The following is a 72089-nucleotide window of genomic DNA, read 5'->3' as shown; positions in this document are numbered from 1 at the left end:
AAAGCAATTATATCTGTAATTAAAAAAGAAATATTAAGAATAAATCCCTGAGTATATGGATCAGATGCCGCTAGGAAAAGAAGTGGATTTTTCCTTCTCCTGCAACCAAAATTTGCATTTGACGCAGCATAAACAAGAATGATTTTTGTTAAAAGAAAATAAATCAAATCCAATTTTGAATTGAAAGGGATATGTTAAAGATTTGAGTTCTCTTAATTTTGATGGGGAAATATAACTTCTCTTACATTTTTTTTTCGCAATCAGAAGAAAATATTCCTAGAATTCTACCTTGAGTTCACCAGTTAATGCCAATGAGCCTATCATTCAGATTTCTTTGGGTGGTCTTGGCGTTGCTTAGTTCAATTTTGGCAATCCAGATTCTTTTCAAAGATGACTAAACAGATAAGCTACCAACCGACATCTGAATCGTGAATTTATTTTTGGTTTTTCCGTAATGAATCTCAAATTCAAATTTTGGATTTAGCAGTGTTTACTTCTTCAATTTTTTTCTAAGTATGTTGTAGGCGTAAAACAAGATTGCATACTTATTTTAGAGGATCATGTCTAAAAATTCTTTTTTTTTTAACCCTTTCTAAGGTCATGGGAAGTAAGCTTACCACCAAATTCATTAATCGTTAGATGAAGTTATATAATTTGGCATAAGTTCTGACAAATTTTTCAATAAGTACATGCTCCATTACCTTATGTCACATAAAATAGCATGATTTGTTACTTAGTTTTTAATTAACTAAGTTAATTAATAATAAATTAGACAAATGTGATAGATCACAAAAAATGTCACGATAATAAATAAAAAGGGCACAATTCAGCTTTAACGGCAGTCAAAAAGCGCCAAGAAAATATTTCGCCAAATTATTAAAATATTCTTAAATATATTATTATGAAAATGGTGAACGTGCGAATCACTTGCTATATAGTTTGACGATTAAAATCGCCAAATTGGCGAAATTTCTTTTTTGGCACTTTTTAATCGCCGTTACAACCAACAACCATATGAAGTATACGACATAGAAGTTACTTCTGTCGTTACTTCTTCATATTACCATATGAAGAAGTAACGACACTAGGGATGGGAAAAATCGAAGCATCGTGAGTACGCATCTCCTTCTCTTTGACATTCTCTTTCTGTTTCTTAAATCTATTAATTTTGCAACATTAACATTCAAGGTCAACATTAAGCAAAGATGAATTTTTAAAATTTGTAAATATGTTTCTCTCTTCTTCTTTTAATAGATTGTACACACCGAATTATATCATTGACCAAAACTTTTATTTGCTTGAAAATTTTCTTAATGTACAAAACTCTACAATGCTGAGTGATTTCAGTAATTTTTATATTATATGAACACCTTATAATTGAGAAGGCAAGTTATTGATTTTACAATTTTTCTCATTTAAGAAAGTAGTGGTAATTAAAAATGCTCTGGAGTTTGTCGCTCCACGCAATATACGAGAGGCAAAGATAATTTCTGATTCAAGATTGGCTTTAATGGGTTTGATTCCATTGGTGACTCAAAAAAAATTATTATGGATATAAAAGGAAAAGTTACTGAAGTGGGTGTTGAAATTATCTGGATCAGAGCACATCAGGGATATATTGAAAATGAAAAAGGAGATACACTAGCCGTGGAAGCAAGCTTAGAAACCCAAGAAATATCTTCCCATGAATCCAAAATCCAACTCAGAAATGAGACTAAAAAGCTAATAATTAAAGATTGGCAGGAGAGATGGAATTATTCCATCAAGGGGTGAACAATCGATCAACATTTTAAAAACGTTTCGGTTAACCGAATTGAGAGGGATTGTTATTTTAACCAAGTATATACTGGACATGGTGTATTTTTTGTACATCAGTGCCGTTTCATTGAAAAAAGTTCGACTTTCCAATGTGACACCGAAGAAGGGTCTATCTGATCAAAGTCTGCGCAGTATGATGAGAACACAGACTCAGATGGCTAAGAAATTGGTTATCTCTTGATGTCGAAGAACAATTAAAAATTCCAGTCATTAAATCTTCTATAAAAGACTCTTGTCTTTAGCTCTCAATATAAAAAGTTAACGCACATTTAATATATTTAATGCATTCTCAATGTTTCACAGCTTAATATGTATTGTAAAAATGTAATCTTTTTTTGCGTTCTAATATACGTTCTCTCTAGAGAGTCCTTTGTTGTTTGCAAGTGTCCGACATCATCAAGTGTCGTTGTTCCTTCGTGCTCGATGGCTTCGGCATCAAGTTTCCCGCATGGCCTCTGGCTAGATCGGGGTATTGCTTGTAATTTTCCCATTTACGATAAAAACTTATTTTAAGAAACGTGGTATAAAAGAGGATTAGAAATATGCAAACCGTAATAAACAAAACCTTTATAGGATTTCTAATTCAGTTTGACTTAATGTCTATCAGAATTTGAGATATAAATGTTCTTTGTTTAGGTAGGAAAGTTTTTTTAAAAATATGAAATCAAATTAGAAAAAACATGTCCCGACGATTTTTGATATCGTTAACAATCGTTGTAACTTTAATAAATAAATACTTCCTTCACGAAGAAAAATAATGTACTTGAAATAAAAATATGGAACAAAACATTTTTATTTATTTAATTTGAAACTGAATGTAAAAAAACAACCCGTGTGGCTAAATAAGAAAGAAAATCTTGAAACAATTGATTTATTTTTCTGTTATCGAATCTCTAACAAAACATCACATTTTGTTTATTCAAGTGAAATAAACAAAATGCAAATAAATGTAGTGATCATCATTTTATAACCGAAATTTTCAGACGGGAAAAAAATTGTGTCTTAAATTAATTATGAAATATCAGTAGTTCTACGTAAAGAATTTTCTACCAAATTTTGTTTAAAAATTTGGTTACATTACAAAAATATTTATTACTAACATTTATTGAAAATATTGCACACTATTAGTCTTGCCTGGGCAATATTTTCTTACTGAGGAATCGGAATTAAAAAAAGAGTACAGTTTACAAGTCTTCAAAATAGCAATGAAAAGATTTTTCTGAAAAGGAATCCAATTTACAATGGTTTTTGGCATTGACATTTGTTCGACATGTAAAAAAGTATTGTTAAATTATGAACCTAAATTATTTCTGGAGCAATAGTACTCGATAAGCAAAAATATTACATTATATTTTATAATGAATTTTCATATTCAACTATTTCCTGTATTGTTTAAGATTTTTCACTTATTTCTAAAATTAATGATCTTGCAAAATTTAATGAAATATAATTAATTTCTTCAATAATAAATGTGATGAGAAACTGAAAGGTTAAAAAATTGTAGAATGTGAAGATGAGGAAACGAAGTCTAAGCAAGTCTGGTATTCTTTTGTCCAGGTGTAAAATTATACGATTCACACAGTAAAAATTCGAATGGTTTTTGTTCCAGAAAATCCAAATAAATAAAAAATATTCAATCAAACCATCATTTAGGGATACAATAATTTGAATACACAATTCTGATGTCGAGGTGTACCCCCCTTCCGGTTAGGTTATGTTCTCGCAAGATAATCGCCATTAGAACTACACATGCAGATCCCCTGTTGATGCCGTTAAGACCTATTATTCAGATTTCCTTCTGGTTCCAGTGGCAAAGCAGAAAGAGCTCAATTGATGGTGATTGGGTCTTCTTTTCGAAAATGACGAAAACGATAGCAGAACAAAAAGTCTCACAAATTTGTATGGAAAGACAACGACACAACATGATTTTAATTTCTGACTTCTCCAATTTGAATCTAAATTCATTCGTTGCGATTTGGTAGTGCTTGTGTCTTTAATTTTAATTTAAAGTTTGTAATTTATGAAAACTAGAAAAATATTTTTTTTTGAAGATGATTCCAAAAAAAATTATTTTTTAAAAAAATATGAAGTTTATGTTTTAATAATTTAAAGATATAAGAATTTCTATATAAATACTTTTTACACTCTCATAATCAAAGAAAAGAGAAATATTGTAATCTTCAAAAATGTATGTTGGGAATTTGACAAATTTTTAAATTTCAGACTGCCTGTTTTGGAAAACACATTTTTGGAATTATGTCTGTCTATCGTTGAACACGATAACTCAAAAATACTTTCATCTAAACAGTTGAAATTTGACATGAGGTCTTAGCATCAAATTAGTAGATTTCTTTCAAATTTTAAGAGAAATTCATTGACAGGAAATCTAGATGTGCGAATGTAGGTGGACTCGATACTTGCGAGAAAAAAAATGAGCTAAGTAGACAAACTTTAGTGCACAAATTTAACATCTAATGCTCCGAACCATTTCAAACTTAAAGTCAAATCCGGAAAGGGCATGGCCATCTGTTCAATCTCTCTACTTCCGAACCAATGTGAATGCGATAACTCAAGGACAAACGTTTCAAACAAATGGAATATGTATTACAGATTTAAAATTCAAAGTGAAGGCTCTTTTACAATTCTGCGATAAGTCTATTTCAGAGCTGACAGTCTGTAATTTTATATTTTCGCATATATGTATATTCATCGACTCAAAAAAGTTAAGAAAAATGAAGGTATAAATAATGAAGGTATAAGGAAATGAAGAAGCTATAAATGAAATAAAGCATGCACTCTTGAAGCTGAAATATAGTCCCCTATAAAAATGATGCTTTCAACTGACTGAAAAATAAAGTTTCCAGGATGCATAATCAATTTTCTCTATCATACTATGATGTACAAATCTTTAATGTGTGACATTCTAAAAATAAAAACTTGAGTATTTTTGAAGTCCATGGAAATGCACAAAATCAAAATTTTAAGCTGAAGAAGGAATCATAAAACTTTAATAAAAGAGTGGTGAAAGTTGTCGGAAGAATCACCATGGCTTGTTCGAATTTGACATGCTAACTTGAAATTTCCACTCGTACGTTATTGGATTAATTTTAGGTAATATACACAGCCCGACTTATGCATTTCAAATTTTCAGATGAAAACTACACAGTATTTTTAGTCCTATAAAAACTTTTTAAACCCTTTCGGAACAAATAGACTCACTTGTTTTTTTTATTTTCTCCTATATGAACGTTGTAATTGTCAAAAAAAAAAAACCGAACCTGAGCTTTTAATGAAAGTTTTAGATATCCCTGAAGTCGGAAAAACACATTTTTGGCTTTATGTCTGCAAATCCATCTGTCATAAAGATAACTAAAAAAATGCTTTAAATTCGATGGATAAAATAGATTTTTACACTAATTTTGCAGATTTCTGTCAAATTTTGATGAAAATCCATTAAGAAGAAATTTGTCTGTCCAGCTGTTCGAACATAAATATGATTACTATGAAACGAACTATATGGATGAAATTCAGTACATTAATATAGAATTAATCTCCATAGCGAAAACACCAATATCCAGAGGTACGATTTAATATCAATAGCACCAATCAAACTTTGTGTCATATGCGACAAAGAGTTGACCGTCTATCTGTCTGCACTTTCAGGAACATATAAATGTGCTTTCAGAAACATATAAACGTTATATCTCAAAAACCAAGTGACTAAAATATATCAAATTTAAGATGTGATTTTCCGACTGCAAATGTAATTTTGTCTCAAATTTTTTTGTTTCAATCGGTTGGGAAAAACGCGTCTACAACAAAAATTTAATTTTGGGGTAATTATTTACTATACGCCAGGAATTAATCGCCAAACAATTCGCCAAAGATTGCACAATAGATTTAGTGAAACTGCTAAATTCCCGCCAAAAATTAATATTTCATAACTAATGTACGCCAATGCCATGAAACATATTATTTGGATCTGCAAGAATGTTTTAGAGAAACCGCTCATACTGATTTATTCTTTCATTAAATCATTCATTATTTTTCTTTTTGTCACTGGGGGTATAATTTACTCGTTATTTAAACTTTCTTTAATTTCCGCAAAAAATTTTTAAACAGCACTCAAAAAATCAAATGTAGACCCTCAAAACAGATAATTGCCAATCGTAAAGATGTATTTGTTTAGAAATTTTATTTTTATTTCTGTTTAAGTTTTAAAAAGGGAATTTCTTAAAATAAGCAAAAATTGTCATATATGCATATATAACAGAATATGGAAAAAGTTTACTTTCCGTAGAGTCGAAGGAATTAAATACGCATCAAATGCACAGAATACCATATTTTACCTAGAGAAAATACATTTTTCCACCAGTTATTTATTAAACTGCTGTTAATGGAACATATTTTCACATTTCATTAATTTCATTCATTAAGTAATAAGTAATTCATTGATAAGTAACATTTCATTAATTAAAGTTCATTAATTTAAACTATGCTTATTTTTCGCTTAAATTTATACATTAAGCGAATTTTTTGTTGCGGTTAATTTTGAGTGTGCTTGAAATTTGTCGCATTTCAAGCAAATATTTGAATTTTTCAATCGATAATGCTGTTACTAATTTAAACATGAATGCTTGAATAACGGCATGTTATACCTCACGTTTTTACTAACTGATGAACTGTTTCTTTGCGATTAAATGCATTACATAATGGATAATGATATCAAAAGTTTTGACGCACTGCGAATTTAACTGATTTGTAACGGAATTTAAACAAAATAATATTATGAAAGATAAACGCGATAAAAATATACTTACCTAATTGGCAGCGAGAAAATATTTATTTCAAAACGACATTAGTTGTAGTGAAAACTTCAATTTATGTTTTATTTTCCAATCCAGTTCAAATTTTGAGATAAGAAAATGTGTTTTTTGAATAAGATTATTTTTAAAAACCGTTGGAAGTCTACGATTTGGATCAGACAGAAATTTTGAATTCAAAATTTGAATTCTTTTACAAAATGTGAACAAATTATATCTTTACAACATATACATCTGATGATTATTATTTATGGAGGATGTTCATTATAAAGCTGTTTATATACCAGAAGACTGCAAATGTTTAAAGATGCCTAAAGAAAATTTTCTTTTGAATTGTGGTGAAAAGAAAATTATATCTTGACGCAAATTTACAAGATATATCTAAAATCACTTTTTCCTGGTACCATCTTGATATTAAGATTTTCGATATTGTTTAAATTGGGGAAAAAATTTAGTTAAAACACTTAAAAATATTTGAAGTATTATATACATAATGATTTATAGAGAGAACTTACCTGCATTGAAAACAAGATGATTACCATTTCGGCTTATTTCTATGGGATTTTCTTCGCAATCTGAGCTTACCAAAATGTTTGCTAACAGCTCTTCAGAATGGAGGGGAAATGACGCTTTCCGAAGGTGAGTCACGGTAATGATGACATTTGTTATTGCTGAAATAATGTAAAATGCATTGTTAAAAACCGAAATTTGGAATAATAAGGATCCTCACCTAACTGTTGTAAGATGTCAGCATGTTCTTTTGGTGTAAAATATATTGTTACTAAATTAATTTTGGAACAATGATATTCGTCAGGTAACAATGGTATATTCTATTCTAGAGCACCGTTAAATTCAACAATATTTTTCATTGTTTAAGCTAATTTTTTCGTTTATTCCTGAAATGGCAGTTGATCGTATAGCTTAATTTAGTAAAAACTGAAGCAATTTGATAAATTATATATGTAATTAGAAATAAAAAAATTTAAAAGTAGCTTATATATGGATGATATGCCGCTGTAAATATAAGCAGATACTCGCATCTCCTGTAACCACAACATATGTTTATTATAAGAGAAACAAGAATAGCTTCTGTTACAGCAAACTCAAAAAAAAAAAAAAATCATCAATTCTTGGGGTGATTGATTGATTGAGGGGGTTAAGGGATTTTTAGCAACAAAGTTTGTCATCCCAATTCTTCGGGTGGGAGGGTGGTAGTAAGCAGTCATCGCAATTTCGATGGTAAAGGTAATTCCTTTCACATTGGTTAGATTTCAAAAGAAAACGTTCCTTACAGCTCTCTCCTCAATTCCCCAGTTAATACTTATACACCTATAATTTAGATCTCCTTTGATTCTCCTGGCGTGGTTGGGTTGACTCAATTTTGGTGTTTGAGATTTCATTTAAGAGTCAAAGATGTCTAAAACGATAACTAAACCAATAATCCACTTCTCAAACGTGACTTTAATTCTGATTTTTCCATCGCGCATCTCAAATTCAAGCGCTTCTATTTAACACTGTTTACATCTTCCATTTTATATCTTAGTATTTTGTTAGCGAAATTCCATAATGAATACTTATTTTAGATGATAATTTGTCTAAAAATTATTTTTCTGCTATAAATCTCAACCTTTAAACATATTATAAATAATTCGGTTTTTACATATTAAATGAATGGCAGTGGCGAGCATAACCAATAGATTAATATGACGGATTACAAAAAAGTCACCATAAAAATGATAAAACAAATAACGCCTCTAAGAATGTAAATATCGAGATATGCATTATATGCAGTGTCCCTGGCAAAAGGCGCGCAACTCTTTAAATTCAAGATATCGATTAACCACGTCATGATTTCGTCTTTACATGAACCACAAAGAAATTTCAGAATTAAATTTAAAATTCTATAACCTTGGACCATTAGGTAAGATTATTTTTAAACGTAAATTTGTAACGAATATTTGCCTAAATTGAAAATTGGGTACATCTTAATTTCCAAGACGGTCGCTATTAAAGCAATTCCAAGAATAACGCCAAGCTAGAAAAAAGTAACGCTAAGCCAAAGTGAAACCCAAAATGAATTTGGCTACTTTCGGCTGTTTTTGTACATAATTTGGCGGTTTATCTAGGTCGGCATAAAACTCCAGCTGTACCGAAAATTGTATAAAAGAAATGAAAATTATCATATATGCATATACAAGATAATATGAGAAAATTCTATGTTATGTGAAAGTCGAAAAAATTAAATACACCCTATATGCACGAAATACCACATCTTACATAACGGAAATGTGATTTCCCTTCAGTTTTAAATTTTTGTTCATAGCAGACATTCTTATATTTGAAATTTGATTTCAAATGTGTTCATTTTTCGCTTAAATTTAAGCTTTAACTTTGGTCATAAAAGCGTTAGAATGAAATTCAATGCATGACCATCAATTTTGAATATTTTAAGTGGTATATATATATATATATATATATATATATATATATATATATATATATATATATATATATATATATACTCCAAACACTCGTTCACTCGATGAAAATACGCTGTGAAGCTGTCTTAAAAAATAAGGGTTATCCTACTAAGTATTGATTGTGTAAGTATCACTTTAAGAAAATGCAAATCTAAGATACATCTTACTAAAATTAGCGCAACTTTGTTTGTAATACAGATATTGTAATACTGTTTTTGTTATTAAATCCTACATTAAATTACCTTCAATTTGATATATAAACATTTGTATTTAAGTGAAAATTAATATATTCTGCAAGCACACAAAGTTGAAAAACATGAAACTTTCAAAAAATGTCCACACTTTTGGCCACCACTGTATATAACTTTTTTAATACTAGCCGCCTTTGGCGACCAGCCGATTCGCCAATCTTAATGTCCGTTAAAATTTTAATAATTAAATATTTTATGCAATTCCTACTTTAATAGCTTCTTCATCGAAATATTTTAAAACTTCAAATTTTGATAGTCATATAATTAATTCACTCATAATATTATAAAGGCCTTCAGTCATAACGTAATGTGTATCTCTCTAATTTTCTATTAGCTCCCGTAGAATTTATACTTTATATTAAAGTGGAAAGGATTATTCTGCAATTAATATAATAATATTTTTTACTGAAAAAAAGTTTTTTTTTTTTTTTTTTTTTTTTTTTTTTGCAATATGATTACTGAAAACAGAGTCACTGAGCGTTTAAACTTTATGGACACTAAAGAATATCTTTCTTAATTTATGTAATATTTCAAGAATTTGTCAACAAAATTTTCTCAGATTCATCATGACCAGATCGATTAATTAACAATGTTTAATTTTAAATGCATCAAACACTAAGAAAATAAAACGAATCGTTTAAAAAAATCGGTCGAAAACAGGCTAAATAAACTACTTAAAAACGATATATTTAAAACTATAAGCATATACAAAAAATATATAACTAACATAAATACAATTTAATTACAAAAGCATACAACTAACCTAAAAATAATTTAAATCAAGAATCATCCGTTGATAATAATTGTCAACAATCAGAACACAATGAGCATGCGTGAATTTTCAATGCCAGTTACAGTAACGCAAATGCGTGAATTTTCTACTCCAGTTGAGGTAACGCTATAGAGATTAGAATTTTTTAATTTCCTTTATTCTGCTTTATTTTAATTCAAAAGTACTTCATAATGAATCTGAAAGATCGATTAATTAACAATGTTTAATTTTAAATGCATAAAGCATTAAGAAAATAAACAGAATCGTTTGAAATAATCGGCTGAAAAATGTTAAGCCTAGCCTCATTACTGTTGAGAAAAAAATCTGAAGTCTTACTCATTTGGCGGAGGGAAAGTTAGTTTTTACTTAATAATTAAAATTCTAATTAAAAATTCTGAAAAAGGGACCCCAGGTGCACATTCCCGACCTCTAAGGTATACGTGTACCAAATTTGGTAGATGTAGATCAAACGGTCTGGCCTGTGGAGCGCCAACACACACACACACACATTGAGCTTTATATAAGTATAGATTAAATAAGTGAATATTGGGATATACATCAATACAGACGGTTATCGTCAACAGGTTTTGAAAATAAGCAAGCTGCTTGTTCGCGATAAATTTTATGAATACTAAACAAATATAATCAAATATTTTGACGTAGTGCGAATTAAACATATCGAATATGAAAATTAAACAAAATGAAATTATCAGATAAAACAGGAGAAAAATATATTTATGTAATTGGCATTCGCAATATATTCATTTCAAAATATTGTTAGATGGAGAAAAAGCACTAATTCAAGTTTTATTTTCCAATCCAGCTAAAATTTTGAGCTGAGAAATTGGCGGCAATTTATTTAATGACTTGAAGAAAGCTCTGGAAGTCTAATATTTGCAACTAACGAAATCTTCAAATTACAAGGAATTTCAGATCTTTGAAACATCATGATAGAATTACTTCATTTTAACTTATGTATCAAAATACTATTGCTTGTAGGACATATTCATCTTTAACCTGTACTGTACCAGATGATTACAAATGTTTAAAGATTCAACAGAAATTTTCTTTCAAATTCTTGAGAAAGAAAGAATCTCTTTATACTAATTTGGAAGATACAGGTGAGAAGACTTTTTCCTAGCATATATCTTGACAATAAATATTTCTGATATGGTTTGGATTATAAAAATAGCATTAGTTAAAAAGATACGCAAAAATATGCGGAGCTGAAGACACAAAATGTATGTTAGAGAGAGGACTAACCTGTATTCAAAACAATGTTACTGATGCTTCGGCTTTCTTCTATACGATTTTCCTCTGAATAAATAAGAGTTAAAAAAGAGTTATGTTAACAGTTCTTCAAGATGGTGGTGAAGTGACGCTTTCCAAAGATGAATCCCAACAATAATGATTTTTGATACTGTTGAAATAATGTAAAAGACATTCTTAGAAGCTGAAACTTGGAACAATAATAATCCTCGAGTAATACTTGTTAAGTATTGTAACAGTGAATCAACATATTCAAATAATATGAAATACAATGCTTTAAAATAAAATAAAATAAAATTTGGAACAATAATATCCAGTGGGTAATAATGTTATGTTCTATTCTATTGCGCTGTTATATTCAACAATATTTTACTTTTTTAAAGCTACTTTTTCTCTTATTTCTGAAATGATGTTTGATGTAAATTTTATTTTAATGAAATCAAAGCAATTTTATGAATTACACATATCATTACAAGCAAAAATTAAGAATTAGAAAAATTAAAACAATGTTACAATATACGCTATATGGCTATATGGATGAAAAGCCGCTGCAAAATTAAGCAGATTCTCTCTTCTCTTGTAACCATAACATACGTTTGGAACATCATAAGCAAGAAGATTATTCTCTCAATTATCTCTTTGTAAGCAAATCAAATCTTGGTTGGGGGAATCTGGTAATTATTTTGGGTTGAATTATCACTATTTCGCCGTTAGAACACATCTCCTTTTGCAATGGTTGGGTCTTAGAGGGTAACGCTCATCAGAACTCAACCATCATTCCCCCTGTTAATGTCACCACATTGAGGTCCTCTTTAGTTATCACGGTAAGGTGGGAATACATCAATTTTAGTGATTGAGGGCTTATTTTGAAGATGATCTGGATGACTTTCCTACCAGTAACCGACTTCTCAAACATGATTAGGTTTCTGAATTTTTTTTTTTTTTTTCTTTCCCATTATGTATCACATATTCAAATGTCATGATTTATCAATATTGATGTCTTTAATCTTATTTTTAAATTTGTTGTTTTTAGAAAAACCAGACGAATAATTATATTTGATGATCACACTTAAAAAAAATTGTTAAATGCCAGATTTAAGTACGAATAATTTAAAGGCATTATGGAATTTCTACATAATTTTATGTTTACTTTCTTGTATATGAAGGATCCAAAGGAAAAGAGTTATAATGATTGAGAAAGTCAAACTCGAAATTTTGACGAATATTCGGGTTTCTGAAATCTCTAATACCGAAAAAACATATTGTTTAGCGTTATATCGGACTGTCTCTCTGTAATTAAAAACTTTTTGAGCCAGGCGAACAAAATTTGGTAAATAGTTTCAATACCAAATTTGTATATTTCGATCACAGTTTGAATAAAATCCATTCAGAAAAACTATGTCTGCTCAAATACAGTTGAACACGATACATGCAAAACTAAAAAAATAGCAACAACGAGATAAAATTTAGTACTTGTAGTTGTAACGGCGGCCAAAAAACGCCAAGAAAAAATTTCGCCATTTTGGCGATTTCAATCATCAAACTATATAGCATGTGATTCGCACGTTCAAAATTTTTCATTATAATAATATATTGAAGAATATTTTTATAATTTGGTGAAATGTTTTCTTGGCGCTTTTTGGTCTTTATTAAAATCGAATTGTACCTAAAATTTGTTACAAAAATCAAGTATCTAACTTCAGATCCTTATCAAATAACCCAGTTCTTTTGCACGCATGTAAAAAAATAACTCAAAAACAAAATAGTTTCGTTGGAAATTTGTAGTACATTTTTAAAATTCAAAGCGACGATTCTTGCAAAATACCCTCTGAAACTGTTTAAAAATTGGCAATCTATAGATCTGAATATACGCATTGTGCAAATGGGGTAACTCAAAAATGCTACGGATTTGAGAAATGGAAATGATCATAGTATAATTCTCTGCCAAAGTTTAGTTTCACTTGAATCAAGCAGCTGAAGTGGTCTCCCCAAAATTTTCTCGTATATTCTCTTGTAAATTTGTCTGCCAGAGAATGCGTTACATGGCATTGACGTACAATAGCTATGGAATACTAACCTTTGGCGTAGATTTAGCACTTTTACTGAATCTATCGTGTCATCCTTGGCAAGTTATTAGGCAAGTAATCCTTGGCATGTAGTTAATAGTATCCGAAAAGTAAATCCGTGCTTTAAACACGCTTTTCTCAACAGATTGGAACACAGATTTGACACAAAAACTGCATTTCAGTCACAAAATCATGTGCAAATTTGAGGTTCGAACACGCAACGTTGGAGCTTGTAGCTGAGTAACAAGACCACATACAAAAGTGTACACTCCTTTCCGGAGGTTGTTATCTGGCTTATGAAGTTACCATCATAATACTCCCCCACCAGTGAGTCGGTGGAGTTTATCGCGCCAGTTATGGCGAGCGACGAACGTGATTATCGCGCCAAGCGTTATGATGGGCGACGGCGAGTGGTTGCTGCGGATAGATGGCGCCATGACAGTTGCACGAAGGATGCGTTTGTTCAGAACCAGGGTCACCCATTTGCAAGTTTGAGGCTCGAATTTGCAATTGGGGTTTGTAGCGGAGTAACAAGACCACTAGACAAAAGTGCACACTCCTTTCCGGAGGTTGTTATCTGGCTTATGAAGTTACCACCACAATCACACACCAAATTTGTTATATTTATGTCGTCGCGTTCTTTAGTTATCACAATTGCATTTTTCTGAAAGTACAAATTGATAGACGATCAACCCCTTGTTGAATTTGTCTCAAAATCTGATAGGTGTTTATCCTATAGATGCTAAATGTGTGTGCCGAATTTTATCTATCTAGCTCTCTTCGTTTTGTAGTTATTGTATTAACTTATATTTGAACAGTCTGTCAGACAGACTTCCACTGAACATTACTGGAAATTTGAAAGAAATATGCAAATATTTTGCAACGACTGCATACCAAATTTCAACCGTCTAATTGAAGCGTTTTTTGAATTATTTTTGTCACAGACGGGTGGACATTTTTTAAAAATGCGTTTTTCGAACTCAGTGAGCGGAGTCAAGACATTACTTGAGTTAAACATCAAGATTCGTTAAAATCTCAAGTTCGAAATGTTTGACGTTTTTATATTTTTTTCTACATTACGTCTACAAGAAAATAAAAGAACCCTTCAAAATACAGAGTCGATCTTTATTATACTACGAAGTACAAATCTCGAAAGTGCGGTAATCCGAATATAAAAATCTGCACACTCGCAGTGTTTATGGCTATTCCGAAGGTCTACAATTTTATACGGGAAGAAAGGACTATAACAACTTTATAAGAAAGTATGCGAAAAATTTTAGAGGGACCATCACTGCCGATTTGAACTAGATATACTTGCGTGAAAGTTTCACTCGCATTTTATTGGATTATTTTTGTAAAATACGCAGCCGGATTCCCTTCTACATTTCTCATTTGCATTCAAGAGCTATGCAGCTTTTTCTTGAATATAAGAAAATGTCTAACATTTTAGCACAAATAAAAACATAATCAGTTTATTTTTTATTTTTTTCTTTATTTATTTGCTATGGTTTTTTCATTAAAGGAATAATTTTTGCTCATTTCAGATTTACTTTAATTTTCATGGAAAATTTTTAATAGGATTAAAAGAAACAATTACGAACTTCCAATTACTGCTATCTGTTATTATTGGCAACCTTCATTCATAAAGATATATCTCCTTAAAATTTTAGCTTTTGATTCAATTTAAATTTAAAAGGGAAAGAATGTTTTATAAAAGAAGTGAAAAAATATCATACATGCTCATATAATATAACGTTCCGTTAACTCAAAGCAACCAAAATACGCGCCTAATTAATCCTCTTACTTAAAAGATGTGCGATTTTCTATCTAATTTTGTGTATTGAACTGCTGTTTATAGTAGGCACTCTCGCACTTGAAAGCTGATTGGTTTAAAATTTGTCCATTTATTGCATGCATTTCTATTTTTAGATTATTGTATTTGGCTCAAAAACACACACACACAGACCAAAAAAATTGAAGTTTGGTTATAGAAAGGTTAGACTACTTTATGGCCAACAAATTTGAATTTTTCAAGTCATAATGCTTTCATGAATTGACGAGTTGCATTCATGTGAATAAATGAGGTTCATATTACGGAGGGATATCAAATATTTTGGCGCACTGCGAAATAAACTCGTTTTTATAGGAAATTAAATTATGAGAAAACACGAGAACAATACACTTATCTAACTCCAATACATTCATTTCAAAATAACGACAATTGTAATCAAAACGTTAATCGAAGTTTTATTTTTCTATCTAACTAAAAGTGTAAGATTAAAAATATTTGGAGCAGCAGATACAAAAGTATTATATAGAGTGAACTAACCTTTAATGAAGAAAAGATTACAAACACATCGGTTTACTTCGATTGGATTTTCTTCTGAACTAATGTAAGGAGAAAAAAAAAGTTCTGCATACAACTCTTCAGGATGAGAGTGAAATGACTGTTTAAGTGATGCATTACAATAATAATGATTTTTAACATTGTTCATACACTGCGTAAAAAAAGTAGAAGGACAGTGTCTTTTTGTCAATTAATATCTCTTATTTTCTCCTAACTACCAGATATTTATGCAGATTTAGTTTAATGACCCTTGTTTTCATTTTAGGCAAAAATTAAAAATCTACCACTAATATTACTAAGAAAATTAGTATATATAATTTCCGATGCGTAAAAAAAAAGTAGAAGGACACTTGCTAATATATTTAATTTGGTGAGTTGTTCTTTATTTAAATAGTGATTTTGTACTTTGTTTATCCTTTTCTGCCAAAAAATTCTAATTTGTTTAAAAGTTGCATTGTTTCTCCGTTCTCAGAAATGCCTAAAGGAATACCTTTTATCGATTTGCAAAAAGGGCAAATTTTCGCATATCAAAATGATGGTAAAGGTGTCAGAGAGATTGCTCGATTGTTACAGGTGAGCCCCAATACAGTTTCAAACTTTATCAGAAATCCTTATAAAAATGGAAATAAAAAGAAGACTGGTAGACCGAAGAAGTTAACACCACGTGATGAAAGAAAACTTGCTCGTGTGCTGACGAAGAACAAAGGAAGTGTTTCAAAGGCAAGAAATCAAGCAGGACTTAATCATGTGACGAAACAAACAGTTTACAGCCATATTAAAAGATCTAAAAAATTCATTTTCAAAAACGGAAACATCATCCTAAGTGGAAACAAGCTCACATTGATAACCGTTTAGCGTGGGCTAAGGAGCACATGTCCTGGACTACAGAATGGACTTCTGTGATATTTTCCGATGAAAAGAAATTTAACTTAGACGGTCCAGACGGATATCGGCACTATTGGCATTGTCTAGGGACTGAAGGCGAATACTATTCAACACGACAAATGGGAGGAGGGAGTTTAATGGTTTGGTTGGCTGTTGGATACGGAGGAAGGACAAGTCTGGTTTTCTTAAATGGTAGGCAAAAACATACAGACTACATTCAAGTGCTGAATTCCGAGCTTCTTCCTTATGCCTCTGACATAGGGGGTGAAGAGTGGAAGTTTCAGCAAGACGGGGATTCCATTCACACCGCGACTGGAGTCAAAAATTGATTCCTAACAAATAATGTGGATGTTTTACCATGGCCAGCCAAAAGTCCTGACCTTAATATGGTGGAAAACATCTGGGCAATGCTAGTTCGTCGAGTTTATACTGATGGAAGGCAATTTGATTCGCAAACTCAGCTTCGAGAAGCATTGAATGATTCGTGGGACAATTTTTGTCAAACTGAAATTCAAACTGTATACAATTTACTTCCAAACAGAATATTTGAAGTTATAAAGGTCAATGGGAAGACCATTCCTTATTAAAGTCACTATTTTTTCATTCATTATAATGCTGTCCTTCTACTTTTTTTAAAAAAGATTAAAAAAAGAGAAACTATTTTTGTTGCGATTAATATTTTATGTTTGAACATCATAATTTTGATGTTTAAATTGTATTTTTGAAATATTTGTTAAATGTTTCTAGTAAACAATTTTAGTAAAAATAAAATATTTTTCGGTTATTATTACAAAATCAAGTGTCCTTCTACTTTTTTACGCAGTGTATAATATAAAATATATTGTTGGAATTTGAAATAATAATAATCCGCAATTAACATTGTTATGGATGGTTATAGAAAATATATATACGTTCAATTTTTTTTTTTTTTTTTTTTTTTTTTGATGATGATTACAATACTCTCTTTTTGTATACTTCATAGCAAGAAAGTGAAGAGTAGCGATGTGATTTAAGATAATGTGAAAATAATAACCTATCATTTATCGGTTATTTTTGATAAATCATCAGTTTGGCTTTAAAGCTATGCAAGTTGAAAGATTAAACATTTTAAGGAGATTCTAATAAATGCTTAAAATGATCACTATTTGCAATTATTAAGGTTCTTGAAATGTCCACTAGAAACACTGACTTCATGAACTGACTTCCGACGATCTTAAAATAATATTTCTTATGTTTTTTTCTATTAGTACCAAATAAATCACATTTTCTTAAAATTTTGGACTTATGAAGGTTTGAAACCAAGTCGATGATTTTGGCAACTTAATGAATAATTTTTAATCCATGTGAAAGCATGTTGATGGTTAAAAATTCTTATGATGATGAAAGACCTACTGCGCATTTCGTCTATGGATTCTCCTTCATTTTATGGTTAAAACAAAAACAAAAAAGGAATTCTACATTGTATTTTTCACTCATTTCTTCAAAGTACTTTTAAGTTATCATACTTTAAAATGATAACCTTGAAACAGCAGTTTGTGTCTGTAGTTCTGTAAATATCTGTGAGCATGGTGATTCAAAAACGTTTTTATTAGACGGATGCCCTTTAGTGTATGATCCTAACTTCCTATCTAATTTTGAGTGAAATCTGGTTGTAGAAAATTTATTAATCCAAGTGCAAATGAGCACGACAATTGCATCTACACTGATAATAAAAAGTAGAAGGACAGTGTCTTTTTGCCAATTAATATCTCTTATTTTCCCTAACTACCAAATATTTATGCAGATTTAGTTTAATGACCCTTGTTTTCATTTTAGGCAAACATTAAACATCTACCACTAATGTTATTAAGAAAATTAGTATATATAATTTCCGATGCTTAAAAAAAGTAGAAAGACACTTGCTAATATATTTAATTTAGTGAGTTGTTCTTTATTTAAATAGTGATTTTGTACTTTGTTTATCCTTTTCTGCCAAAAAATTCTAATTTGTTTAAAAGTTACGTTGTGTCTCCGTTCTCAGAAATGCCTAAAGGAATACCTTTGATCGATTTGCAAAAAGGGCAAATTTTCGCATATCAAAATGATGGTAAAGGTGTCAGAGAGATTGCTCGATTGTTACAGGTGAGCCCCAATACAGTTTCAAACTTTATCAGAAATCCTTATAAAAATGGAAATAAAAAGAAGACTGGTAGACCGAAGAAGTTAACACCACGTGATGAAAGAAAACTTGCTCGTGTGCTGACGAAGAACAAAGGAAGTGTTTCAAAGGCAAGAAATCAAGCAGGACTTAATCATGTGACGAAACAAACAGTTTACAGCTATATTAAAAGATCTAAAAAAATCATTTTCAAAAAACGGAAACATCATCCTAAGTGGAAACAGGCTCACATTGATAACCGTTTAGCGTGGGCTAAGGAGCACATGTCCTGGACTACAGAATGGACTTCTGTGATATTTTCCGAAGAAAAGAAATTTAACTTAGAAGGTCCAGACGGATATCAGCACCACTGGCATTGTCTGGAGACTGAAGGCGAATACTATTCAACACGACAAATGGGAGGAGGGAGTTTAATGGTTTGGTTGGCTGTTGGATACGGAGGAAAGACAAGTCTGGTTTTCTTAAATGGTAGGCAAAAACATACAGACTACATTCAAGTGCTGAATTCCGAGCTTCTTTCTTATGCCTCTGACATGGGGGGTGAAGAGTGATAGTTTCAGCAAGACGGAGCTTCCATTCACACCGCGACTGGAGTCAAAAATTGGTTACTAACAAATAATTTGGATGTTTTACGATGGCCAGCCAAAAGTCCTGACCTTAATATAGTGGAAAACATCTGGGCAATGCTAGTTCGTCGAGTTTATGCTGATGGGAGGCAATTTGATTCGCAAACTCAGCTTCGAGAAGCATTGAATGACTCGTGGGACAATTTTTGTCAAACTGAAATTCAAACTCTATACAATTCACTTCCAAACAGAATATTTGAAGTTATAAAGGCCAATGGGAAGACCATTCCTTATTAAAATCACTATTTTTTCATTCATTATAACGCTGTCCTTCTACTTTTTTTTACAAAGTTTCAAACAAAAGAAACTATTTTTGTTGCCATTAATATTTTATGTTTGAACATCATAATTCTGATGTTAAAATTGTATTTTTGAAATATTTGTTAAATGTCTCTAATAAAAAATGTTAGTGAAAATAAAATATTTTTCGGTTATTGTTACAAAATCAAGTGTCCTTCTACTTTTTTACACAGTGTATTAAAACATTACCAACGAGAGATAAATATTATCTATCGCAAGTGCTGATTGCAATGCTGAACATTTGTACACTTTTATAGAGATGCATAATCCACGATTTTTTAAATAACAAATAATTTTGCTATTGTTATTTTTAAATATTTGTTCCAAATATCTGTTATTTCAATCATATTATTAATTTAAAATTATTATTTAATATTAAATATAAAATTTATTAATTGCAATTAATACTTAATTTACTAATTAAAGTAACCTGTGATTGAATTAATTTATCTATTTCAGCTTACTGCTTAAATTTGATTTTTTTCAAAACTATTAATTTAATTTCTGTATTGGAGTAAACCATTTTCTGAAAAATTTGAATTAAATATAAATGTCATTTCTTTAAATTGTTTACTTTAGTTCTATATTCTTCCAATAGATGGCGCCAGTAGTAAATGGAATGTATGCAAAGTCAAATCACTGCATCAACACATACGAATACCAGTAAGACCGGTTACTCTCATGAAGTGGAGCGGAGACTTCACACTTTCCAGTGAAGTCACCGCTCCGATAAATTTCAGTGATATGCAATTCAGTGATACTTTGTAGGGATGACGAATTCTTTAAGAGCGGTTATTACGCAACCAATATCAAAAAGTCACAAATACATGTGATCAATACTTTTCAAAGAGGGGTGTGATTCAAATCCTTGATACGATCTTACTGATGATATAAAATTACAGGTTTTAGATCACGATAGAAAGTAACAATCGATACGATATCACTGAAATTTGCCGGAGTGGTGACTTCATTGGAAAGTAACAATCGATGCGATCTGTCCAATGGAAGCTCTCGAAAGAAATCTGTGATTGGATTGAAAAGTGAACGGACCGGTTACTGGAATTATCGTATCGTATCAATGAATTGCATATCACTGAAATTTATCAGAGCGGTGATTTCACCGGAAAGTGCGAGGCTTCATTGGAAAGTACGAAGTCACCGTTCCACTTTACAGGAGTGACCGATATTCGTATTTGATGATGCACTATTCCATTCAGATCATTTTTAATTGCTCGTGACATGATTGACTTTGATTACATGTATTCTGTTTACTACTGGCGCCATCTATTGGTAGAATATAGGACTAAATTGAGCATTTTAAAGAAATGACATATATTTTTAACTCACCTTTTCCAGAAAATGGTTCACTCTAATAAATAAATAGTTTTGAGAAAAAAATCAAATTTAAGAAGTAAGCTGAAACAGATAAATTAATTCAATCACACGTTACTTAAATTAATAAATTAAGTATTAATTAAAATTAATAAATTTTATATTTAATATTAAGCAATAATTTTTAATTAATAATATGATTGAAATAATAGATATTTGGAACGCATATTTGAAAATAACAATAGCAATATTATTTGTTATTTAAAAAATCGTGGATTATGCATCTCTAATACGATGATTCCAATAACCGGTCAGTTCACTTTTCAATCCGTTCACAGATTTCTCCTTTTCTGTTATGTTCGAGAGCTTCCATTGGACAGATCGTATCGATTGTTAATTTCCAGTGAAGTCACCGCTCCGGTAAATTTCAGGGATATCGTATCGATTGTTACTTTCTATCGTGATCCAAAACCTGTAATCAAAATATCACCAGTAAGATCGTATCAAGGATTTGAATCACACCCCTCTTTGAATAGTATTGATCACTTGTATTTGTTACTTTTTGATATCGGTTACGTTATAACCGCTCTTAAAATATTCGTCATCCCTACACTTTTATTGAAAGAAAGCAGCACTTCTAAAATCATGCTGGTGCATCAAAAGGTTAGATATTTAAAAGTAAAAAAATATCTTTTCCAGACTATCAATAAATTACAACAGAATTAAATAATTATTTGTCAATTAACATCAAGATAATAGTAAATTAAACATTATCTCATCATCTGCTAAAGTCATCTGACCATCTGACCAAAAATGTTTAAAATTTTCGAAACCAATTATTGACTTCATTGATCTGGCAATACAACGCTGATTGTTTACTTCTGCTTTTTAAAAACATTGCCTGAACTTCTTTTTTGTGATATTCGAGTTTTGATTTTTGTGAACCCGGCACAAGCTAAGAATCCGTTCAGGAGCATACGCCGGAAAACAAACTTCATTCCTTCCTTCCTTCCTGAACTTCTTTCTAAGATTTAAGGAAAGGCAGTTACTGCAATAAGAAGGTAAAATTCTCTTGGACACTTTCTTTAAACCAGTTACTTTAATTTTCATTGAAGAATAAAAAAAGAGCAGTTGAATTTATTATTTATTTAAAGTTACAAAAGTATAATTTTTCGTAAAATGTATGAAAACAGGAAAATATAAACTTCTATAAAAGTATTAATTTCCGAAAAAAAAGTCAGGTTTTGTTTTTGAAGTTGTTTAAAATAATTTGTTATATTTATTTTTTTATCGTACCGTTATAATTTGAAAGTGAATAAAAAGAAAATCACAAAATTTGCTGTAATTAATTTTTTGCATAGCATAGTTCATACAAGCTTCATTCTGCAAAGTATAGAGAATTCTTGATATTTTGTATATTTATAACCAGTATAAATGCGTAAAACCCATAAGTTGTTCATTTGTTATTTTATTAGTTTTGTTTTATCTGGGAGTCCATTTTATTATTTGAAGGAGATGCTCATTTCTAATATCTTACTCAGATATTTTTTGTTTATCTTATGAAAGCCAAACAATATCTATGTTAGCATTTTCAGTTATCAATTATTCCTGCTAATTTTAGTGAGTTTAACACACTACTTTTACAATAAAGGAATTACTAAGTGATGTTCATAAATCTTCTGGAAGACCATCAAAAATTATATTTCAGTATTGGAAAGATATTAACAGTAATATAAGTATTAATGATTTTGACTATTATTTTAAAGGTTTAATGAATTAACCAAAAGTTATTGCTTGATTCTGGACACTTTTAGATTGTAATTTATCTTTTCTCTCAAGATTTTATACTGCTTGTTGTAGGATATGTGCTTTGAAATTGTGAAGTCTATTTAGATAAACTGTCTTTCAGTTTTTCAAAATTTAATAAAATATTATTGAGTATCTTACTTGTAGATCAATGTTTGATCTTGTTGGAAATTTTAGAATTTCTGTAAAGAATAGTATAGACTTGGCAGAAAAATATTACAAATCTATATATATATATATATATATATATATATATATATATATATATATATATATATATATAAACTTAGTTTTATGGTATTTAAAAAAAATAATAATAAAGTAAATATGGTTATAATCCATACTTACTTGTTACATATAGTGAATATAATCCATGTTTGACTTTTATCTCAAGTATGTATTATTTACTATACTTAATTATTAAATAAAGAGACAACAATTAAGGTAATATTGTATTTTACTCTCGAAATGCGAAACTATTCGTGTGACTATGAGTGTGTTTCTTTTCATTATTTGACTAATACATGATTTATGTAGTCATGTTGTTATTAAGCAGAATTTACTACAAGTGACTGTAAGAAATAGCAAGTATTAATTGTTATAAACTCAAATTGACTTAAATGTCCTCCCAAATTTTGTTGAAATGTTTGGAGTCCTGAATTATTTATATCAGAAGAAGTGACTAACTCTTATCTTAAGAGGGAGATATGTGTTGATCTAGGATCATGATACCTGTTTCAATTTGGTAATGGAATATTAGACAGACATGATTTAATGCAAACTTAATCCCAGATGATAGATCATCATTACTGTTAAACAGCCTGCAATTAAATCTTTTTTGTTTAGAAAAACATTAAAGTAAAATGGTTTTCCCCATTGATCCATTGACTGCTTGTTATAAGCAATTGATGGGAACCTTGAACTTTATTGTCTTCTTGACAAAGTATCAATATATTTTTAGTAATTGATATAACATCAGTATTGTCATTTTGACTGCTTGTTTGAAAATTAATAAATTATTGTAATAAATCAGTATAAATACATCCTATCATTATATATATATATATATATATATATATATATATATATATATATATATATATTGTATTGATATATATACAATATATATTATATTGTATATATATCTTTTTTCTGAACAGCAGTCCTATGCTACATAATCTTATCTCTCAGTTGCAATTTCTCTCCAACTATCTCATATTATGATGCTATACATGTGTTTATTTTGCAGTTATTATGCTCATTTAGAAAAATGACATTCTATGCCAAAATGTAAGTTTAGTAATAATTGCTTATAAGTTAATGGAAAAATATTAATGATCTTATAACTAATAAGTGCAGTTTTATTGAATTATTTAATCTTGCAGTTTTATACATTTTAAATGCATTAGATTATTTTTATCTTTTATATATTATATTTTTGTTATTATTCTAAATAAGGAAATCTTTTAGACCTATATGTAAATTAAAAATTTTTTATGCCTATATGTAAATTAAATCTAATCTCTTCCCTAAGTACTTTAATAAATTTTCTTTGAATCTTGGGAAGTTAGGTATCTTCCATAAGATTTTATTTTTAATGAAAAGATGTGAAAGAATGTCTTTTTGATAAAAAAAAAATCTAAACTCTTAACAAAATACATTACTTTAATTAGAATTATAAAAAAGTTTTCAAGCTCCATTTGATATTAATACATTTCCATTATCTTTTTCAAAGATAATAGAATTAACAATAGATAACACAATATAATAGATAATTTAATCGCAGTGATAAATATCTTATTATCAAAATTATTAGTAAAAATAATATTTTACCAATAAGAGTAAAATGCTTATCTTTTTTGGGGAAGTTGTTTAAACATATATTATTTATATAATTTTTTTTTTCAGGTCCAAATATGTCTGAAAATGCTGAAGATGTAATTATCAAGCAGCAAACAATATTAGATAATTTCTTTAATTTATTAGGAAGTTTCTCTTATGACAAAGCAAAAGAGTATTTGGTATGTTGATCAGAATATATTTGTCTACACTATATGTATAAATATTTTTTGAAAATCTTGTTATGTATCCATTTTTTAACCACTTTAGTAAATGAAAATTTTAATCCTCTCAATTTATTAAAATGCATATAAATTATAGATCTTTCATTGAAATTGCATAATTTTCCTTTTATTATAAGATGTTTCTATCTGAAAAACACTTTTCTTGTGTTATTTTTCTCTTATAATTAGAAATAAAGTTATATTGAAGTCAGAGTTAAAACTTAATTTTTCATATTAAATTTAATTGATATTGTATAGATTTTATACTGTAAATTTGCATTTCTTAAACGGTATAGAAAAAAATTCAGCTCTACTTTTAGATTTTTTAACATTTATAAGAAAATATTATTTAAAAATAATTTACACACTTAAAATAATTTTTTTAAAAATGTGCTTAAAGTTATTTTCATTCAATATTTTTTTAGTAATCATTAAATTATTTTTTCATTCTTTTCTTTATTTCCCAATCATAGCTTACCACAAAATTTGTTTGATGTAATTGAAATCATGTAAATGTCATTTTTTTTTTTAAGTTTTATGAATCAAAAAAAGCTTTTATACTTCAATCAAAGCATCTTATTGTTTTTTCTTCCATCTTGATTATTGAGTTACATAACTTTTTCTAATTTAATAGTGTTAATATCTCATAAAATTGTGCTTTCTTTGAGCCTTGTAATATATAAAAATAAATTACAATTTAGCTCAGTGATGCCCAGTTTAATTTAAAGCATACATTTCTGTAAATTTCTGTTAAAATTATATTGAAAACAACAAAAATAAGATAATTGTGAAATAGAATTGGTTTTTTAAAAATGCTTAAAAGAAAAAATGTTTGAAAATCATTGAAAAATTTATTTTTATGTTAAATATTTTTAAAACATAACAAAATATTAAAAATAGAATTTGCGTTTGAATTCTTTGCATCATTGGATAGATAAAGAAAAAGTAGATTTTTGAATTTTGATCAAAAAATCTGATTAATGGGTGGTTTAAACTAGAAATGTTATGCCTGTTTGGGAATACTGAGTAATTTGTCAATTATAGCAAAAAAAGAAAGAAAAGAAAGGGAATAGGTTAGCTGGGCATAAATGTGTTGTACAAAACTGTAAAAATTGATTATTTTATGTTTAATCTCATTATTGTCACGTGGATTAACTTTGTAATTATTCCTTGTGATTTTTCTGTAACTTATATTTATCTCATGCATGACAAAATTCCATCTGCAAACTTAATTAAACTTAAACTTAATTTTTGTATAAATCATTTATTTATTTTATGCAATATTTTTTATTGATAATACATTAAAAATCATTTCTTTACATTATCTAAAATGTATTTCCAGCTATTAGAAGTAATTATTTTATCACTGTTTAATCATTTTGTTTTATTCAAGTACATTATTACATAATCATTGTGTACTTTCTATAATGGTAATTGAATTATAAAATTTGTTAAATTTCAGGAGAAAGAGCGAGATCTTGCTGTTAAAAATCACACTGTTGCTCCGTTTTTCAGTTCAGCATTGTCAGCATTTGCATCTTTAGCAGCTGCAGAAAAAAATTATGCAAATTTTATGTTCTTGGGACCAAAAGGATTTTTAAGAAAAGATGTAAGCTTCCTGTGAACTGTTTATTATTATTATTAGATTTGATATTAAGATATATATTGCTTTCTTAGTAAAACATATTTCATGTTTATTGACATATAAATTCCTTAACATGCAGGTTATTTTTAAATTCTTTGGCATATTTATGCCTAATGTTCAATTATTAAAATAATAGTTATATATGTATACATATATTAATATTTTACTAATGAAATTTGTTACCATTTTCAGATTTTTTACAAGTATCTGTTTTTAAACACATTAGTGATAATGTAAAAATTAAATTGAAAAGTAAAAAGGCAGTTAATTAGCTGTTATTGTAACTCTTTTAGGGGCAGAGAGACAACATCTATATATATATAAACACACACACGCACAAACTTGTACTTTTAATTTTACTTCAAAAATAATTTTAATGAATATTGGAATGTTTCTTATATTAAAAAAAAAACAAAAAAACCCTGCAGAACCGTCCAAAATTAATTAGGATTCATTAAAAATAATTTTAAATGCATGCCTTTTCTAAACTACCTTTGACTACCTTACACTTTAAACTACCTTAAACTTTAAACTACCTTAAACTTTACTAAAACTTTTGACTGAATTTGTTTTTATTTGCAATGCAATTATTCATAACAAAGTTAAAATTAACTATTATCAAAGTTTTTTTTATAAAATATTCTTTGATATAAATTATTATAATATGCAAAATCTTTATAATCTCTTCAACTTTATTTTTAGTTAAAACAAGAAAATATATGGTATTAGAGAATTTCAGTACTATATAATTTTTTGAAAAATTCTGTCTGTCTCAAATAATTTTTAAAAGCAACCAAAAGCTAATTTTTCTTTGACAGGTTATAAATCATTTTTGAAAAATGATGAAGAAATTATTAAGTATTTTGAATTCTAACTTAAATATATATTTAGAGCATGAAATATAAAAACAACTATTTAAAAAAGTGCATTTGAATATCCTTCATCTGTTAAAAGTAAATAGTCTATATTTAAATCAATTTTTATGTAACAGAAGACTCAAAACTATCTAGAGTTTAAATAGGCATTTCTCAATCTGAGTAAAATTACGGAATTATTTAAATATTTATCTTTTCTTGTTTTGGCAATTTAAAACTCAGCTTACTGAATAAATTTTGATTACCACCATGCTGCTTGCTTGATCATTATTATGTATTTGCTAATTGAACCATAATTTTTGTCTAATAAATTGAGAGCTATTTATTAGACATTATTTCAGGGGTGTTTGTGCTCCGGGGAAACCCCGGAATTCCGGGGATTTTGAACTTCGATACCCGGAAATTCCGGGGATTTTGAACTTCGATACCCGGAAATTCCGGGGATCGTCGTTCAAAAGGAAGTAGGAATAATAATGAATTATTTATTTTGATCTGGGTAATTTTGTTTGCTTTGAAAGCAGAAAACGCAAGGTCAGTGTGTGTAGTGAAAACTTTTCCTTTCTTTCTCCAAAGGCAGTGATAATGCGTGAAAAGGGGGAAAAAAACTTCTTTTTTGTTCTTTCCTTATTGCGAGTTATGACTCCTTCCCCCGGTTCTCGGACATTCTCTTCTGGATTCTTTTCGGTAAGTAGGCGTGGCAGAAAAAAAAGGGAGAGACTTCGTTCGACCAGATGTGCGATCACGTGACTCTGAGTTCAAAGGTCTTATCTCTCCTGGCGTGGCGCCAATAAGTAGATAAGGGGGAATTTTCGCCGTATTAGCTATTTGTCATTGATCGCTTCGCAACTTTTTTTTCTCCGCTGTGTAAAATTTTCGTTTCATTTATTGATGCACGTGTAAATTTTTCGTTTCGTTTATTGAAATATTTTTTTTATTTATGTACGCAAGAGAATTTCACTATGAAATTTCTCGATATAAATAGTGATATTATACAATTAGAAGAAGGTGTCCGGAATGCATTTAGGTGGAATTGGACTGAACGGAGAGATGGTAATGGGGATACCATCGGCACATGGTGCAAGAAAATAAATGTTGCTGGACAAGCATATTGTGTTTTTTGTAACTCACTGCTGAAGTATGGTGGGGAAGGATTCAAGGCTTTCACAAATCATTCTAAAACTGTGACCACATAAAATATTCAAAGTGCATTACACATTCAATGACTTTAAGTAATTATGCTAATTCAAAAAATACTGATGACTTACTGGAGACTGATGCTCGGCCATTGGATATAGTGACAAGAAAAGCACGCCAAGAGGTATTAATAACTTCGTTTATCGCCGAGAATTCTCTTTCTTTCAATGTAGCTCCCAATTTAATTGAACTCTGCAAACAGTTGAGCCGCGATCAGACGGCACTAAACTCGTTGGAAATGTCCAGGACTACTGCATGTTATAAGATGAAATATGGGCTCGCAAAAACTAGTCAGGAAAATATCATTAAAACTTTAAAGGAGACTCCATTTTCTCTAAATTTGGATGAAAGTACTAGCAATGCTCAAAAAAGTATACTGGCAATATTGGTGCAGTTTTATGACAACAATCAAAATAAAGTTGTAGTTCATCATTTTGCATCTCTAAAGATGGAATCTTGCAATTCAGAAGCTGTTTTTAAAGCAGTTGTTAATACTATTGAAGATAATAATATTCCATGGGCAAACTTAATTAGTGTATTAATGGACTCATGTAACACCATGCATGGAAAAAAAAGGGTGTTGAAACCAGACTACGATCAAACAAAGCACCCCACTTATTAGATATTGATGGTGACACATGTCACACAGCTAATAACTGTACAAAAAAATTTGCTTCATGTTTTGATAGATAGATTTGTTTGATGACATCTATTTTGATATGAAAAGCTGCAGTAAAAGAGAAAATTTTTTCAAAATCTGTGAATCCCTTGCCTTAAAAAACTTAAGCTCTTGAAGAGACCAGACCATAGGTGGGTGTACATTTTATGTGTTTTAGAAAGAATCAAAGATCTGTGGGATGCTCTTATTGCATTTTATTTTCACTACTTGGATTATTTTTCTTATGTTGAAACTGTATACAATAAAAGAAATATTTCTGCAGCTCAGAAAAAAATTGTTGAAGGGGTGTATTCTTGCTTGCATTCCCAACAACTCACAAAGGATGCTTTAGCTCGGAAAAAAAGAATACTAAATGGGTTATTTGTTATGCAAAACAAAACTTTATTGCATATGGCATTATATTCAGCAGTATTACCAGAGTTCAACACATATATTAAATTATTTGAAACAAAAAAACCAATGCTTCATTTAATACATTCCAGTATTTATAAATTGATGGCAAAATTTTTCTCTTTTTCTATGAAGCCAGAAAATATAGAGTGCACATCTTATAATGATTTATTAAAGGTTGATGTCACAAATCCAGAATTCCATCTACCTAGCAAAGTAATATTTACTGGTGCAGAAGCTTCCACTCTTCTGAAGAAATTATCAAAAAATCATCCAATAGCAAAAGAATTTCAAATTTCTCTGATGAAAGCTTATACTAATACAGCACAGCATATGAAACAGAAATTACCCCTTAAAAATTCATATCTAATTAGTTTTGCAGCATTAGATCCAGAGCTAAGAGGTAAAACCAGTATAATATTAGCTTTTGAAAAATTATCTTTTATGTCCCATATTTTTAGTGATAATGAAAAGTCAAAAGTAGAAGCTGAAATAAGGTTATACCAGAGTGATATTGATATCACCAAAGAAATGCTCTACACATCTGATGAAAGTGGAAATCAAGTCAAGTGTACAATTGATAAATATTAGTCTAAAGTTTTTAATTTAAAAGATGATTTCACAAAGGATTATAAGTATCCTACATTGGCTAAATTGGTCAAAGCCTGCCTTAGCTGCTTCCATGGCCCATTAGTGGAAAGTGCATTCAACTTAATGGATACACTTGTCACTGACTATAGAACCTCTCTTAAGATTGATTCCCTAGATGCAGTGCAGACTATTAAATATGATTTAATGGCTTCTAAAGAAACCTCATGTGAAAAATATGGCTCAAAAAATCCAATGACTGATCCAATTCACAAAGATCTCTTACTGAATATGAACAGAAGTTGGAAAACATATCAAGAGGACTTAAAAACATGTATTTCAGATGAGTCACCTATAAAAGTCTCTGAAAAACCTTCTACATTAGCAGAAAAGCAAACTGCTTCTACCTCTGCATGTGCAGTTCTCGAGGAAATTTCTTCAACTGTAAATGAGAAAAATAAAAGTCAACCTTCCTGCAATTATGAAGTTCACCACAAAAGAAAGACAAGCCCACAAACATCAGAAAATAAAAAAAAAGCAGCAGAAATTAGATAATTTTTTTAAAGAATTAATTTACTTAATTTAAAATATTTACATAAAATGTAGTAGTTTATATGTTTGATGGTTATTAATTATGGTTATTAATTTTGCAAAAAAAGTAATTCATTGAACTTTTATAATTAGGTCATTCAATACTTCATAATTGTAATTTTTCATTTCTCCCCCCCCCCCCTTCTCGAAACTCCAAAATGTCGGTAGTAAGTCCGTAAAAGTTTCAGGGGATTTTTTGGGGTCCCACAAACACCCCTGTTATTTCCTATTTATTTGAAATCTTGATTAAAATATTTCTATGCTTTACAATATTTTTCAGAAAAATTTAGAAAAAGCATATGGCATAAGTTGCATATTAAAATGTTTAGGTGTTTCAGTTGTATTGTTACAAATGAGAATTAATGTGGTTTAAAGGGTGCCAAAAATTTTTTTTAATTGGAATGCTGATATGACAAATGCCTGAATTTTCATGGTCATTATATTGAAACTAAACCATGTTGGTGAATACTTTTTAGTAAAAAATTCATTTTCTTTTTCACACTTGACTTTTTTTTATAGATGATCACATCTGGAAAAAATTTCATTAAAAACCCTGTTGTATGAAAACCAGAGTTGTAATTTTTTTTACTGCATGATAAATTGCTGTGGAATAATTTTTTAAGTTTGATATTAGATTTAAAATATTGATAGAATTTGTGTTTTTTTGGTTTAAATACAGTTTAATTTTATATAGATATTTTTTAGTTCAGTTTTCAGTTCAGAGACAGTTCAATTTTATATAGAGATAGAGAGATATACAATTTTATATAGAGATATATAAATATTTTTATATGATTCATTCAGGATATATAAAAAATTTATCTTACACAATACATTAAAATTTTCAATTCTGAATTGTACTTATCACTGGTTCTAATCCTTGATCTTATTTTACTTCCTTAAACATTTGGTACAAAGAGAACAGTTATTCTTGGAAGATCATTTTCTCAAATATTTCTGTTTGCAATGTGCAAGGACATTTCATGTCCTCACAATTCTATTAAGAGGTAAACTGAAAAAGGCAGAAATTAATAGTTAACTAATATTAATAAAATGTAGCAATGATTTTGTTTAATTTCATTTTTAACATTAATTTCCTAATACACATTTATTAGAAAATAACTTTATTGAACACTTACCTAGCTCACATTATGCATATTTTCTGTGAAATGATTAGTTTCCATTTGAAATTCTTTTGGTAGCATCACATTTAACCAGTTTATAATTTTCAGGAAAAATGTTTCTTTACTTTAAAAGCAGTTAAGATTATATCAAGAACTATAATTCTTATGTCAATATGTTTTTCTTGGAAATGTATCTTGTACAAAATAGAATTGCCGTGTTTTCCATACCTGCGCATATTTTGATGGTTGCTGCTCTTACAGGAAACATAATGATTTGCAATCAAGCTTCTTCATGAACATTGTAAAAAATAACTTATGGAAATGTAGGTTACTGTGTATTAACCATATATCATTGGGAAACTTTTTTCTTAACTGCATCTTATTGGCAAACTTTTGGCTTAACTTCATGTCAATGTCAAATTTATGATTAAATCGAGGTCATTGGGGAAAAAAATATGTTATGATTAGTATGACATTCTTGGCAATTAATTTATGAGTTCAATAAAATTTTGAATTTTTTGGGGCTTCCTTTTTTGGTAATTAATTACTGGCATTCAGTTAATATGTGCCAAAATGTTCTCAGAAATACTTGTAACATCATAATATCTTCTAAGAATGTATGGAATATTACAAATGAAATAATACAATAGTTTTATAAGTTAGATTGTCCGTTTTCCATATTTATACATTTCAATTAGATTTTATAGCCTTATTTCAAACCACAGTTAAATGAAAGGCTTCAATTGTAATACAATTCCATAAATTTAACCAGGGTTATGCATTTCCAGAGTTCTCTGAAGTCGATGTACGAAGGACTAATGAATGAATACCAACGTCTAGAAGAAAAGCACTACATCACACCAGTTTCGACTCCTACCATGTCACCTTCATCTTCCTATAGAACTCCCTCTCCACCCTCCTCCTCTCCTGTGAGTGTCGGTAGTGAAGTTTCCGGGTCTGCAGCAAGTTCCTTTGGAAGCACTGGTTCTGTGCGAGGCAGCACGCACAACTTGCCGGCGTATCTTGGGGAAGATGTTCTAGAAAACTTGGCTAGCCATCTTTGTGGTCAGCTGTTGAGTTTTGTTCGAGCACGCCTGAAAACAATGGAATTGTATCCTTTTATGTTTTTGGTTATAAAGTGAAACCTCATTTAAAGAGCATAATTCGTTCACGAGTCTTATTCATAATGCGAAACATTCGTTAAGCAAAGCAATTTCTTTTTTTTTTTATAGCATAATGCATTAAAATGTAATGCCATGAAAATGTAATGCCATGTAAATAGAACAATGTGTCCCCTTTTGAAAAACTTATTATTTATAATGTATGGTTTTGTTTACAAAAAAATGTCAAGAGACATTTGTTCCTGACTACATTTCAATACTTGGCTGAAATGAGACACAGCATAATTGTTAAATGAATTTTTCTCTCACATAGCTACTGCCTTGTCAAGGCAATATTTTTCAACATATGAGACATTAATTTCCTATGTTTTCAACATCACACTTATTTCACTAGAAAGTTGTTGCTATGTTGTGTCCATTACTTCTTCTTCTAAGAAAATCGCCTCCAGAGCTTTCTGCTGTGGCACAGAATCCAGCTCTATAAGTTTTTTGGTAGTTTTGGGTATATTCTCCTATCAGCTCCTGGATGTCATTGCTATCCATCTCTGGCTCTATAAACCTGGCCAAAGACAAAGTCTTGTCAATTAAGGCACCACAGGCACTTCCTTAAAACATCTCATAGTCTCGTTCTACAGCACTATCTAAAAAACTTCTGTGTACAATGTATAAGAGCTCTCTTCAAACAAGTGTTCAATACAGACTGAAACATCTTGGCCAGTCTAGCATATGACATCACAGTATCTCTTTACAACTCGTTCTACAAAACATTGCTTGTTAAGCGAGTGACATTTTAAAATTTTGTTATGCCAGGTTCTCTTGAACAAGGTTTGCTCATATATTAAATGTTTATAAATTAATGTATACTTTTTTTAACTATGTAGCGTTGTTGCCTTAATCGTTCATTAAATATTTGTTTGAAATAAATGCACTTACGAATATTTTTAATGAATTCTGGATTAAATGTTTTTTTTTTTTAAATTGTTCATTAAATAAGCATTTCATCAATTCTTGGTAATGCAATTAAATATTTTGAAAAGTATCAAGTAGATTGATTATTATTTTGATTATCATTTATTTTTCAAAAATATGTTTGATGTTAAGATTGGTTTTGAACTTGTGTGTTTAAATTACTTATTTTTTAAAAATTTGATTCTTCTTAGTTTCTATTAAATATAATTTTTAATTTAAAATTTCTTTTGTATTTTAAATTTAAAATTTTAATCTGCTTTTAAGCAGCAGTGTTTAAATTTGTTTGGAATTATGAATTGACTTTAGATATAAAAAAAGGCAATTAAAATTTCAATCATGAATTATTTGAAATACCCAGCAGTAATATTATAGCTTAACAAAAATTGTATGAAATATTTTATTTGTGACCTCTGATTTTGAAAAAAAGTAAGATTCATCTTAATTTAAAATTAATAATTCTACATTTATGTTAAATTAGTGTCTAATAATATGTGATTATTAAACAAAGAGAAAATCCAGTCATACTAAATTTATGTATATACCTGATTAGAACTAAAAGCAACAATTAATTTAAAGCTGAATTGATTTTAAAATTTTTTATGCTTGACTATTTACTGAATACTGCTTTAATCAATGTTTTTATTTTTGTAAGAGATTGTGCCTTAATACTTTTATCAGCTATGAGAAGATGTACTCCATGGGTTCCAATAGATATATGAAGTTTGATGTACTATTAAATTCAATTAGTGATATTGTTAAAACCAATTTAAAATTGTTTCATCATCCTATGCTGTCCCCTTTGAAATCTGCTTTTAGGTAAATAACATTTCAAAATCTAAACATCTGAATTTCTTCAATATTTATATTTCATTTCATTATGTTCAAGTGTTTCATTCTGAAATTCAAAAAGGATTAGATAAAATTATTTTTTGTGAATAATTGTAATTTTGAATTGGATGAATTAGTATAGATATATAATATTAAAAATTTTTTTTAAATGTTTATATGATTTATCCCTATATTACTACTACGACTATTAGTAGACAAAGTGCAAAAATTAGTGTGGGAAAAATGTTTATTGTTTTTCAGTTTTTATGTAATCTGCATTAGATTTTTTTATATTAGTTTCTATTTATTGTTATATTACTACTGCATAGTTACTATTAACCACAGTATATTCTTGTTATTATTTTTCAATTTTAAAATTTGGTATACCAGTTAATATTAGTTATAAAACATTTTTTTAAAATATATAATAAAATACTCTAAAATCATGCATTTTTGATGAAATATTTTATTTTATACGATGATTTTTGCACTTGAATTTCTTATAAAGTTATATTCTTAAAACCTTTATTTTTCTTATTTTAACTAAACTGTAAAATTTAATGGAAATGATATAATTATTGTGACTTATCTCTTTCAATCAAAATAATGTGATATCGATTAGTCAATGAATATGTTAAGCGTCAACTTGACATAATATTAAAAAAAATAGTAATCAAGATCAATATCAGTTCATTTTTAGCAAATAAATTTTATTTTGAAAGTTTTTAATGATTGAAAAATTTGAAACTCTCATGAATTTAATTAAATTTTTAAAATGGAAAAGGTGGAGAAATAAGTGCAAGTTTGACAATATTTTAACATATAATTTGCAATAAAAATGAGTGTATTTATTTCATTTAAGAAATAATAAATGAGTTGGTGTGATTTATTAAAAAATAAAAAATAAAAATATTTCTTTTAGTTTTGAGTGTGAAACTATCATGAAACTTCTGGAAGCTGAAATTCACATGCAGAATTGGAGATTTCTTCCTTCTCTTTTATGTTTACATGATGCACATTCTAAATTAGGAGCTTGGCAAAATATGCCAAAAGAGGTAAACTTCTGTTCTCATCAGTTTTGCTTTAAGTTCAAAGGTGGAAGTAATTTTTTTAATATCCATAATTCCTATTTTTTAAGATTTGAGGAAAGAATTTCAAAAATCTGGATTAAAAAAAAAATGTATAGAGACCTTTTTTTTTTCTTTCATTTTAGAAAAGTACAAAGTATATTTCTTTATAGTCAAAAAATTCGAATTCAAGAAGATTTTAATAAATTTCTATATTTTAGAGCTTGTTGAGTCGGAAAAACATATTTTAGTATTTATGTCTGTCTCTGTGAAAACGATAACTCAAAAACATTTTGAGCTATATAGGGGAAATTTAGTATATATTCTTTGTACCATATATGTAGGTTTCTATATATTTCATATAAAAAAAGGGATTATGAAATTTTTAAATGTGCTGAAACATTGCTTTGACTAATTTTAAATTCACTTTCATGCCTGTTAAGAATTTGTACTTTGTCTTTAACTCTTAATCAGTACATTTTATCCATTTTGCTTTTATAATTCAATCACAGGTAACAATAGTTTCTGTCTGTATAAGAAATTTCAAGCCAGACTTGATTGCATTGCTGCTTGGTTAAACCAATCCAGATCACATTAATTCAAATAAAAGAATGTGAACTTTATCCCAGGGAAAAAATGATTTCCAGAAGGTTCTTTACAAACGGAGTAAGAAATTCCTTGAATGTCCATCTTTAATGCTTGTTGAAAATAAAGAATTAGTAAATTCTATTTCTTATCTGATAACATTAAATAATAAAATCACCACATTAAACAAATCATTTGTGTACATTTTAATATATCAGTTCAAACTAGAGGATTTTTACGTTATAAAATGATTGATAACATTAATTGTGATCACATTAAGCGGTACCCACTGTAGTTAAATAAATTTGTGAACTGATACAGAAATTCATAAAATAATTTTTAACATATGAAAGAATGTTCTTCACTTCAATATTGAGTGCATTAATATGTATATAAATGAATCTCATTAATACTCCATATCATTTGAAAGTCTGCCGAAATTTTAATCTAATAATGTAATAGTTTTGAGGTTTTTGAAATGAGGTCACAATCAATTCTGTTTTAGCGATGAGAATTTATCATTCTGTTTTATAATTTTCTTCCCTCATTTCTGCAGTACGTGTAATGCATTTTCATATGAATTGTGTCAAGATAGATGCCATTAGATTTTTTTGCATTAGACTTTTAAACTACTCTAATTATTTCTATGCCCTGTCTTCTCTTCTTTATTTTTATTTTGAATAGGAATTATATTTTTGAATTCTTTTATCTTTTAAATATTTGTACTGAAATGGAAGTATATTCATTAAATATAAAGCAAACCAGATATATTAATTATTGCAATTAGTACTGACCCTAATGATGATGTGAAATAATTAGGTACATATGATTGTTATAAACTGATTTTAATAATGTAATGTGATATTAGCTGATTTCCTTGTTTTTTCTACTCCTTATGTGAAATATGTCTTAATATGTTACATAAATTTACTAGAACATAAATAAGAAGCAATTTATGTGTATTTTTTAGTTTTCTATTACTTACTATTTTTATTGTGGTAAATTTTATAAAATGTAATAAAAATAATTTTAAAAAATTAATATTTCCTTAATAATTTTTTTTAAAAATGTGATGCAAATTTTATCTTTCTAGATATTTTATAAACTAAATGTTGTCAAATTTGTATAGGTGTATTACAGAATCTTAAGATAAAGCAAAAATATATGCTGTTTAATGTAGAGCATGATATTTTTATGTATTTTAAGAACAGTATTTTCTAAACCTATTTCTTTATCTTGATACCTTCATAGATTAAAAAAATATCGACTGCTGTTTCTTCCAAACCCCCACCAGCTCCTGGATTGTATACCTGGTTACGAAATCTGAAGGCTGCTCTTGTGTCTAAAGTAAGAGCATATTTCAAAGTTTATAAATATTTAAAATATATTTTTAATGGATGTATAGTGGAAATATATATATATATATATATATATATATATATATATATATATATATATTCAACAAAATGAAGACATATTTTTGGAAAAGGCATGTGCCATCTTTGAGATTGAATAGCAATAAACCTGGTATACAGAATAGGAATGGATGAAATGCAGCAGTAGGATCAGTGGAATATAATAAACCAACAAATAAAATGAAATTTAATCAAAATTAATAAAATGGCACACAACTTTTAATGGAAAAGCTTGACTTTATATTTCCTCAAAAGAATCCTTTTCAATTCTTTTTTTCTTATAACTGATCAATTTTTTTAAATTATAAATTTACATTATTGCATATTTTATTTGAATAACTTTTTATGAAACTTTTATGTGTAATTGTATTATGTTGATTCAATATCAGGTATTTCAAAATATTAAAAAAGGCATTTGCAGCAATAACTCTTTCCGTAATCAATGTTAGGCTTAAAGTTAAATGTTTATTTAGTGAATTTATATGAAATGTTTTAAATAGATACAACTTTCTTAACTCTTTTTGTTCGGTTTTGAAGATTTTGTTAGAACTTTCAAGCCTAGCATCTTATTTTTTCATTACAAAGAAAAATTGTTATAATCATAAAAAAAATTCAATTCTCGACATTTTGATGAATTTCCAAATTTTAGTCACCCCAAGTGCAACAAAACAACAGCAAAAACTATCTGCCTCAGAACAGGATAATTTAAAAATGCAACAAACTACTGGCTGGAAATTTGATATTTGGCTTTTTCTCCAAATGTGTAAATCTTGATGAAATCATAGAAGATATTAATCTCAAAGAAATCTATCTTTTCATTTATCTCTATCAATATAAATATGTTAATTTTAAAAGCTGAAATATTTTAATGATTAAAATAAAGTATATAGCTTTATCATTAGGATTGTAGATATTTATCAAATTTTGGATCCAATCAAGACTGGATTGAGACTTTAGGTGATGCATGTCTTGGAGCCCCCTTTTCCTTCCAAACGTTCAAAACCAAATATTTCTTTAATGCTTTTAATTTGATCTCCATATAAATAACTTTAAAGTTAAATATTTTAACTAGCTGAAACAAAGCACTTAATTGTAGATCACTTTCTAAAAAGTTAGTTTCAGTATGTCAGATTTTTTAAAAAATGCAATGCTGGTATTGACTAGTAATTTTAAAGATAATAATTAATTTTAAATGTAAATTCTTCAACATAATGGTAATAATATTTAATAATAGTATAGATTTTTTTTAATTATGAAGTATCACATTTTTTTAGAAATATGAAACTACTTAATATAAAATTTATTAATGTCAATTAATTAGGAATATTATGAGAAAAATTTCACCAAATTAATTTAAACAAAGTTTGATTTTAATTTGAATAAGTTTATTGCATATCCTTTGTAATTAAAGAAAGCATAAAATTAAACAACTTTCAAAGTACTAAACATTGTGGGCTTAAGGCTTTCTAAAATTGCGTGTCCCCTAGGCAGTTGTATATTTTGTATATTTAATTATCTCCATCCATCAAAGAAGTTGCCAATTTTTATATTTGCAAGTATAATAATAAGATAACTAAAAAAATGCAACAAAAACAAATGAAATTCAATATGAGTCTTTGCAAATTTATGTCAAATAATGAATATAGTTGGTGGAAAGGAATGAACTGAAAATCAATGCTGAGTTTTCTTCACTGAACTATGAGAAATGTATCATATTTTGTTTATAAGATATAAAATTAGAAAGAACAGCTCTTCTTATTTTGTTAGACATGGTTAGGTTTTCCAAGTTATTATAGAACTCTTAGGCAAGATTAATTCTTGAATGTGTTGAAAATAATTGTGTACTCAATATTAGTTTTAATATAGTACATTTTTTAATATATCTCAAGAGCGTCAAAATATATTTCAATGATATATTTGTATACAGTCAATATGTCATCATGTATAGTTAGTACCAAAGTCATTACAGAACAAGCAGGCATGATTTAATTCTTGAATGTGTTGAAAATAATTGCATACTGAGAATTAATTTTATTATATTCTATTGTATATATTTAAAATATCTCAAGATCTTTAAAATATATTTTAGTGATATATTTATGTACAGTGTTAAAAAATATTTGAGAATTCAATTTTTATAATTTGTTGAGGTAAAAAAAGTTTTGGAATTTTAACTATTATTTAATAAAAATTAAAAACAACAAGAATTGGCATCACAATTCATACGATTCTTCAGAATTGATTCACTTGTTAAATGTTAATTTTTTCTTTTATATTTATTTTTAGTATTTCTCCTCTATATTCTATACTTTAATATTTCTTCTCTATATACTGTATATTAGTTTATTTCTTGAAATGGAATTTACTTGCAGTAATTTGAATTACATTGTATTCTAAAGCAATGATATATTTATTCCTCACAAGATATATTAAGATGTTTCTATATTAATATATAGAAATTATTTTGCTTGATAAAAAAAAATGGAATTTTCTGAAACTTAATCATCAAAAGGCTTAATTTTTTTATAAGTACTAAATTTAATGTAAGTACATTAATTGGAAAATGCCCTCTTCATTCTCATTCAAAAGATATTTAATTCTTCCAATTTTTTTCTCAGTTTACACTGTATTTTCATGAAATCCTCAGTAAGCAAACAACACCTGCTGATATGAAGAACTTCTGTGCCAAGGCTTCATTTGACTATTTCTCAAAGTAAGCGTTTATAGAATCTGAGCTCTTGAAAAATATTTTATATTTTCAATTTTTACATTAATCTTTTGTAATGTATTGATTCTCTTTGCGAAGAAGTTTGACAAAGAATGGAAAATGTATATCTTTATTCCATAAAATATCTTAAAAAATATCTCAAAACCTACATAGATAATCTATAAAACACTAACGTATGTGGCACAGAAATCGCTCATATTACTTGATATCAAATGGCTACAGTAAAATATAAACAAATATGCTTTAACAGTTATACTTAATCAACACTTCACTAATTAATGGGGCTGCAAAATGTTATGTAGATTCATGCCATCAAAAACTCCTGTCATTCAGAGGAAAGTTGTAAAAGTCAAGAAATAGGCATCAAACAGAAAGTATAATCCAACATGAAGTGCCATTAGATGGGTAATCACTACGATTTATCTATGGAAATTGATTACCATGTTACCCAAAACTATTATTTCAGAAAAATATATTTTACATGATCTTAAAACTCAAAAAAATTATCTCATTAATATCAGTTTCATTTCTATACATTTTTCTTTATTTTTAATAAAATTTTCTAAATGTTATAAGTTTGAAACTATAATAAATTAATTAATTCTGTCTTATGTAGCTTGTGAAGCAAGGCTTTGCTAATGGTCCTTTTAACTAAATAGGAAATCTAATATTTGGTTTATATGCCCATAATTATATTATTTGTACGAAACACAAAACATGGTGGTCAAGAACATTGGTAGCCTCTGCAATTCTTATTCATTTGCCATAACATTCAATTGCATTTTTTTTTTTTTTTTTTTTTTGCCAATATTAAAATTAAGATTATTTTAAAAATTGTTTCTTTGGATATTAACAAAATAAAATGTTCGCTTCCACTTTTGTTTTAAAGTATATATGTATTTCTAATCTGTATCCAAAGAAATTAGTAGCACATTGATTCAACTAAATTCATTTTTTTAGTTGTATCGAATAACAAGGTGAAATTTTTAAAAAAATAAGTGCATTCCATGTTCAGAATTTAACAACCTAACTTGGTGACTAAGCTAATCACCAAAGGCGATTAGTAACCTTAGTATAGAAAAAATTATTTTATTTTAAATTATAAGACAAAAATAATTTTATTTGGCTGTAATAAATCAACACTTGAAACCTGAAATTTAATAATCAATTTGATTAGAAACATTACTAGAGGGAGAAAGTTTCTCTAAGAAATAAGTATCTTTTTTTCTACTTTCACATGACTACCTACTCATTCTTACGGCATGAGCCTTTTTAATTCTGATCGAGTCCAAGTGATCAATTATATTGACATCAGCCCTTCACCCCAACTGAGTAAAAATTCCGTTTTCCACTAAAACATTAAACACGTTATTTTAAAATAGTCTAAAATAGGTGTTCACTTTCTGATAGTATATAGAAACCTAATTCATCGCCTTGTGTATGTCACTGCCAGGTGCAGTAATTTAAATATTTAAAATACTACAGTTTTTTTAAATGCAATAAATACAAAATGTAAAATTATTTTTAATATTAATTGTCTTTTTTAATGTTTAATTAATAGAATAACATCATTTCAAAAAAAGTATGATGTGGCTTGCATAGCTATAGTGCTTGATACTGCTGGGTTAGATGACTTTTCTGGCCATGGTTACTGCCATCCCCAGAAAGCATTTGAAACACCAAAGGGCTTGGATTCTTTTCCTCCTATTGTTTCTTACCCTCCTGTAAGTTCAGACTATATTTATATTTCATTTGTAGTATTGTTAGCTTTTCCATTGGAAGTCTATATCAAGAATACAGCAGCTCGTTAGTTGTTTAATTGAATTCATATTGTTCACTGCCAGCAAATTGGCTCTTTGATATTTTCCACTTAATGTGATACAAATGTGAGCCTGTTTTTCTCTGTAAATCTATTGGATAGGTCACTCAATCAATCTACAAAGGATGCCACACTTCTTTGTCATGAGTTCTTTACTTATGAACTGGTTAGATATACTAGACAAATTAGAATTAGAACCACCATCATAGTTGTCTTTAAAAAAAGCATGTGAATTAACTGTCTTTATATTGTAGTATAACGCTATACATTTTTCAATGTTTTTACTTAATAGATATCAATAATGTTTTTTTTTTTTTTTATAACATCAGTACTTTTTTTTTAAGTGAATAACCAATTTAATTTTTAATGAGAATGGGCTGTTAATATTATACAAACTGATGTATTGAGACATTGCAAGGTTAGTTCTCCCTATATATAAGTATTGCAGCAATAGTGACTGACCTGCAATATTGATAAACATGAAATATTAAATGACATTTAAGTATTCATAGTTAATTATCATAATGGGATTTTTGTGGTAACTTATCTGTGATTAACCAAATAACTCTTCTGATGAGGATATCTGACTCTTCAGATATTAATGTAGCAATGTCACTAGGGACATTGCCTTATCAATATTAATATAATTTGATGCATCTGTATGTGCTAATCAATTAAAAAAATAGATATCGCATATTGTATGCTTTCAGTAGTTTTTTTTAAACTATACTTTTTATTATGATTAAAAATTCAATATTATTAAGTAAAATTATTATTTTTTTTTTTCTAAATATAGAATTTCTTTAGTCAAGAAAAGCTGGCAACACATTGGCCAAGTGTTGTCATGATAATGAATAACAAAGAACAAGATATTCGTAACACTGAAACAGCTGTCTCAATATTTGATCCAGTAAGTATATTAACCTTTCATATGAATAATGTATCAAAATAAATTTGCAGTTGATGATCAGTTATCAAAAACAGACAGTATCCATCATCTGATCATCAGTTTATTATAGTTGCTATTTAGAAATTTTTTAATCAGAATTTGATTAATTCATTCTGTAGATAAAAAAAAACTTATAATTTCTTATATTGTTTATCTATATATAAAAACAATACTACATAGTGTTGCATTACTATCATCCGAAGGTTTTTTCTTTTGAGAACTGTCAAAAGTATCAGCTCTATTTAAATTAATTTTCTCTCTCAGATGTTTTTCAGAAGTAATTAATAATATATAAAATGTAGAAAAGTCAATGTAGAAAACTTCAAGAATAAGATATTCATTTAGTTGACCCCGGTAGGTGGGAAAAGTATATCTGGGAGATTATTTTCGCAATATGAAGGATGGACACTGGCTGTGAAAGTTTATCAAGATGCAATTTCAAATAAATATTACACACATATCCATATTTTGAATTATAATGGCATTTTAATTTAAACTTAGTTTTATGGTTGTTTAAACATAATTTTTTTAAAATGGAAATCTGAAGTTGAGTGTTCTACTGTATGTTGTGGAATATAAAATGTTCAATATTTGCTTTTATAATTTCAGAGGATGAATGCCACATACTTTCTCTCTAAAATTGAAGCTCGAATGACATTGGTTGTTATATTTGAGAGCAAAAAAACCGAAAGAGATTCACATATTCATCGTTTTATGCAATTGCTGTGTACTCAATTAAGGGGTAATAAACTGTTTACAAGTATCAAACCAGGATCTAAATGATGCAATATAGTATAAATGATCAATGAGATGTAAAATAATAATGAAAACTTCTGCAATTATAAGTAAGTAATTTCAGCATGTTTATAAGCGAAAGAGTATGAAGTAATAATAAGAGTGAATTTTAGTGCACAAATTTCATATGCTATTGAATCCTCTTGTTTTCATATACATATCATTGTATAGTAACTTTATATACAGCAGTATCTATACTTTAATCTGACTGAACTTTTATTTAATAAGAATAATTATAGTGTGATAGATACCATTATTTTCATATTCTGATATTGTTAGAAGATTTTTGTGAAGTTTATACAATATGCCTAATCTATTCATGGTCCAATAGCTCATTTCTAAAGTGTTCAAGAAATTTTATATTATTTCCGTCATTGAAGGTAAATTTTTATATAGCCTCCAATCATACTTAGTAAAAATGTCCTGATATGCTAATATTTAAAAACAGAACTCTATTATTAGTATTAAAATGGATTGAGTTTGATTTTCATAATTTTAAGTCAAAGTCAAGTTTTCAAGCTGGTATTCGAAATAGTTGTAATAAATGATTTCTAAATACAAACACAATTTGAGTTCTTGTTTTTACTCAAACTTAAAAACCAAAAGTCGAGTTGTTACAAAGTGACAAGTGTGAGTATCTCGTGTATAAGCAATAACTGTTTAACATCACAACTGAATTATCTTTTACATAGTGATATACAAACTCAATTATATTTATAGTTTTTATACCGTGCCATGCCCTTACAAGACTCTATAATTTTCGAGCAATGCATTTATTGACAGAACATAAAATATAATCTTTTACATCGTTTAAAGCGAAAGCTATGCTTATTTTCTAGCAGTATACAAATGGGCCATTGGATGACATTTAAAGTAGGCATACTATATAAAACTTTTTATATAAACATGACTTGTGAGAATTTCTGCTTCATACTTAATGCATAAATGATTAAAATAAGATGTGGACATTTTCTTTTTCATGACTGTGATATTCAAAAAAATTGTTGTAAATATTTGAATAAATGCCATTTTTAATTATTGTACAAGTGCAGATTTAAAACATTTTTATAACGAAAATAACTTATACTACTAGCGCATTTCTTCAGACACTATGATTTAAATTAAATACAATAATTTTTAAAATTTTTACTATCTATTGAATGGCTTTTTTTATGCATGTGTATAGATGCTGTTGCTTGCTAAGTGATCCCCCCCCATTATTTGTAACAAATATGACAGATTTTTTCCCTCCATTTTTAGAAATCATGTGCCATCTGATAGGCATACCAAATGTTATAAAAAACTCCCAGTTTTTAATCCTCCTTGTAAAATTGAAACGGCATTGCTTATTAAACAACATTTCATTTTCAATAAAGATCTCATCAGAAAGAATTGAAATTTAAAGACAATTAATATAGGTTCCTTGTGCTTCTGAAATATTATGTAAGAAATATTTGAACTTTAATTACAAAACTTTACTAAAATTAATAATTTATTTAAACATAGATCTGTAAAATTACTCTTCAGTCTTTTTTCTTCCGAAGTATTTTTTACGAAAATGCAACATGGTTTCTGGAACATATCCTTTCTCAGAGGCATTCACCTGAAAAGATAAATATAAATATAAAGATTGATTTGTCACAAAAATTTTTGTAAATTATTCTCCAAATTTTGGTTTTTTTTTTCTTATTCAGCTCAAACATTATAAGAGTAATTAAAATTCAATAAACTACAATATATTTTACTGTATAATGATTTGTTTGAGTAATTTAAGTTAAATGAACACAATATAACTGGATTTAGAAATTATTCTTCCAAATTTAAAGTGATTAGGTACAGATATGTTGTCCCTTTCATTTGCCCATTAGGTTGATTATTTTTCTCTTCGAATTTATTCACAAATACTATAAAACAAGATGGACAATCATATTTGTCAAAAAATTTGCTTTGAAAGAATATTTTTGGCCAATGCCAATGACGTTGGGGGTTTCTTGGAAGCGCCTAGGCTCGGTGGCCTTTCATCTTCCGCTCAGCTGAAATGGTGATTAGTGACAGACAAAATATGTTGAACATTAACTGGGGTAGAAGTAATTAACATTTTAGTTAGATTTTAATTTTTAAATGCATTTGTATAACATGAGAATATTTTTGAGACATGATGGCTTTACAAGACATAAAAGGGAACTTTGGGTACAGCATGTTAAAAAATAAATAATAGAGACATTACCTTCCTGCTGAGATAATATCAAATCTATCTAATTCCAAGCATGATAATATTTTTAAATATATGATGTGAAAATCATAGATAGAATATGACACTCCAGAGAACCTAGAACTATGGCTTATGGTTACTTTTTGGTTAGAGATGATCACTAAGAAAGGGTCTTTTAATTAAGAATCAAATAACATATCAACATTTTTTTTTTTTTTTTAACTTTAGAACACTTTATTGCTAAAAAATCAGTTCTGCCACAATACTTTTTATTGTTGCATTTGTACTTACAATTTTTTTCGTGTGATGTTATCATTACTAAAATTATCCGTTTATAATGTCTTGGCTTAGAAGTTCGAATTGTTATTTTTTGTCACAAAAAGAGAGAATTAAAATATTAATGAATCCTCAACATTTGCATCGGATACACAATATTCTAATGAATGGCTTGTGTTCTGTTTTGAAGCTACACATGAGTTACTTTGGAATGAACTTTCACATTTTGGATTCCTAAACCAGTGCCTCACTCTCAAAATTTACATGGTATGTTAACCTAGTCATGCAAGTTGAATACTAATGGACTAGTTTCTTTTCCTAATGAGGAATTTTTTGCTTTAACTTTCTTTATATCTTGCACTCCTCATTTGAAAAAGAAATTAACCCTAAAATTTCATTAATATAGACTAGTCACAACCTAGTCAAAAGAAAGCCACTTCATCCTGACAGATTGAAATTGGATCCAATACCAATGACTGACAGAGATATTAAACATTCATCCAACAATATTTCAATTTCTTAAAATGTTTTTATTTTTGTAAATACTAAATGCGATTTCGGAAAAAGATACTTACATTTTCTTTGATTTTTTCCATAGTTATGAGGTAACGAGATGAATGACCCGTGAGTGCTTGTTTGCAATAACTTACGAGTTTTAGACAAGGATGACAAGGCAACTGTTTTGTGTCAAAACTGAAAAAAATAATGATTTATATTACATCAGTAATTAAAAAAGTCCATTCATAAATATGAATTAATGTATTTACTACATTTTTGGAAGTATTAATTGCAGTGATATTATTAGGCAGTTACATCTAAAATTAAGTTGTTTATGAGGGGGAAAAATGAATATTCTTAAAAGTTTTCTTACTCAGCATTAAAAGAAGGCATCCAATAAACTAATCGTCCATTTAACTTTAAATATACTGAGCTAAAATCAAGTAGATCTTCTATAATTTCTTGTAAACTGTAGGTAACTTTAGATGGTATGTGATTTAAAGCTCTAGGGTAAAAAGAAAAGAAAATTTCACATCACTTATTGTATTAATGAAATACAATTAAATTAAGTATTAATAATGTCTATCTAAAACTATAGTGCATTGTTAAAAATAACTCACAAATGTTCTGGAATTTTATATTCTTTTTCTGTACCAATCCTTTCAGTTGATTCCCTTATACCATATGGTGCTACAGACAAAAGATGAGAAATTATTGCTAAAACATTCCTAAAACTGACTTCAAATCTCAAATAAGAAAAACATACATATATATTAAAGAAAGACTTTCTAAAGTAAAAATTCAACCAATTTTTGATTGTTATTTTGCTAAATAACACTGGTTTAATTTAACTAGAGCATTATATTATTACTTTTGGATCAGATTTAACATATTTTTCTGTTTCCTATTAGTAGGACAATATTAAATAATGGGGATCCCTCAGGAAATGCAAGATCCAAAGCCTCCATACCCTATCTACTCCATAGATTTTAATTTACATTACTGTTAATTTTAGGATCACAAGATGAATACTTTTCGAAGCTTACACTTCATTAAGAGGTTGAATGCAGAAAGATGAGCAGTTAAAGCACCTCTTAATTTCGTGAATAATCTGATTTTACCCTATCTCTATTTTTACGATGAAATAAACTGCTCCTGACGCATACAGAGAAGCACAGGTGGTTTCGGAAGATGATAATGAACAGTAATTTTTTAAGTAACTATTATTACTAACTGACATAACATAACATTTAATTGAGATTATCATCGAGGAAATTGGATTCAATAATCTATCAAAAAATCGCTAATCTATTTTAAAAGTAATATGAAACAAAATGGAAAAATAATGAACACATTATTATTTTTTAATCCTTTTAGTGCTGAGTGAAACTACTGTACTCATACAAACAGGTAGAAATAAGAGAAATCAAGGTTAGAACAACATAAAAGTTGGTATAGAAATTCCAAATACCATTCTTAGCCTTCTCACAAGTTTTATACTGTTGAGCCTATCTGTAGTGTAAATGAAATATCATTTCTTATTCTTCAAATAAAAGATTAAGATTTCACAGCAGTGATTCAATGCAAAAAAAAGCACAAGTTATTTACATTGAAAACTAATTTTTTCAAACTTTAAATTTGTGAGATCAAAAGATTAAAACTGATTATTATGGAAAATTATAACTAATAATTCAATTACGTACGGTCAGTGATAATAGCATCAAAGAATGATTCACAACGCCAGAGCGGAAGTGCAGCATCTGCAACAATGACATCTAAATAATGAGATTCATAACCATATTGTTTCATATTAGCTAAAATGGATTCATCAGGTGCTCTCTTCTTTTGATTCAAACGGGATGGTTTATCTGCATATAATAAGAGAAAAATTAGCATAGCAGTAAAAAAAAAAAAAAAATATCTGTAAGCACTGACAAACAATAATTACTTTCTAAAAAATAAAAATATTATATACAGATAAATATAAAATAATATATAAGCAGAATATATACAAATATTATATATATATTCACAGTTAAAGTACAGATACTATAACTAAAGTTCTATTTAAAAGGCTTAAAAAAATAACCACTGGTAAGAATTACCTGAAATTTTATCCAGAAAAGGAAGTAATGGTTTCAATGATTAAGAAATCTTTAATACAAAAAGTAATGGAAATTTGTTTTTAGAAAGAAAATGTTCAAAAGTTGATAGATACAGGGGTGTTTGTGGGACCCCAAAAAATCCCCTGAAACTTTTACGGACTTACTACCGACATTTTGGAGTTTCGAGAAGGGGGTGGGAGAAATGAAAAATTACGATTATGAAGTATTGAATGACCTAATTATAAAAGTTCAATGAATTACTTTTTTTGCAAAATTAATAACCATTAATTTTGCAAAATTAAGACCTTTGAACCCAGGTCACGTGATCGCACATCTGGTCGAACGAAGTCTCTCCCTTTTTTTTCTGCCGCGCCTACTTGCCGAAAAGAATCCAGAAGAGAATGTCCGAGAACCGGGGGAATGAGTCATAACTCGCAATAAGGAAAGAACAAAAAAGAAGCTTTTTCCCCCTTTTCACGCATTATCACTGCCTTTGGAGAAAGAAAGGAAAAGTTTTCACCACACACACTGACCTTGCGTTTTCTGCTTTCAAAGCAAACAAAATTACCCAGATCAAAATAAATAATTCATTATTATTCCTACTTCCTTTTGAACGACGATCCCCGGAATTTCCGGGTATCAAAGTTCAAAATCCCCGGAATTCCGGGGTTTCCCCGGAGCACAAACACCCCTGTAGATAGATGGTGTTATATTCGTCATAAGATGCTAATTAAAAGACATGAAATGTTCTTTGTTCAAAGCCCATTAGCTAGGACAAGATGGTGCTTCAGCAGATAGAGGCGGGGGGGGGGGGTTAAATATCCCTAAGCAAAAATGGAATGGGTTTTTAATTGTCTTTGGGTAAAACAGTAGGGAAACTGATAAATTCACCCAGAAAAAAGAAGAAATGGTTTCAATGATCAAGAAATCATCAATATGCTATCCACTGTTTTCTTTTACAATATGAAAATGCAAAACAACATGTTCCACAAGAAATCGAAGTTTTCAGTGATGATATATGAATGTGCTGAGCAATGCTTATTTCTAATACTGCAGTGTAAGAATTACAGTCTGCAATTCTTTAGAGTGCATGTTAGAAATAATTCAATAAAAAGTGGGATTTAGATCATGAAATAAGAGGAAATGTTAGAATAAAATAATATGGGCTCATTTAAAATAAAAAATAGAAAAGTGATTAGTATTTATATTTGGTTAAAAGGCATCGTTCCACACACATTGTAATCTAAATAAAATGTAATGAAGCAAGATACTACAGAACATACTAACCTTTTCCATGCAGCATTAAGTAATCGATATCTGTGCCAAACACATAACCACCAAAGTGAGCTGCAGCAATAAGAAGTCCACCTAAAAATAATAGAATATTAACAAATATTTTATAAAATACTTATATACTATTTTATACAAGTACTATTCACAGACAAAAATACAGCATAAGATGATCATGATGAAAGATCAATTGCCAAATATTATCGATTCAAACAAATTCTAATATCCAACCACAGATTTTCTAAAACACTATGAGAGAATTAACTTGTTTAGGAAAGTTACGAGTTAAAGAAATTTTAATAATTTGAAATGCATTTTTATATGCAATAATTAAAATATGCATTTCTCCTTTAGTTTCTGTATAGATTACAATTCTGGACACTTATTCTTTTTCAACTCATATTATTTTCTTTTCTTTTGCCTAAAAAGTTCAGAAAAAAGATACTTTCAGAAATGAAAACAAAATGCATGAAATGGTAATGAATGCAATAATTAAATTTTTTTAATAAATGAATTAAAACATTTGATTTTGGTACACATCAGATCAAGTAGTCAAATTAATTGCTGATCTCAGCACCTTTCCGATATTGTCTGTGTAACTTGCTGTAATGGTTCTAATGGGAACAATAATCAAAATCAATATTACTTCATCTTAAATAATATTGTTTTATGAAATGTTAATTATCTATGAAAGTTGCATTATCATGAAAGAAAGTTTTCATGATAATGTTAATTATCATGAAAATATTTGTTTTTCAAATCATTCTATCCAATTACTGATCACTGCATTTGTTTTGCTTGAGTGATTGTGAAGGTACAGATCATTAAAAATATTTTATTATATAACAAAAGTTGATTAATATATTATTACATTTAAATATTACTGTGCACAACATGGGCACTATGGCACAAAAGGTGATAAATTTGATTCCTAAACCACTAATGAGAAACATACAAATACCTTAATAAGAATTATTTTTTGTATCATTAATGTTTTTTTTTTGAAAAAACATTAACTACAGCAAATACTTACAAATGGCCAATAATTACTTTCAATTCTGTGGAACAAAAATTTTACATAGATAAAATTTAGTTTTTTGGACAGGTTAACAAAATTTGATTTGGTGAATATTTTGCCGATAAAGTTTTAAAGTGGTGTTACTAGATGATTTAGAAATGAACTTTAAAAGAAAAAATGCCAATTAAGTCATCTGGAAAATCACATTAAAACAAAGAAAATTAGGAAAGTCTTTGTACATAAAAAAATAAATAATGATACTATAATACCTCCACAAAATAACTTCACATACAAAAATGTTATTGCATTTCACTGATTTGATTTTATTATTATTATTATGCTTGAAAAACTGATTAAAAAATACAAACCTGTTCCAACAAATGGATCCAATACAATATCTCCATGTTTGATACAAGCCATATTAGCCATGACCAAAGACAATAAAGGGTCCATTGTTGTATTTCCTATGAACTTACGTGTTTTTAGATTGATCTTTTGACACACTGTCCTTTGACCATCAGCTATCTGCATACAAAATAGATATAATTTTTTATGTTCTTGTCCGTAGTAAATTTTCTATTGAATAATAATAAAAAAAAAAAAACATGATTTATCCATATTTAAAACTCATATCTGAGAAAGACATTGCATCAAAATCATACTGCTCTACAGTTTCAACATAATAAATAAAGAAATAAAAATATAAATTGTAAAAATCAAGTTGCATTAATATAACTTTTCATGTTCTTGTTTGCACACATTTTAAAACTCCATTAGAATTAAAGGAGAGAAAAAAAAGAACGAACCCCTTGAAGCATTCAATCAATTTTTCCCACTTTTAGTTACAGTTTTAAGCAAATTAACTCATATTTATATGTATATTTTTTTCAACTTCTACCATAAAATATTTTTTTTACAAAGATCTGCCTACAAGTCAAAACCATAATATGTCTATATTTAAAGCTCATTTTTTAGGGACATTGCATCAAAATAATATTGCTCTACAATTTTAACAATTTATTTTCTTCAGAAAGAAAGAATGACAATTCTTAAATACTTTTGAGTATTAAGAGTAACAGTTCAAAAATAACAATGGAAACTTTGAATTACCTCCGGTTTACCATATGCATTTGTTACTATGAAAATAAAACTTTGAACATACATACCAATTAATAAAGGCTGCTAGTACCACAGGATCAGTCAGAATATTCTTCTTATTATACAAATATATTGTGTTTTTGAATTTTTAACCACACAAACAGAATGCAATCCAAGTAACAATTTTATGTATATTTTTTATTGCCCATTTAAATGAAACAACATATATTTCATTTGACATTTCAGCAGTAATCCATTACCATTGATAGTCCTTCCATGCCAGAAATTTTCATAATAGATTACATTAAAATATAATAAGAGAATATAAAATAAAATTTTTAAAGATCAAATTTCATGAAATATTTTTATATTTTCAGTTATCAATGAGAAATTGTTCCACAATGACTACAATATATGCATAAGATCCATGTTTCATCCTTTGTGAAATTTACAATAAAAAAACTTTTTTGTAATTGGTTCTAATAAGTGGAGTGATATTTTGTATTTACAAAACAAATACAAATTCTCCAAAAGTGTAACAAAAATTATTCACACATTTCCAGAGTACTTTTCTCTATATACATTCATTTATTGTTAAGCTGGAGAAAATAATGCACATTTTTTCATGTCTATATTTTAGATTTCATTAAGAGAATTGATGTAATTAGTTCAGATTGATGCTTATGATATGATATTTGAAAGCAGGCTGGAATTGCAATTCCAGCCTGATCTAAATCATTATTGATCGAAATCATTCTTATAAAATGAAAATATGTTGTTTCAAGTAATGTATTACGACATCTACGGTTCTGTTTGCATTTACTACATGCATGTAATTTTCAGACTTATATTAGTGACACAAACACTGCTGCAGGGACATATTCTCCATATTTTCAGAAAAATATTATGCTTAGAAATAAATAAGAAATATTTTAATAGAATAAATTAGATCTTGATGAGAAATAATACAATTTCAACAATAAAATATGTATCTAAAATTAAAAGAAAAAAGAATTGCACTTTTTAAAAATTGTATCCCTATTTTAACTGCAATTTGGACAAAAGTATGTTATATAGTGCTTGTGGATATATTTCTTACAAATCTACAGTATATTTGATTTATTATCATTGTCTGATGGAAACAAATGCACTAGGTACATTTATTACTCAACTGTAAATTAATAGTACATTTGTCTTTTATAGTTTTATAGAACTTTTCATTTCAGGAGGTGTGGGGGGTGGGGTAATCCTCTCTGAATATATGAAACAATTAATAATATATATAATTCTTCTGAAAACAACTTTGTTTTCATAAATTTGCCCCCCCCCCTTTGGTATTTACATGAAGAATGAATGCATTGTAAGTAGAATTACAAGAAAAACTATTCTAAAATATAATTTTATAATAGTTATTCAGTGATTTATTTTCCTTTTATAAGTTATATTCTAAAGTACTTACAGTTCCTTTATTAATAAAATAATCCAATATTGTTATTTGTATTGTTTGTTTTAATAAAGATGCCTTTTGTTTAAAAGGTTCATATTCTTGCACTTGTTTAAAATATATATATAAAAAAAGCAGTTTGTATCATCCATAAAGAAAAAACTTGAGCTATTTATCCTCTTATTTGTGATTTGTTATAAAAGTCCTACTTCAGTGTTTTCCCATAGTAATGAAAATAGTAATATTTTACTTTAGAAGAATTTGATTCAGTTTCTAAGAAATGAGAAAGTTATCACTTTGGAATGTTGTGCTTATGATATATCAGATCACTTGCAAGTCAAGAATTTTTTTTAGTTGGATTTTTTTCTAGTATAAATATGTGCATTTAGAACAAATAAAGTTTTACTATCTAAACAAAAAAAAAAACATCGAAATTTTAATTCCCTTATTAGAAATGGCTCATTTAGCATATATTGTTAAAAAAACAGTTGCGAAAAAAATTGTTTATCTGTTCTAACATTTTCATAAAAGTAAAATAGTTTTGTTTAAGCTTTAAGCTATTTACCTCAAATTTCTGAACAGCTGCTTGGCATCAATTATTTTGAAATTACTAGAATGAATAAATTAATACCTGCATAATTAAATGATTAAAGTCATTAACAAATATTAAATATGAATAAAATCTTGAAGAAAATTGTTTTTACAACCACTATTTTCAAATCTGTCAATGACAGCTCTAACCAACAGAATATATCTCTATAAGCCAGTTTTAAAATATTAAAAGTATTTGATATATATATATATATATATTATACTTAAGAAAAAATTTATTGTGATAAAATTAGATAAAACATGTATATTCTCTATAAACAACTATTCTCTAAGTTTGTGATCTCTTGAAATTTTTGAAGTACTGAAACTTGAGTTTTCACTGATTATAACCATTTAAATGAAGCAAAGAAGACACTATCATATATATTTTTCAAGTCTAGAAAAATTCTTGGAAAATTAGAGTGGAAATAATAACTACAGAAAATGTTAAGAGTACTTTTATCCATTATTCTAATTAGTAAAGTAAAACAAATGTATAATAACTAACCCATCGACCAAAGAAAACATCATATGGTGAATCTGGAGCAAAATTCCGATCTGTTCCAAAATATTCCATCAAAAGAAAACTATGATCTGGATTATTCAATTTAATTGGACCCTCAAAACCTATGAAAGCAAGCTCCTATAAGAAAATATTAAGATAAGATTAATATAAAAAAGCAATTTCATTTACCAGAAAAATTTTAGAAACAAAATTTACATCGATTTCATTTTCAAAATTTTCATCAACTTACATCAATTCTTTCTACTTTGTGTTCCTTACTCATCTTCTTCCCAAAGGATTCTACCATGATCCTAAATGAAACATCTTCCCTACAGTATGGCTCCTAAAATAAATAGAAATAAATTTTTATATTTCAAATAATATAGTTATCTAATAATTATAGCTGCAGTAATAAAAAATAAAAAAATCTTACAACAAAACTTTTTGGAATGATTTTCAAATTATTATGGAGCTCAGAGATTGTCTTGCTTCTTGCCCATAATTCATAAGCTGACCTATTTCACAAAAATAAAATTAATATAATAAACAGTAAGACACAAAAAAATATTTTACCAATAGAAAAACATTTTGGTTACACTGAAGATTAAAAAATAAATTACCTAATTAAAACAGTTCTTGACATGATTTTTTTAACGTCACATGGTGAAGAAACATTGATCAAAAAGAATGGCTAAAAATTGATAAATAATGTCAAAAAATAATTTATTCATAACTTGAAATAAAATAAAAACAACTTTTATCTTCCCATTAGTTAGACAGCAACCAAATTGAGCATCAAATTTATAGAATACTTACAATACTACAAGATGTATAATTTTTTACTGATTATGCAATGCGTCATTGCTGTAACCGACATGTTACAGCAATGAGATAACACAAAAACAGAAATAGACATTTTACACTAACAAATTGTTTACCCAATACTAATTGAAAAGGGCCCAGTATTTATTACAGAGATTTAAGTCAGTGTAAATTAGATAAAAATATGACAATATAATTTTAAAAGACAAATATTAATTATCCTTCAGAACTAAAATAACAAAATATATACAACAAAGTTGTTTTCACTCTTTTCAATAAAGATAAAAGAAGGGGGGGGGGATGATTTAACTTTGACCTGTTGAATTTCGCAGTTTCTTTTTATGAAAAATATTAAATTTTTAGAATTAAAATTAATTAATTTTATTCAAAAATCTATAGGGGCAGAAATTAAAAGAAAAATACACTGGGTAACCACTTAAAATATTCACATCATTAGATAATAATGACAAAGAACGTTACTTTATATAGCGACATAATCATCAAATTGCATATGAACACATCAACTTCAGCTTTAGTGCTATATCATTGCTTTTCTTGTCACATTTTGGCAGCTGTCAAACTATTGGTAAACCCTACTCTACTGATTTTTTTTTTTTAGTAAAATAAGTTGTTTTGAAATAAATTATTGATACAGAAAAAATATGTATTCTCACATACATTATTTAAAAATTAACATACACAATATTGCATTCAAACTAAATATTCTCATAAAAATAAATGAAATAAAAAAAAAACTTTACTTCATTCAATGATGGTTCTTCAATCCACTCAAAATTGATGTTTAACATTTTTGTAATAGCATAAAACTCCTAAACAAGGATGAAAAAAAAAAAAAAAAAATTAATGAATCTGAAATAAAAAATTCAGTACAATTTATTCAAAATACAAATTTTCTTTTTATTACTTAAGAAACAAGAACAGAAAATTATCTTTTCTGGTAATATTAAAATACCTTTATTTCAAACATTATTTGTTGATCATAATAAATATACAAAACATAATAAAAATAAAATACACAGCATTATTTTGTCCTTATACTTTTAAGGCCCAGAGGAATAGTGTTGTAAATCAGGAAATACATAAATTGTAAAACATCACTTATATTAATTATCACTGAGAAATTAATAAAAATATCTGTACATATACATGATCCAAACCTTCCCCAAACTGAAGCCAAAAGAGATTAACCACCCCAAAGCAACTCATCTGAAAACATCTAAGAAAATTATGGGCTACTAAAAAGCAAAACTAAGAATAGTCAGCTGGCTCATTTATATATATAGTGCCTATGGAATATCAAACAACAGAATGAAATAAGAAACAAGAGAAATAGTAAGTTAATAAGAAAGGAAAATAGAACATAGAAAAATATGAACATATGCATGCCAGCCAGTTTGATTAAATATAAATGCATATTGTGACTGATGGTGGCACCTTTCTGAACATGCTCTCCATGTTTTTGTTTAGAATTTCTTCTTTTTTTACTAGCTTGTCTTTTCTTTTTTTTATGTGCCACATTGAATAATGTGCATTTACTTTTGATATTTTCTCATCTGCACAAAATTTTTCAAGATAAAATATTTAAATTTCTTATCTTCTTTCATGGCTGTATGCATCATGAGATTTTATTCAGGTATTTTGATAGTTTCACAAAAGTTGCAAGTTCATATCCTCAGATTCCCCCCCCCCCCTTCTGATGAGAGTGCTTTTCAGATTTTTTAAAATTATTATTTTTACTTTCTTTGTTACTTAAATTTTACTTCACTGCTGTTTAACTCAGACACATGAGATCATACTGCAGAATACATTTTTTAATTTTAGAATGAACCTTTTTTAAGATCACAGAAAATTTATATTTTTAATTGCAATCACCACAAATTTTACAGATCATGAAATTTTTCCTGTGCATTTATTATGGTATAACATGCATTTCTGTAACAGGAACTTTCAGCCAATATTCTTTTTTTCTTTTTTTTGTAACTTCTTTATTATAACACCGGCACTGTTAGGGACACTATAACTTGTCTCTAAATTCAGCATAGTCACTTACATTATATTGTCTATATAATACATTGTTTTGAATTTAAAGGGCTTAAAAGGATTTATCAATTACTCTGTATATTATGTTATATATCTGATACTAAGTCAGAAAACTATTTTCCATAGCCATCAGAATCTGATATTCTGTATTTTAATTTTGTACTTTTCCCATTTTAAAAATAAATATTGTTTTAAATCATAAATTACACTACTACTTTTTACCACAAAATATGGCATGTCATTAAATTGATGAGAAAAATAGAAAGTGAGCAGAGAGATATAAAAGCATAAAATTTTGTTGACAGTTAAGGTGTATAAATAATTTATATTCATTCTTATTAGATATCAAACAACAGATTATGATGGAAATAGCCTTAAATAAAGTATAACCATATTTTAAAAACACCAATTCAGGATAAAGAATCAAAATTTGGGACTAAACAAATTAAAGAAGGGCATCATGTCTACTTACTTTATCTTTAATAATAATGATGATAGTATGAGCTTATAATGTAATTTAACTTCATTATAATCAAAATAATTAAGATAAACTGATTTTATTTTTTTAACAAAGTGGCAATTCTTTTATGCATAGTAAAAATGTGAAATATTCAGAAATCTATATTTCAAAATTAAGTACAGTGAATGTTTTTATATTTATATTAAAAACATATAAATAAAATTCAATATAAATCAATAAATTTTTTTTATGAAATCTGAGACACTTTTTTAAATTATGGAAAACTGGGAATGTATAACATATATATATATATATATATATATATTGTTCTAGGCATGTAGTCATTTTATCTGACAAAATAAAATCAACATTATCTATCACATGACATATATTAAAAGAAATATATTTTTTAAAATCATAGGTTAAAATTATACATATATATAAAGATACATTTCTGAATAAATTCATTATGCTCACTATATTAATTTTAAATAATCATTACCTGTAATCTAAAATGTACATGGTCATGAGCATACCATAAAAGAAAACTCCGCCCAAAATTTAAAATTTTTGTCATTCTATAAAAGAAGAAAAAATGTTGTGATTATACTCACATAATTCATAAACATATACAATTAATCAGAAAATGATTTTTTGTAGGCATAGAATTATGAAACCTACAACACTGAAAAATAAACAAAAATTAACATACATTTTACACTTTGAAAATGGGAGAGCTTTAATTAAATAAGTAGACGAAACTCACTTTAATAACAGTAAAATTTTAAGATCGATTCGTTTATTTGTTCAGATGTTCCTCATAAAATGAATGGAATATACAAAGAATTATCAAGGGAATTTACAATAGGTTACCCGGCAACCAAAATCCAATAACGTTAAGAACACATGTTCGTTGTTTATGAAACAAAAACAATCCATTGTAAAAACAGTTACATTCCATCACAGTTAATTCCTTTGTCAATTGTATAAATAAATAAAGAATGAATTTAATTCAATCTTTATAAATAATTTCACTTCAAAAGGATGCGACTTTTAAACTATAGAATATATTAATAGAGCAATATTCATGGATTAAATTCTCTTTTTTTTTCCATAATGATTTAAAAATGTATTTCTGTTTTATTTATATCGTACTAGAGCTATGACTAAAAATATTGAATTCTCAATAAATGAGACACACAGAAATTTTGCTATTTTGGAAATTACTATGCACAGACGTAAAACATGATTGCACATTAGTATGGTCTGTGAAATAAAGCAAAAATCTAGAATCATTTATAAAATGGCATGAAAAAGATGTTTTACAAGGCAAATCGTTGGGCATAGACATAGTGCTACAACGCCGCCTCCGAATAGGGCAACATGATTACTTAAGTTGTAAGTACGTACTAAGATTTTTTTTTCATTTTTTTTTTTTTTCAAAAGTTTACTAAGATTCTTTAATTAAAAAATAATCAACATTCAAAATTTCCCCCCAATAATTTTGGAGCATATAATAATCAACATTTAAAAATTAAAATTAAAAAAAAAAGGTTAGCTAATCTAAATTTCATCCTTTCATTGATAAGTTTTAACTGAATAATTATTTCTCTAATTTTAATAAAATTAAAAATATTTTTATGTATATTATACAGCAGTACATTTAATTATTGAATCTACACTCATGAGAGTTGCGACGGTATTAAATATAAATACTTTTATGTGGATGTTACCACTTTTATAATAATTAATAAATAATAAAAATTTTAAAAACAAAATTAAAATAGGCGAATTAACTCTAAAATATTATTATGGTACGATGTTGCAAATTAGAAATTTTAGTCTCCTTTAATTATTTGTAGAAAAAAATTATATTAATCTATAAAAATATACATAAATAAAGAAAGGAAAGGAAATTTAAAATATTTTAAACTGAATTTAGCTTTATTTTTTCATATCTCTACAATTTTGAAAAAAAAAAAAAAAAAACTACACATTTTTATCGAAATAAGACCAGAAGAGAATGACAATTTGTTTGATATTTTCTGCTGGAAAAGTTGACTGTTTTTCATTAATTTTTAAACTTTTTACAATTTTCTCCACCAGTTTAATACTCTCTTTTTCAAGCATGCTAATTTTCTCTCTTCTTCAAATCAATATTAATCATTAATTACCTATCATGCATTCATTACAAATTTGAGGAAAAAATATATGAATTACTCTAGAATGCAAATTTTAACTCCTAAACATCATCATAAATCATACGCATTATTTTGTTAATGAATTACAGCAGGTCGAAGTACATGTAATGAAAGGGCATTTATATTTAGAAATATATCAATAACAGTAACACATTTTAAAGTAAACTCTTAAATTATAATGCTATTTTTAAGTTTAAAGTAAAAAATAAAGGGAAAAAATAACAAAAAGTGTAAAAAAAAACGATAGGATTATTAAGAACTAACCACCTTTCGTATCAACTACCGTTGGGAATAATGGTTGTTAAAAATTTCAGTAAAAAGTTAAAAAAGTAGTTGCTTAACTTGGTCTTAATGGCTTTTTTAGCAAAGTATTTTTAAACTTCTTATTTTGATAGATATATAACTCGCAATAATTTACCTCTATAGAGTTCTGTTCATTAAGCTATAATTTCTCGATTTTTCTGTCTATGTTTTTAGGCATCCAATTATATCACAGGAAATGAGCAGCAGTGTTTAAAAATAGAAGTAGTTAAAAAAAATTTCATGAGTGTTTAGAGCAAAATTTCAAAACTTTTAATGGCCCTATAAGCACGAAATGTCCAATAGTATTGTCAAAACATCTTTACGATTTCGGCCGGTATTCAGAATATCAAGAAACATCGTCAGATAGGTTACAATATCTTGTGGTAATAAGAAAAAAGTATATATTAAACTGACATCTATTCAGTATGGGAAATAAATCGATGCATTAAACTGACATCTGCACAGCATGGAAAATAAATCGATTCTTCAACAATTAATAAAAAAGTTAAGGTAAAATATTAATTGCAACAGCGAAAATACTTTGAGTTTCGATTTAATAATGTAATATGTTGTTGTAACAAGAAAACTCATACGGCCAAAACATTAATATAGTTCAGAAGATTTTTTTTTTTTTTTTTTGAATTTTAAGATAAAGAAAAATATTCTTTTTGAGTGCAATATTTTCGGAAGCTACGAGGGCAAATACCAAAATTTTGATTAATTTTTAATTAAATAAAATGTTTCGAGGTACACATTCTGATCCTCTAAAGAATACATGTTAAAAGTTTGGCAGTTCCGAAACAAACGCTCTGGTTTGTAAAAAGATCATATTATTACAGATTTAAAGATGAATACTAAGCGTAACTTTCTTCAAACTTCAAGTCTAACCTTGTTATTTCATGCTGTAAAGAAGCATATAATCTCTCTGCAAGACGCTAAGTGAATATCAAAATTAAATTAAATTTTTTTCCAGAAAAAAAAATTAAGAAATTTATTTTCTTATGTTTAATGCTTCTCTTGAAGTCAAATGCGTGTGGGAAAAAAAAGCAGATTATCTGTTCATAGTTTTTAACTACAAACTCTTTATAACTCTTCTGCAAAAACTCAGAATTTCAAGTTGTGTCGACTTACGAAAAAGAAATGAATTTTAAAAAAACCTTAATCTTGATTTTTTTTTAAAAAAATTTCAAGATTCTTTTTTTCTTTGTCTTAGGAATGATTTGTCAATTCAAGAAGAACAGTCTTCCCAAAACTTCCTTGAATACTCCCTAACACAGCGTTTCTCAACCTTTCAGTATTCGTGACCCAGTTTTCAATCATAATTTTCATCTCGCCCTCCCCCCCCCCCAGCTCTTACAATAAAAAGTATACAACAATTATGTACATTGAGTATTTTATATTCTGTTTTTTAATTAATTTTTACCAACTGCCAATAAAAGTGTAAAAGCGAGGCAACATTAGCGATAAACCACATCTGACTTTTCGCAAATCGGACATTGAATACATGAAGCGAATGAAAGCGGGGGAAATTTAAATATTATATTTGAAATGAAAGCCAAATAGGGAGATAACGTTAAAAGAATATGAAAGTAGAAAATTCTTTAATGAAAGTTAACCTATTAGGGTGAGCTAAATTTAGAAACTGGGAATACATTTTTTTGAATAATAAAATAAATAAAACAGAAGGATGACTAAACCAAAGAGAAAAAAATAAGTAATGTTTGTGGAAGAGAATCCACACGACCGATGACACCTCGTGCATGCACAGATGCTTTCTCATAGGAAGAAGGGAAATGTTTGATAACGCAAGTTTCAATTGCAGCCAGTCTCATTCGAGCCGATCCTTCTATCGCTATCGAATATATCGTGAATGTGTATGTTATATATGCTTCCGTGTTAATTGCATTATTAAATATTCACGGCTGTAGATTTATGCAGACTCGTGGATAAATTTTTAAGCGGAAGTAAGCGAGAATTAGACGATTGTCAAGCACTAACAAATACACAGACAAGCGTGGTTCCGAAAATAAAACCAAGAAAATATTCTCAAGAATACTTAAATTTTGGGTTTACCAGTACTGAAGTAAATGAAGAAGAAAGGCCCCTGTGTATCATTTGCTCAAAAATGTTGGCCGTAGGCAGCATCAAATCTAATAAACGACATTTGGAAACGCATCATGTGAGTACGTCAATAAACCCAGAGAATTCTTCGAATTAAAATTAAAATCATATAAAAAGCAAAAATCATTTTTTAAAGAAATTTTGTTTGTGAATAAAAAAGTTTTAATTGAATCTTACAAAGTTTCATATAAAATAGCCAGATGTAAAAAACCTCACACCATTGGTGAAGAACTTAATTTGCCAGCAGCAATTGAGATTGTAGAAACTATGTTTGGAGATAATTTTTCAAAACAATTGCAGCCGCACCTGTTTCAAATGATACTGTTGCTCATCGAATTGGTGATATAGCTGAAGATGTACAGTGTCAGCTTTTCTCGAAGTTGTGTGACAAATTGTTTTCAATACAGCTTAATGAAGCAACAGATAGTAATAAAGAGGCTCATTTAATTGCCTGTGTTCGATTTTGTGATAATATGTCGGTAGTAGAAGAACTACTTTTCTGCAAACCAATAGAACTCAAAACAATGGCCCTCGCATTATTTGCTATTTTAAATGATTTTATGAACTAGGCAAAAATAGAATGGAAAAATTGCGTCGGAATATGCACCGATGGTGCTCGTTCAATGTCAGAAGCAAGGTATACAAGCAAATTTTGTACAAAAGCTTGTAAAACAAAAATCGCCTCAGTGCATACATTGCATGATCCACAGAGAAACTTTGACTTCGAAAGAAATGAATCCCGGTTTGAATATTGTGTTAACTACGTTTGTAACCGTAGTAAATTATATAAAAATGAGACCCTTGAAATCGAGTATCTTTTTCCGCACTTTGTACGACATGGGTTCAGTACATTCAGCGTTACTATTTTATTACGAGGCAAGATGGTCATCACGTGGGAAATTTTTGCAACGTGCTTATGAATTTGTTAAAAGAAGAAATTCCCCTTTTCCTAGAAGAAAAAAAACATACAGGAGGTCGAGAATTTTCGCGATGGTTTATTTGTGATGAAATTGAGGTACTTGTTCGACATATTCGAGAAATTAAATAACTTGAATCTTCAACTCCGAGGAGAAAATACACATATGTTGGATACGAGTGATAAAGTTAATGCTTTTTGTGGAAAATTGGAATTGTGGAGCAGACATTTAAAGCAAAGAAATCTAACAATGTTTGCAAATGTGGATGATTCTTCTAAAACTTACAAGGCTGAAGAATAATATGTAAAAGCTCTTTTTGTAACCACTGAAAATCATTTAGCCATTCTGGTAAAGAATTTTAAAGGGTATTTTCTTGCTGACGACAAACTGATACCAAGTTACGAGTGAGTCAGGGATCGATTTCATAAGACTCCTGAAGGGCTCTCAATTGATGAGGAAGAAAAATTCATAGACTTCACGACAAGTGGTGAAACTAGAAGACAATTTAGTAATAAATCACTATTTGAATTTTGGGCAGGAGTAAGGATGATTTTAATTGTACTAAAAACAAGGGTATTTCGCAATCTATTACCATTTTCACCATCCTACCTTTGAGAAACTGGATTTTCTGCTGTGGCTACTTTGAAGACAAAATATAGATCTCGGCAGAACTGAGAGTGGCTATTTCTAATATTAAGCCTTCCTTCGAAAAATTTTGCTCTGAAAGACAGGCCCCAGGAAGACACTAATAATTATTAAATTTGTTTTAATTTAGTATGTTTTGATTAAGTAAGTTTTGATTTAGTAAGTTGTTTTATTTTAATAAGTTATTAAATATGTCGAAATGTATTTTGTTTTCTATGTGTATGTGTGCTTTCCTTTCAGTCAGTTAATCAATTTTTTTAAATAATATTTTCTCTTGGATATTCTCGCGTCCCCTAGGGGGGCGTGCCCCACAGGTTGAGAATCGCTGCCCTAACAAAAGTGTTATCCCAGAGAATGGCCTTCCAAAGCAGTGGCGTACAATAGTTACGAAGGATTAATTTCGAAGAGAATTTGAAACTTTTACTGAATCTATCACGTGATTCTTGGCGAGTTTATTGGCGCCAAGGATCACGTGATTATTCGAATTCGAAATTAGGCGTTTATTTATTATCCCTGACATGACATGTAATTAATGATATCCGAAAACCGGTTTTGTGTTTTAGAAGCGCTTTTTCAAAGCAAAATTTGATACAGACATACAATTGCAATTACAAAATTGCATGCCAAATTCAATGCATTTAATTCATTGAGCTTTTGAAACATCGCGTTCACATGCTACAGAAGGTACTGACCGACAGACTGGCAATCATGGTTCAAAATTTAATAAGTGTCTACACTATAAATGATAAAACTGCGTATCAAATTTAGCTATCTGGCACTCTTCGTTTTGTAATTATCGTGTTAGCTTATATTCGAACAACGGGACAGACAGAAAGTTTGCACAAAATTTAATAAAAATTTTCAAAGTTGGTATAAAGACCGTATACCAAATTTATTCCGTCTAGTTCAAAGCGGTTTTGAGTCATCTTTTTCATGGACAGAGAGATATTTTGCAAAAATGTGTTTTCTGAACTCATGGGGGTTTGAAATGTGAAGATACGTCATAATCTAGAGTTGGAATTTTTTGATGATGGCAATATTTTATAAATACTTCGTATATGAGAAAGTTAAAAAAGGTTAAGATTTGTAAGTTGCCTGTGAATTATAGAGTAAAACTACTGCTTTTAAATGTAAGATCAACAATTTTACTTCTCAGTTTTAAAGTTTGGTATGTGCTATTTTTGCATGTTTGTCAACATATATATATTTTTTTATTTTGTTATGATAAAAAAGCATACGTATTCTCTGCTCACTATTGTAAAGAAAATAAAGAACGAAAATTCCTTTCAGAGTTCTCATTTTAAAAATCATTATATACAATGATTATTTTCTTTATTAATCTAAAAAATAAGATATATACTATAAACAGGTATGATATCTAATTAGTAATATCATATTCAAATTTTATTTTTATATCAAAAACTCATTAAATTTTTTTTTCTAAAAAAGAATTGGTGGTACTTTTCGCAAGCAACTTTTGGGACGTCTTAAATGGAATTTTGTCAAAACAAAGTTCGCAAAGATCACTTAATACGATAATTAAATAATTAAATTAAGCTGAAATGTAATACAAAACTTCAATTATCCTCACATTAAAAAGAACCATAAAAATGAAATAAGAATCTTTGTAACATACCGAGTCTCAAAAATTTTTGGATAAAACAAATATTGCATACTTACAGCTATACTATTGATAGAAAGCGGAGAAGGAAGATTCGATTTTTTAAATTTGAAGTTCTGACCTAAACTTCTATCTTCGCGCTTTGAAATTAAACATAAAAGACACTTTCGCGTTGCAATTTCGTTATTAAATTACTGTGAATAGACATTATCCATTCAAAGAATGAAATACTTTTTTATATAGTGGTATGCCAAAAATTCCAGAGACTTATTTCATACTTTTGTACTTTCTTATCGTCCTGTTCCTATTGCCCTCTCAAATTTGCCTGTTCAAAAAAATAATTGAGCGTTTTTATTCACGTATAAAAAGAGTTCGCATTACAACTGTCAAAAATGTCGACCTCTTGATTTTGACGAAGTTTTATGTTTTAGACGTCTCAGAATCCGAAAAACACATTTAAAAAAATTATATCTGTCTGTGAACTCGGTAATAATGCGTTTTGAACTAAGCGGATGAAATTTAGTATGTAGTTTGCCCTAAATTCATATATTACTTTAAAATTTTCACAAAATCCATTCACAGGAAGTCGGTCTGTCTGGCTATCTGAATACATGTGAATACGATAGCTTTATGTAGCGAGACAGATATCCACAAAAGTTCTATGGATTTTAGTATTTACATTGTAGAGTTGTATCAAATTTTGAATCCAATCACTAAAAGTTGCTTATCTGACGATCTGTACATTCGTATGCATGTAAATGCGTTGGAAAAAAAATAAGTTAAATGAAATTTGGTATTCGTTCTTGTTGTGAAAATTATAATTCTGCATCAGATATTGTTAAAAATTAGTCAAAAATGAAAGCTTCCAAGATGCTTATTCTATTTTCTGAAGCACAGGACTCTGAAAATAAAATCTGAGTATTCCTGACATTCATAGATTTGCCCGTCATATGTATTTGGATAGAAAAAAATAATTCCTTTTATAATTTAAATACGAGAAAGTTTCGGTGAAACTTGTTTGGTGTTTGATGGTTGTTTATAATCATAATTTTTAATCATGAATTTTTCTCGCAAAAACGTTTTATTTTAACATGACGATGTTTATAGGCTAGTACACCAAAACTAAATTGCATCAAGTGTGATTTCAGCTTGATCAAAAATCGTGTCAAATGCTCTACCGGCCAGATTTTTGGATTTAGAGCTATCGAAACTCAGTTATATTTTGAAAATTGGACACTCACTGAAAAAGAGTTTGTAATATTTTAATCAATTTTCGATTAAAAATGAATCGAAATCTCGATATTTTACCTGAAGAATTTCGAAATATATTAGCACATAAAAATTATTTTCCCACCACTCTAAATAAATAATAAAAAAAAATAAGGAGCTTTCCAATGATGTGAGATTTATTTTATTAAAATTTTTTGGTTCTCATTTTTATAATTTTTTTTTTTTTTTTGAAAATTTAATGCTGTTACTTTCATTTTCTGTATACACGCTATCAACACCATATTTAAAAGCAAAATTTTAATTATAAAACAAAGGCAGACAAATGAACCCTGAAACATCCTCATGATGCGATGACTTGGACAAGAAGCTCGAATAACATTTAATTTTATTTACTTTTTTTGTACGAAGTATAGAGAAAGAATTGTAATAATCAAAAAATTCGAACTCGGGATTTTGACGAATCCATATTTCAGAACTCTCTGAGCTAGAAACACACACATTTAGATATAGATAATTAAAGAAACCTTTGAGCTAGACGGATGAAATTTTGTATACTATCTTTAAATCAAATTTAAAGATATCCATCAAATTTCGAGCCAAATCCGTTTAAAGGAAGTCTGTCTGCCCGGCTATTCGAATTAAGTTAATAAGGTAACTTCAAAACGGAGAGATCTAGATGGATAAGATTCTTCTACACATTATAGCGTAGACATCTGTCAAATTTTGAGCCCAAATCCAACTACGTGTTGACTGTCTGTCGATCTGTAATTTCAGAAACACATAAACGCGACAATTCAAAAACACAATGATTTAAATATATCAAATTTGGTATGGTTTTTTTTTGTGACTACAAATGTAGTTTTGTGTCAAATTTTTGTTTCAATTAGTTGGGGAAAATTCGTCTAAACGCATATTTGATTTTTCGATATTATTAACGGTATGCCATGGATTAATCGCTAAATAACTCTCCAAGGATCACATGACAGATTCAATAAAAATGCTAAATTCCTTCCGAATTTTAATATATCGTAACTATTATGTGCCAATACCCAGCAAGGCTTCTCTAACACCTTTACTAGAGAGTAAGGGAGAAAGTTGTGGGCAGATCACACACGTTCGTTTTATATATATTTCCGATTAAATCATTTTCGAAATGCTACATGAATAATTGCATTTCATCTTGAAAAAGCCACCAGAAGTTACAAAACAGAAGAATTTAAAATTATATATCTCATCTAATTTCCATTAATACACCATTATCTACAGTTCATTTCCTGGGTAATTGTCCGTCCTGTTACAAATAGAGCATCATCGCCTCCATTAATTTAGTATTAAGAAGCATATTTGTCGCGCCAGCTTGTCCCATAATTCTTAATTTTAAATCAATAGAGGCGGTTTGAAGCAATCCATTATTTTATGATTATTTTAAAGGATATAAGGGTTCAGTTGACAGGTGTGCTTTCTTTTTGTGTTGTAGTTATATAATGATATTGGGATATATGTCTGTTCAAAAGCGTGAAATAGAGAGTTATGTTGTGCAACATAAAAAAGAAAAAAATATTTTTAATAAGTGTGACATTAAAACCACACAAGCATACTCCTCTTACGAGCACGGAAGTGTTATGAGATTTGCCAGTTTAGTGTAGTTACACTCAAGCTTTGTTTGAAAATAACGGGATATTTTAGAACGGATATGATATATTTGAACCGTGGTCAGATGACGAGTACTACCCCTGAGCTGTCAAACTGCCTCTTTTCTCCCATACTAAAGAGAAGATATTCAGCACTGACAGATTTGATATACATTAAGTCCAATTCCACGGCGACTCATTTGGGGAATCGAACGTCTTAACTCCAAAGTCGGGACATTACTATCAAGCCACGGTGACATTATGAGATTAACCCGACTAAGCTCTCAGTTACTTTATATTTAAGAAAATACCCAGACCTGCTAATACTGGCAAGAGCTGAAATTTAATCACAACAATTTCTTAAAATTTATTTGATAATTGAAAAATTAAACATCGAACCATTCACTGAATACAGATCACAGAATGCTCCAGTTGCGTATTTTTATAGAGGGGGTGGGGATAGGAAGACAAAATATAACTCTTCCTATTTGAAGACTATTTTATTTTCACGCATTCGAAGTATAAGGTATTAAAATTGTCAAAAAAATTGAAACTCGAGATTTTAATGAATCTCCACCTTTAGACCTATTTAAGCATGAAAAATACTTCTGGCATTTTGTTCGTCCATCTGTCTGTGCTAAAGAAAATTCAAAAACGCTTTGAGCTAGATAGATAAAACCTGGTTTACAGTCTTTACACCCAAATGTATAGATTTCTATTAATTTTTGAATAAAATCCATTCACAGGACTATTGTCTGTCCTGCTGTTCGAATATAAGTTAACAAGATAACTACTAAACGAAGAAAATTATATGGATAAAATTCGATACACAGATTTAACATGTATAGTGTAGACACTTATCAAATTTTGAGACAAATCCAAGTATAGGTTGACTGTCTGTTGGTCTGTACATTCAGAAGTATGTAAACGCGATAATTCAAAAACGCAATGCTTTAAATATATGAAATTTGGTGCTTGATTTTGTGACTACAATTGTAGTTTTTGATCAAATTTTGATTTGAATCGGTTGAGAAAAATGTGTCTAAAGCACAAATTAGATTTTCGAATAGCACACCAAACCTGCACACCAAAGATTAATCGCCAAAAAAAATCACCAAGTATCGCACGACAGATTCAGTAAATGTGCTAAATTCACGTGAAAGGTTGTGGTGGTAACTTCATAAGCCAGATAACAACCTCCGGAGAGGAGCGTACATTTTTGTCTAGTGGCTTTGTTACTCGGCTATGAACCCTAACGTTGCGAGTTCTAACATAAACTTGCACAAGGTTAATATTTCACAACTATTGTATGCCAACGCCATGCAAGTAATTTTTTTATTTTACCCTACGTCCAGAATTTTTCACTGGTTGGGGTGGGGGATAACACCTGTATTAGAGAAAATGTGAGAAAGTTTTAGAGTTATTACTCCCGTTGTTCAGAATAATCACATTGTAAAAAACAGGAAAAAGAAACAGTGGATACCATTTTCATTTTTGTAAATGCCATTCTGTTAATTAAGTATCCACAAAAATCTAAATTACTTTTTGAACCAAAGGCTTGCCTAAATGAAAAGGATGTAAGTAGTTGCATTTTTATTGTTTTTGGATCGCGGTTAAGAGGAGTTTAGTTTAGTTATATTAACGTCCCGTTTTAAGCAACACTAGGGCTATTTTGGGACGGATCTCGTAATTTTGAACCGTGGTCAGATGACGAGGACGGCACCTGAGCTGCCCCCCCTTCTCCACACCGTGCCACACCAACGGGGGGACGTTTAGCCCTGACGATTTAACGTGCAACAGACCCCCTGACACGACGGTTCTTCGGTGGAATCGGGTCTCAAACCTGAAACCCTACGGCTCACGAGCCGAGATCTTACCGACAGGCCACCGCAGCCCTATTGCGGTTAAGAGGAAGTGATGGTATTTATTATTCGTTCCGTAATCGCGGAAATCATAAATGGAATAATATCACTTTATCCGATGTATTATGATGGCAATCTAATTTACTTTCTTTTGTTACGTTTTTCTGTGATTGATTTATTTATGTTTGAAGTGTATGTTTATCGGAATTGGGAACATTTGTAACCTTGAATAAAACTGATTTTTCAGTTTTTATCTAATAAAATAGGGGGATTTCATTGATCACTGAAGTGTACAATTTATATAAGTTGAAAAGTGGAAAGTTTATAAATTATCCTATATCAATGAATCTGACTGGAGCTAATACGATAGAAAGATAGAGTTTGCCATTTTCTCGAAATTAAGTTTTCTTCATATTTCGATATGCATGGAACGCATCCTGTTCATTGCAAACGTATGAAATTTTATACAACAATATTTAAAATCATTATGCATCAATTAAATATATTTTTATTTTTTTATGCTAAATAGTATTAATCTTCAGAAGCTATTTACCGCTATTTATTATTACTATTTTAGATTTTCAAGATACACGACATTCATTATTTCTTTTGTTTGAAAATTTTATTATTAGCAGATTTATTATTAGCAGATTAGTAGATTTAAATGAAAATAAATTCACTGTAATTACTAGACCTAAGCCCATACATTATGTTAATTGTGATTATGATCTTATTCAGAATTATTTTCTCTGAGAGCACCAATTTTCGATTATGAACTGGAAAATGATCACTTCACAACACATATTCTATTTGCCATTAA

The 72089-nt window shown here is 28.5% G+C and overlaps 3 protein-coding genes across 6 annotated transcripts in view; 2 read left to right on the top strand and 1 right to left on the bottom strand.

Annotated features, from left to right (window-relative positions):
* The first annotated feature begins 21993 nt into the window (after nucleotides 1–21993).
* Nucleotides 21994–45800, top strand: LOC129971572 (KICSTOR subunit 2-like). 2 transcript variants are annotated; one of them, XM_056085465.1, is made up of 12 exons: nucleotides 21994–22040; nucleotides 22152–22188; nucleotides 24842–24954; nucleotides 26459–26605; nucleotides 32871–33193; nucleotides 34851–34988; nucleotides 35923–36055; nucleotides 37904–37999; nucleotides 40686–40780; nucleotides 42357–42519; nucleotides 43411–43524; nucleotides 44173–45800. In XM_056085465.1, the coding sequence occupies exons 3-12, from the start codon at nucleotides 24850–24852 to the stop codon at nucleotides 44344–44346; spliced, it is 1488 nt and encodes a 495-aa protein (XP_055941440.1). In that variant the 5' UTR covers nucleotides 21994–22040; nucleotides 22152–22188; nucleotides 24842–24849; the 3' UTR covers nucleotides 44347–45800. The 2 variants fall into 2 exon arrangements, with proteins under 2 accessions (XP_055941440.1, XP_055941439.1); XM_056085464.1 differs by lacking the exon at nucleotides 21994–22040 and having other exon boundaries at nucleotides 22056–22188.
* Nucleotides 45801–45811: 11 nt separating this feature from the next.
* On the bottom strand, nucleotides 45812–59687 carry LOC129971573 (tRNA (guanine(10)-N2)-methyltransferase homolog). 3 transcript variants are annotated; one of them, XM_056085467.1, is made up of 14 exons: nucleotides 59451–59687; nucleotides 59241–59316; nucleotides 56979–57047; nucleotides 56016–56086; nucleotides 55829–55910; nucleotides 55646–55738; nucleotides 55399–55533; nucleotides 52126–52282; nucleotides 50737–50817; nucleotides 49048–49212; nucleotides 47965–48034; nucleotides 47718–47849; nucleotides 47422–47539; nucleotides 45812–45961 (listed from the first exon to the last, which is right to left on the bottom strand). In XM_056085467.1, the coding sequence occupies exons 2-14, from the start codon at nucleotides 59313–59315 to the stop codon at nucleotides 45875–45877; spliced, it is 1335 nt and encodes a 444-aa protein (XP_055941442.1). In that variant the 5' UTR covers nucleotide 59316; nucleotides 59451–59687; the 3' UTR covers nucleotides 45812–45874. The 3 variants fall into 3 exon arrangements, with proteins under 3 accessions (XP_055941442.1, XP_055941441.1, XP_055941443.1); XM_056085466.1 differs by having other exon boundaries at nucleotides 59505–59686; XM_056085468.1 differs by lacking the exons at nucleotides 56016–56086; nucleotides 59451–59687 and having other exon boundaries at nucleotides 59241–59304.
* A 12003-nt stretch (nucleotides 59688–71690) lies between these two features.
* Nucleotides 71691–72089, top strand: part of LOC129971682 (pancreatic triacylglycerol lipase-like) — a 22300-nt gene continuing 21901 nt past the window's right edge. Inside the window, exon 1 of the mRNA XM_056085659.1 lies at nucleotides 71691–71721. Within this exon, the coding sequence (XP_055941634.1) occupies nucleotides 71691–71721 (31 nt within the window). The remainder of the gene's footprint in view (nucleotides 71722–72089) is intronic.

This window comes from Argiope bruennichi, chromosome 6 (genome assembly GCF_947563725.1).
Source record: "Argiope bruennichi chromosome 6, qqArgBrue1.1, whole genome shotgun sequence".
NCBI lineage: Eukaryota > Metazoa > Arthropoda > Arachnida > Araneae > Araneidae > Argiope > Argiope bruennichi.
This window is presented reverse-complemented; position numbering and strand designations above follow the sequence as displayed.

Excerpts from the sequence above, each read along its gene's own strand:
- LOC129971572 (XM_056085465.1), top strand. The coding sequence starts at position 24,850 with ATGTCTGAAAATGCTGAAGATGTAATTATCAAGCAGCAAACAATATTA. Across the intron at positions 33,194-34,850 it reads CGCCTGAAAACAATGGAATT|CTATGAGAAGATGTACTCCA; the intron begins GTATCCTTTTAT and ends TACTTTTATCAG. Across the intron at positions 36,056-37,903 it reads GGCAAAATATGCCAAAAGAG|ATTAAAAAAATATCGACTGC; the intron begins GTAAACTTCTGT and ends ATACCTTCATAG.
- LOC129971573 (XM_056085467.1), bottom strand. The coding sequence starts at position 59,315 with ATGACAAAAATTTTAAATTTTGGGCGGAGTTTTCTTTTATGGTATGCT. Across the intron at positions 56,087-56,978 it reads AAGAACCATCATTGAATGAA|CCATTCTTTTTGATCAATGT; the intron begins GTAAAGTTTTTT and ends ATCAATTTTTAG. Across the intron at positions 55,534-55,645 it reads ACAAAGTAGAAAGAATTGAT|GAGCTTGCTTTCATAGGTTT; the intron begins GTAAGTTGATGA and ends ATTTTCTTATAG.